This window comes from Camelus bactrianus, chromosome 12 (assembly GCF_048773025.1).
Source record: "Camelus bactrianus isolate YW-2024 breed Bactrian camel chromosome 12, ASM4877302v1, whole genome shotgun sequence".
Taxonomy (NCBI): Eukaryota; Metazoa; Chordata; class Mammalia; order Artiodactyla; family Camelidae; genus Camelus; species Camelus bactrianus.
The window spans coordinates 61,986,137-62,054,478 of NC_133550.1; the positions used below are offsets into that span (position 1 = coordinate 61,986,137).

At 51.1% G+C, this 68,342-nt stretch overlaps 3 protein-coding genes across 11 annotated transcripts; 1 reads left to right on the forward strand and 2 right to left on the reverse strand.

Moving 5' to 3' along the window:
• Window positions 1-669: 669 nt before the first annotated feature.
• On the reverse strand, window positions 670-13,134 carry JOSD1 (Josephin domain containing 1). 3 transcript variants are annotated; one of them, XM_074375563.1, is made up of 5 exons: window positions 12,603-13,134; window positions 11,377-12,198; window positions 3,766-3,894; window positions 3,443-3,637; window positions 670-2,783 (listed from the first exon to the last, which is right to left on the reverse strand). In XM_074375563.1, exons 2-5 carry the CDS (start codon window positions 11,559-11,561, stop codon window positions 2,684-2,686), a joined length of 609 nt encoding a protein of 202 aa, XP_074231664.1. In that variant the 5' UTR covers window positions 11,562-12,198; window positions 12,603-13,134; the 3' UTR covers window positions 670-2,683. The 3 variants fall into 3 exon arrangements, with proteins under 3 accessions (XP_074231664.1, XP_074231665.1, XP_074231663.1); XM_074375564.1 differs by having other exon boundaries at window positions 12,546-13,134; XM_074375562.1 differs by having other exon boundaries at window positions 12,530-13,134.
• Window positions 13,135-15,858: 2,724 nt separating this feature from the next.
• Window positions 15,859-36,388, forward strand: GTPBP1 (GTP binding protein 1). Of its 3 annotated transcripts, none has more exons than XM_045520650.2 (12): window positions 15,859-16,087; window positions 18,761-18,872; window positions 24,882-25,062; window positions 25,646-25,994; window positions 28,841-28,964; window positions 29,811-29,925; window positions 31,381-31,525; window positions 31,641-31,823; window positions 32,607-32,742; window positions 33,372-33,550; window positions 34,863-35,063; window positions 35,992-36,388. In XM_045520650.2, the coding sequence occupies exons 1-12, from the start codon at window positions 15,896-15,898 to the stop codon at window positions 36,082-36,084; spliced, it is 2,010 nt and encodes a 669-aa protein (XP_045376606.2). In that variant the 5' UTR covers window positions 15,859-15,895; the 3' UTR covers window positions 36,085-36,388. The 3 variants fall into 3 exon arrangements, with proteins under 3 accessions (XP_045376606.2, XP_045376608.2, XP_045376607.2); XM_045520651.2 differs by lacking the exon at window positions 15,859-16,087 and adding an exon at window positions 19,115-19,172 and having other exon boundaries at window positions 18,790-18,872; XM_045520652.2 differs by lacking the exon at window positions 18,761-18,872 and having other exon boundaries at window positions 15,960-16,087.
• Window positions 36,389-39,817: 3,429 nt separating this feature from the next.
• SUN2 (Sad1 and UNC84 domain containing 2) lies at window positions 39,818-55,914 on the reverse strand. 5 transcript variants are annotated; one of them, XM_074375557.1, is made up of 18 exons: window positions 55,671-55,914; window positions 53,140-53,300; window positions 52,074-52,276; window positions 51,557-51,694; window positions 50,886-50,981; window positions 50,442-50,535; window positions 49,370-49,440; window positions 47,950-48,077; window positions 46,393-46,647; window positions 45,876-45,953; window positions 45,353-45,396; window positions 44,625-44,790; window positions 44,035-44,256; window positions 43,706-43,790; window positions 43,235-43,350; window positions 42,918-43,085; window positions 42,451-42,543; window positions 39,818-41,504 (listed from the first exon to the last, which is right to left on the reverse strand). In XM_074375557.1, exons 2-18 carry the CDS (start codon window positions 53,262-53,264, stop codon window positions 41,391-41,393), a joined length of 2,196 nt encoding a protein of 731 aa, XP_074231658.1. In that variant the 5' UTR covers window positions 53,265-53,300; window positions 55,671-55,914; the 3' UTR covers window positions 39,818-41,390. The 5 variants fall into 5 exon arrangements, with proteins under 5 accessions (XP_074231658.1, XP_074231660.1, XP_074231656.1 ...); XM_074375559.1 differs by having other exon boundaries at window positions 55,747-55,903; XM_074375555.1 differs by lacking the exon at window positions 55,671-55,914 and adding an exon at window positions 54,933-55,617 and having other exon boundaries at window positions 43,706-43,787.
• Between the last annotated feature and the right edge of the window lie 12,428 nt (window positions 55,915-68,342).

Here is a 68,342-nt window from a genome sequence, read left to right on the forward strand (position 1 = left end):
TAAGTGGACCCAACTTAGTTCAAACCTGAGCCGTTTGAGGGTTAACTAGTTGCTGAAATGAGCTATTGATAGTGAATCCAACTGCAGCCCTACTTGTCTTTGAACTTGTAGTTTTTCCATTTAACATACATTTTTATTAGCCTGGTGTTAGTAACAGTACTAAGCCTTTTATGTGGGTTACTGGAACTACACAATTTAGAAGGTGGTAGTCTCATTTTACGGAGGAGGAAACGAAGGTTGTGATCTGTGCCAGGCCACACAGAAAATGCCTGATCTGAATTCAAACGTAGTCTAACTCAGGATCCTGCTATGTACTTGGTGCTGAGGCTACCCAGGCCCTCCACTGAGATAACACTATCTTCCACTTGTTAACCAGGGAAAAACACTGGTCACTGGTCAGTAAAGAAAACCTGTACTTAAATTAGGGATAGAGTACTTTATAGTATGGATCCTAGTTTTTATACATTGAAAAGTGCCTCGGGCTTTTTTGAACCAAATCCTTGGTGAGTGTTTTGTCTGGACTTCTGAAGTGAGAGGTTTGGTCAGGGCACAGTATGTCTCTAAAAGATGACTTCTGATGGTAGTGAATTCCTTCTAAAGCAGCATCATAGTAAAATTCAACTTTTAAAGAATTGTGCATTATTACAGAATTGAGACATGAAATTCATGTACAGAATTTTACATTTTTAATATTTGGTTAAACAAAATACATCTTTTGTAAACAAACCCAGCACAAGGCCAACGAAAAAAGGGGAATAAAAGCAAGAAAAACAAAAAGCCTAGGGTTGCCCCTTACTGGGCATTAGGGTCAGGCCCACCCTCTTCCTTGAAGGAAGTGGGGCTTTTTGCCCTTGGGCATCAGCATGGGTCCCTGTTCCTAAGCACCGGAATTGGATATGAACAGAGAAACCAGCCCTGAAATGTTTAAGCATCTTTGCATATCCCATTGGCTCATGGACTCCAAGTGCATGGGGACTCCTTTGAAGTGCCATTTGCACAGGCCCAAGCAGATTGGTGGAGAGGAGTTTCCTCCTCCTCCCAGGAAATGGCTTACATCACTGACAATGCCAATGGACCCAAGGTCCTGCTTGTGACAATCAGCAAGGTTGGCTGTAACTTCTGGCTGGTGGTGGTTGGAATGTCATTGTGCAGGGGGAAAGAGCTCCCTGTGGTGCCAAGCAGGTCTGGTGTAGAAAATGGTGAAGAAGAGACTGCGGCCAGTTGCTGAGAGGGTGTAATGCAGTAGCCGCTTGGTGGCCTGTTACTCAGCATAAAAATGGCCTTGTTGGATTGAAGATACATGTGCAGAAAAGTGCTGGTGTAAACATGCACTCCAGTCACAGTGGGGAGAGAGCCTCAGCCTCATCCCGTTAAGCTTGCTCAGGTTTGACATGCAAGCCCCAGGCTAGCTCTGCTGCTGGAGAGAAGTCTGGCCAGTGGGGCAGCTTTCAGACCTGCCAAGACCATTGATCTGCAAGGTTGGACAGGCCATCCCTGCCCGCCCACCTGGCTTGAGGCAACCACAACCACTTTGGTGACAGGCAGTGTGGTATGACACTTACTTCCCCTCCTCTTTTGTTTTCCAAAGTTATGGGGAGAAAAGTGGCCTACAACTATTTAAAGAGGTAGGGGGCAGGTCAATTCTCAGTTGATCTGTAAAGGAAACTACAGAGATGACAAACCCAAGTCCTAAACATACGCACATATCCACCCAACTTGAGGGCTCTGCTTCTTGTCACTACAGTGACTCCACGCCTAGGACTCCTGCCAACTCTAGCTGCTCCCAATCTCTGAAGACTTATCTTCACGATACTTTCCTTGCTCAGCTGTCTCAAACTAGTGGAATTTGATGTCGAAGGCAGTCATTTTTTCCCTGATTTTGCCAGAGTGGGTCAACTGGGAATATTGCCCTTTTGCCTATCTTGTCCCCCAGAGCCTCCTAAACCAGTGCGGTGCAGTGGCAGGGACAATGCTGGAGTGAGCCAGTGAGGCAGTCAGGCTGCCCGTGCCTGCCCCAGCCTGGCTTTGGCCACATCCTCTTAGATACCTCCTGTCACACTACAAAACTGCAGGATTTAACCACCTAGAGTGGAATATTAGAGAACGTTTCATTATAAAATTCCAAGGATGGCCATAAACCACCCTTAAAAATGGGGTGAGGGTGGCAGGAAGGGTTGGAGACAGCATGCTGTACTTCTGCTATGGTTCTAGAGATGATTTCCTGAGAGGCCTTTTTGCTCTGGGTCCTTCAGGCCAGCCACACAAGCTTTGCATGTACTGTGTCTTCAGACCCACTGGCTGCCAGGAAAGGGGAAGTGGAGACAGCATCTCCAGATGAGTCAGAGCAGCAGTTAACTCCAGCAGAGCCTCTGTCACGTCCTCACAGAAATGGGGAAAATAAGCTAGGACCCACCTTTCTTTCTCCTCCCTTAAATATGGCAAGGGTCTTCCATAGCTCGCCCTAAGCACGCAGAGCTCCTACTTCCCTTTCCCAGGAACGAGGATCGCTGGCTGGTTCTTATAACAAACAGTCCGCACGTCTGTCCTATTGCACTGTCAAATCTGAGGGGAAAAACCCGATGAGATGTTTGGGAAAGTGGCAAGGGCAGAGCCACGGTATAGGCCACAGCACGTCACAGAGGATTTAGGGGGTGGAGGTGAGGAAAGGTTGGGCAGAACTGCCTTACACGTCAGCCCTCCAACTCTGATGGGCCTCCACCTCTTCTGGTACCACCAGCAGGAGTTCACAGTTCTTTCCTCGCAAATGATGTTTTAGAAATTTCCTAAGGGAGAAAAGGGTAGATGAAAGAGAAGATGAAATGCTAGTAAAAATGCAAATTCCTGTCTTGGGGTCACATGTTCACCAGACAGTAACCTTGTCATTCAGACCCACGGCAATCCTCAACACTCTCTAGTAGTGATGTCTTCTTGGAGGACTCCACATTTGGTTACCCCTCAGGCTGTCCAGTTAAATTTCCAACCTGAATTTTTGCTCATCCTCATATATTACTACCAACAGTAGCAGTTCTGTGAGGAGTAGGGCCCAACGTACCCTAAAGTAAGGTCTTCTAATTGGTAAAAAAAAAAAGGAAGGAGGAAAAAAAAAAGTTTTTTCTTTGGTCCCAGGGAAATTTAGCCCTCTCTGGGCCCAAATGTCTGTCTTCCTTTCTCTGAACTGACAGCTATACTGTCACAGTTGTCTAAGTTAGAGAACGTTACAACACCAGTCCTACCAGACCAGAAAGCCAGCATCCCAGGTGCTGGGACTTCTCTGCCAAAGGGACTTAACATCCTCACGGGCCATCAAAGATTTAAGGTTTTCAAGTCTGAGACCCTATGATTCTAAAGTAACAGCAGGGAGAGGATCCCAGGAGCTAGGAATTTCCTTTGTCAAATAACCAAAAATAAGCTTAACTTGCCACCACTGCAGCCACACAGGTACCTGAGCTCGCTCTCGCCTCCAATCCATTCTGGCATCTTCAGTTTGGAGTCGAGGTTGTAGTAGGCCCCTCCCACCTCTCGAACACAGATCCAGTGCTGCCTTTTGAGTGGCAACTTCAGTGGACCCCAGCACAGGCTGGAGGGCAGATTCATGATGAAGCCCATGACGTTAGTGAGAGCAATGGCGCCGACATCCCTGAAGAACAGGAATGGTGTCAGGCTCTGAGGCAGCCAAGCCCCCAAGGTCCCCTGGCTGTAATGCCACAACTGGCCACCTCCCCACTTGAGTGCCAGTTCTCATCAAATCAAGTCTGGTTGGATTACCTGCGCTTATCCCACCAAACAGCTTCATAGCCTTTGGTCTGAAGTGCTGCCATAATGACGTTCACATCGTAGTTCCCATTTCCCAGCATACTCTTCTTGTGGGGGGTCACCATGGTGTTTGGAGACAACCTACAAGTGTCAAAGGAGGAAAGCTGAGACTTGCTGGTCTGCCTAACCCCACCTGGCCCTGCACGACCACGGACAGGACACTTTACACTGCTGCCCCTGGAAGCCTGTTTCCTCCCATTCAAGTAAATATAACCAGTTCTTACCCAAGTATTTTGTAGTCTGGGCTCCTGCTGCCCTAGGGACTGCCTTTATTTTTATGCAAAACAATAATTCAATAGTGGTGGGATCTATCTGCCTGCCATTTAAAAAGCATGTCTACAGTGAATTCAATGAGTACAAAGAATGTTCCACAAAGGAATCTGATTTATGAAGGCCCCAGCCTACCCATTTCTGCAGTCTTCCTCCTTGCTGATCCTCCTGCCTTGATACAGGCTTTTTTTTTTTTTTAACATTGGAAAATAGTATTGATATTTTCATTTGCATACGTAATATTTGTTGTTACTCTTATTTATTTATTTTACAATTTAAATGCTTTCTTTTTAAGGCTTGCATACTTAGTAATCATTAATCATCAAATACTCAAAGGCCTTCAGGGGCCCAGACAGGTAACATAAATGTATGAACTGGGACCAAATGTCAGGCAATATAAAGTAGTCAGGCCAATATTAAACTGGAATGCATGACCCACCTAAAGGTATTCCAAATATACGTGTGTGTAAAATACCTGAATTAAAAAAAAATAAACAAATTGAAAAAAAGTTTGTGCTAGATAAACAATACTCAACTACAGTCTGACTTGCCCACTAGCTTTAAGCATTTTGGGCCAGGCCTCTTTAGCCACTCCTTCATCTCAAGACAAGGTCAGTTCTGAAGGCATTTCCAACCCTATTATTTTGCTTTCACAGGCTGCTCAGGCCAGGACCTGAGGAAAAGCATCTTGAAGGAAGGGGCAGCATGTCTTTCACCTTCGCATGAAGGGGAGGAAGGGCAAAGTCACGAGTTCCTTAGGAATAAAAGCAGAGAGCAGATGTCTACCAGGTTGCTAAATGCCATCTCCAGAAGAGAATAAGATCTTTAGGTCAATTCTAAAAACTTCAGAAATCTTACAAAATTTTTTTCCAACTTCTCTATACATAGCAACCATAATGATATTTTTCCAACATAAAACATACTCTTGCCACTGCTTAATCCCTCCAACGGCTCCCAAAGCACTTAAATACAATCTAAACGACTTCCCCTGGCCTGCAAGGCCCTGAAGATCCCGCTGACCTCATCCCTACCTCTCAGCACAAAGACCTCTCTGCTACCTGGACACACAGAGCTCCTTCTCCCGGGAGGGCCTCTGCGCTCACTCACTGTTTCTGCCTGGAATGCTCTTCCCTCAGATCTTCACTCGGTTTGCTCCCCATTATTTGGGTCTCATGTGTTATTGCCCTAGAGATCTTTTCTGATCACCCGACCTTAAGTTGCTCCCTGTCACCTCATCATTTCCTCTTACATCCACCTGCTTTAATTTAATTACGGACAGTTTGACTACTGGGCATGTCACAGCCTCACCTGTCTGTATTTTCACACTAGAATGGCAGCAGGGGCCTTCTCTAGCCTGTTAACACTACATCACCAGCCCTCAAAGAGTGCCTGGCACATGACATGTGCTCAAGGGACATTTGTTGAAATGTTCTCCATGTTTATTTTGTTATCCTCACTCTTTTCCTCTAAGTATCAGTGAAACCAGCATCCAGAGTCAGCAAAGAAGGGGCATTAAGGACATTTTGCAACCAAACTTTGTTTAACCTGTAATAATAACTGCCACTGAGTGAAGACTTCTGTGCACGTCCTCTGACAGACGCTTTCACATATGTATCTCACTTAATCCTCACAATAAATCTATGAGATGCTATGAATTACTTCCATTTATAGGTTTAGAAACTGAAGTTTGGTGATTTAAAATGATTAGCCTGTGATCACTTGCTTTTTAAGTGACAGAACTAGGATTCAAATTGCAGTTTGTTTGAATCCAAAGTTCTGCTTACTGCTCATGGCAAGGACTCAAGAAACAGAATGGGTGGTGGTGACAGGCTGATAAGAGGAAAGGCTAGCTGAGTCTCTCAGCCTGGGCCTAAAATGTAGCTTAATAAGATAAAAGCTCTCAGTGGGTTCTTGGGCACTTGGATTAAATGAGAAAGCATATGAAAGAAAGTCAAGCTCAAGATGTATAAAGTTCCTTTCCCTTCACTAGTTTTCCAGCATCTTCTCTGTACCTTCAGTGAAGTCTCGAGCCAGCAGGCGCACGAAGGTTCCAACAAAGAAACTGCTGAGTCTTCCTCCTCTTTCACCATCTAAGTCCCTACCAGGCTCAACCCTTAGTGTCGCACTTTCCCAAATGTGTTCCCAGAGGATCACAGAAGGCATTCAATACAGTAAGGGCTGAATGAATCAGTAACAGGCTTCCTACAGAATTTCCTGAAGTCCCCAGTATGCTGATAGTTACCTTGACTCTTGAGGCGAGGGGGTCTAAACATTGACCACACAAACTTCTCTGAGGTGCACCTTCTGGAACTAGTGTTGCAAGGATCTCTTCTTCTTGTCCTACATCTGCTCTCTCAGATTCAAATCCTTGCCTGTCTATTCCCACTGTCTGTGCCCTGACAGGAGGCCGCTCACTTCACACCTGGATTTTTGAAACAGGTTCCTTCCAAATGCTCCTTCCACCTATTCAGCCTATATTCCTGCCACACTCGCTAAAGGTATCATTCCACTCACTTATATAAGAACCGGCAATGGAGCCAACTGCCTGGTTGGCCAACTCCAACCCTCCCAGCCCGACTCAGCCTGCTGTTTCCCTTTCATTGGGCTTAGTGTACTTCAGGCACCAAGCCCATGTAACCTCTTTTCTTTTATCCATTTTCTGGTTACAAGCTAAATCCTAAAGCTTCTTCAAGCTCAACCTAACACCTTATCTCTTCCATGGAATCTTCCCTGGCTCCAGTGTAGTAGAAAAAAGAGGGAGATCAGGAGGACCACACATCTCTCTGTTCACATCCAAGCAGCATCAATACCAATTTTGAGATCTGATCTCCATTCCTGTTAGTTTATCTGTAAAAATAGGAATGATCCTTATCTCACAGGACCATTGAAGAATTCAGTTATTTTACACATGTCCACCCAAACAGTAAATTCCCGAAGCTAAGAGGATGACTCATCTACTCTATATCTCTCACATTTGGGCCCTGGCAACTGCATAACCATGTGCTTGCCAAACCAATCAATATAGGAAATGCTGAGAGTGGTTTCCATCTCACTGCCAAAGGAGTGGTCGTTTGAATAAGTGGGGTCCATTCAGTGTGCCCATTATACTAGTACTTGTTTTTACTTCAACAATAATCAAGTGCCCACTGTGCTAGCTTCTTTTCTGAGCTTTATCATTTAATCCTTCCAACAATCTTGAGATAGAGATTAACCCCACAGTGTAAATAAGGAAGCTGAGGTGCAAAATGTTACGGTGACTGGTACAGTCATCTTCAGCTAGGGAGTGACAGAGTGAGGATTCAACCACTAAACCTAAGGCTACGCTGAACAGTCTCCTGGATATTTCAAAGCACAGATCCCACTGAATTCCATGGGATTCTGTTCTGTCCCAGTGGAATGTTTTCTTGAGACTCCCATTCAGGACTCTTAATTATTTCCATAGAAATTCAGGACTAGACATGAGCCTCTCATTTTGGTCACCATGGGCAGAGGTTTAGAGCCACGAGATCTGCAGTGATCCACAAGCGAGAAGATGGGCTCTAGTCCAGGTCTCCACTGATGTCTGTACCCTCAGTTAAGTCTTTGGTCCTCTCTTGTGGTTACCACTGTGTCTGGCTGGGGTAATGTTTCAGATTTTAATGAAAAGGACTTGTGGAGACAATTCATCAAGATTCTTTTCCTCCTTTAATTTTTTTCTTGTAATGTAAAGAGATGTGACTTTAGAAAATACGGCTCAGAACTTCCAGATGTGTTTTTAAGTTATTACATACATAAAGCACAGATCACAGGGCTAGGCACACAGAAGTACTCCAGGTGTTGGCAACGATGATGATGATGAGGAGGAGGAGCCTGCTGGCCCTTGGATGAGATAATTTAAATCTCTAGAACTTAACACTCAACAACACCTTTTCTCAACTTAAACCACCATTTTTAATGTGGCTCAGGACTTTTAATGGGGAGGCAGGAGGACTTCTCCGTGGCAGAGAATGTTCACCAATAACTATCATCTCTTTGTCCCTTGCAGATTGCATTAAGGCTTTTCCCCCCAGCACCAAGTACCTCTATTTAGATTTTAACAGATGTTTTATTTGGGAGAGGAATGCATACCTAGGTGTACATATATTTGATTGCAGAAAAATTGAGATGAGTCTAGTGAAGATGTTTGAGGCCTGAGATTTTCAAAACAACCTAGTAAAATTGTTACTACATAATTTGACTTCTAAGTCCTTTCTTTTTCAAAGCATAGACACATATGTGATAAAATTTAAGATCAAACATCCACATCTATATCAATGCACACTGATGACACTTGCCCAGTTTCTGACCTTCTCTCCAATTTCAGTTTTTGATCCTTCTCAAACCAATGACCTCTTTTTGCTATCACTGCAAGCATTACCACTATCTTCAAATCCTGGACGGAGCCTGTCACAACTGACTCCTCTCTTCCTTGTTCCTATGTTGCTGCCGAGTCATTAGCTTAGTCCTTTCTAAAATCCTATTCATTTCTATTCCAAACATGAGTCATCTCATATCCACAACTGCACTTAAACTCCACCCTGCTTTTGTATTTCTTCTATCTGGCTAAAATTCAACTGCTAGAATGAACTTACTCTCAACAAATAGCATTCATCAAAATTTTTGTCCCATTTCTACCATTCATTAGCCACATTTTCAAAAAAGCATAGGACTTTATAGACCTGGGAATTTTAAATTATCTAGTTCCCAGTACTGCCAACATTACTCTTTTCTGTTAGGATCCAAATAGATTATCTTTTCCCCTTTAAATTGCTCTAAATCCCATGGTTCTAATTCAGTGCAATCTGTTCTCAAGGCCTGGTCAATGTACAGCTCTGAAATGTACTTCCCAGCGGCTGGGTCTTGTTCAATTTGTTTTCTTTACAGTGCCTAGCGGTGCCTGGCACACTGCAGGCAGCTAGTAAATGTTTGTTTTAAAAAATTCCATCTTCTTTCCCTCACCTTTTCTCCTTCTGCTTTTTTCTCTGATCCCTTTCACACTTCTTTGTTTCTATTAATCCACACAGAATCTTCCCACACAGAATACTCTATACAGAGGAGACAGAGTATATTCTCTTATGTACTGGCCTGCTATTACTTAGAGGTGAATCTTCACATTGTGCTGATAGGGAACTGGGGGATGTAGTGTAACTCGCTAAAGCTTTAAAAGACAGGAATAGAACTCTGTTTCCACGTGAGTGTTTAGCAAATATTTAGCATTCTTTAATTCAGTTAAACACGGCTGAAAGAGTCCTGCTATTATTCACAAACAGTTTATACTCACAGTCCACATCTTCAGATCCAGGCCCAATTTACTAGCAAGGTAAATGGCTACTGATGATAAAATTGCTCTGACACACCTTCCCAATACTCAAGAAGCAGCAGAGCTGTTAGGAGGGCAGGCCCTCGAGTCACAAAGCTTGGGCCCAAATCCTGCAATTAACAGTTCTGTGAACTCTCTGTGCCATGATTTCCTCATCTGGAAAAACGAGAAATAGCAGAATCTACCTTATAATAAGATTAGTGTCAGGAGTGAGTTAACACAAGGAAAGCACTCAAAACAGTGCTTTGCACAGAGCGAAGGTTCATCTGTGTGAGTGATCATCATCATGTCAGATCGGGGCCAAAGTTACAGAAGTGAAAAACTTCCGAATGGACACAAGGTATGTCAGACTTGAAATTTATCAGAGTGAAACTGGACAAATTGCTTAAGTTGATCCAAGTTTCCTAGAATCACTATTGATAAGGTTGTTGCAAGACTGTTACAAAGCACCAAGCACATTCAAGTACTCACTGTGAGTCATTTCCTTCTCCCTTGTCTTCAATTAGGAAATAATTTGCAAATATCCAACTAGGAGTAGAAGGTATACTTATTAATGGCTGGCCAAGAGGAAGCAGTCTAAAGGACTGGCTTCCTTTCTACTGTCAGTTACATGACTTACTGATCTGAGACAAATTATCTCACCTCCCAGAGCCCTAATTTCCTGAAGACAGTTCATTCTACTTGCCAGATAATGGCCATGATGCAAAGGACACATATGCCCTGCTAAGACATTACAATGGGTTATTATTGGCATTGGAAAATAATTACCGTCATTATAATTTTGTCAGCACAGTGAAATTAATATTCTTCTAAGAGAGGGCCTATGATTCTTTCAGGACAAATGGTTCACACCTATGCTTCAGTCACCCCAAATAGGTTGTTACTAGCTGTAATTCAGGCCCTTCTGGGGCAATAATGTCATCTCTAAATGAAGGTAGACAGAGAAGGGTCTTCTGGAAATGCCAATATGCATTTCTCGAAGAATTCTTGAGCTTTCTCTGCACTAAGAACTGAGGAGGATAACTCTTTATAAGCTGGAGTAGTGAGAGAGGCTCACTGCCAAAGTTGCTACAGACGTGGACCACAGACGTGATACTGTGTTCATCCAGACACTGCAGAACCATTCCTCAAACTCTTTGATAGAAGAATTTTAGAATATCAGAGCTGAGAGAAAAAAGCTGACCTTCTACCAACCTGTCCAGCAGCATTGGACAAAGTAGGTAAGAAAGCGATTTAGAATAAAGTAGAGAGGGGAGGGAATCTATAGTCAGCTTCAAATCACAGCTTTGCTACCTAGACACTATATGGAGAAAACACTGGACCTCTCTTCCTGTTTCTTTATCAGTAAAATAGACAGTAAATCAACTGTGAGGAGGGCTACTCAAAACACTGTATGAAAAGCACCAAGGCCAGCCCATGGCCTCATAGAAAAGGTGAGCATTGTGTATTTACCTTTCTAATGGAAACACAACTTTCCAACTCTGATGACAGGTTACTGAGTGTACATATCTTGTCCCCCTTCGAGACTCTAAACTCCCTGTGGGCAGGACTTGAGAAGCATTAATAGCATAGTGGTAAACAGCACAGCAACAACAAACCTGAATTCAAGCTTGGCTCCACCTCTCGTATGTTAACCTTGGGCAAATTATCGAACTTCTCTGAGGCCGTAAGTCTTTACCCATAAACTGGAAATAGTAACAATTCCATGGGATTGTGGAGGGGATCACTTGAGATAACACAACTGAGACTTAGCGGGGTGCCTACCCCACTGTAAGTGGTCAATAAATAGTAGTGATTATCTTTCCCATTCTTGTGTCCCTTGTACCTGCTAACAGCATCTAGCTAATAATACCTGTTGGTGTGAAGGTTTATTATGCAGCAGAGGCATTGCCCCACCCTTCAAAATTCAGAAAACACGAAAAGTACAAAGATCCCAAGGAGAAGGGGTCCCCTACCTCTGGAAAATCTCTTGCAGCGTATCCCGGGTGAAGGCATTGCTGTCCTGGAAGACGTTATTGAGGGCATGCAGGGCACAAAGCTCCCTGCGCTGTTTCTCATGGTAGATATGTGGGGGTGCTGCCTGGGGCAGCTCCACTGATTCAGATTTAGCCTTGTCTCCTTTCCATGGCACGCAACTCATGTTTTTCGTTTTAGATTCCAGAGAGGGCTAAAAACACCCCACCCTTCCCTCCTGAGGAGGAATGTACGCTTCTCAGTCTTTTCAGAATTCCTGAGGTCCACGTTATTTTCTGGTGTCCATGATTTATGCTTTGTCACGGGAAGAAAAGGTTGGAATCAAAAGGAAAAAATAATCCCCCCTCTTCTCGATAGAAAGATAACTTTTGGATTAGTGTATTTCGCCACCACTGTCAAAGTGCATACGTTTTAAAAAATCGTATAAAATCTAAAACCTTGTTTTCCTTTTCACCCTCCTTTTCCACCCCCTCCAACCCCCCCCCCACGATTTTCTTGCTGTATTTTTCTCTCCGCAAATGCCAACCAGGCCTCAAAGCAGGAGGACAGAACGAAATCGGTCACATCGCTCTTTTTCTTCCATGTCTTTCGAACCACAACGCCACTGACTCAGGAGACAAGGCCTAGGTGGTGGATAAAACGCAAATTTCAAGCAGCTAGCGAGGGCCGACCAGCGTGGGATCGCGGGCCGTGCAGGGGCCTCGGGGGAGGCTCTCCATCCCCTCGAGTGCGGTGGGACCCCACGGGGCCAAGCCGGGAGCAGCTCCCTTGAAAGCGCGGATTCTCGCCCTCTCGCCGCGTCCCTGCGAAGGAGACAACGCCTGTCAGCGCCGGCGGTCGGGCGGGTCGCCCCGGAGGACCAGCCAGCCCCGGCAAGCAGCCTGGCGGGTCCGGCCCCAGCCCTAGCCCTAGGGAAGCTCCGGCGCGGCAGGCCCGCGAGGGGTGGGGCCGGACAATTCGCCTCGCCCTCGGGGGCCTGGGCCCACCCAGCTCGCAGCCCCCACCCCAACCTCCTCGCCCGTCACGTGAGTGCCAGGCGAGGCGCCTTCCCGCCGCTCCCCTAACCCCAGCCCCCGGCCCGGTCCCCCGAGCCGCCGGGACAGCGTGCGGACGCGCAGCCAGTCGCCCCCTCACCGCTGCAGACCGCCACCTGGAGCTGCCGGCCACCACCTGGGCCGCGCTTGGGCGGGCGGGCGAGCGCGCGCACCTGAGCCCGACGTCAGCGGCCCCCGCCCGGCGCGTGCTCCGGAAACGCCCTCCTGCGCTGTCCCGGCTCCCGCCCCGCCGCGGCGTCACCTCTGACGTCAGCCCGACGTCAGCGGCGCCGGTTTCGGGGTTGTGGCCGCCGTACGGCAGCGTTGGGCTCCCTGGGGGTGTCGGGCTTTGGAGCCCGGCGGCGATGCCGGCGCTTGCCGCAGGTAGGGCTGGTGCCCAGTTCCTCGGCTCTGTTTCTTCCAGGGCTGGGCTGGCCGGGCGGCAGGCGGGAGTCCCGCCCCGATGCCTGTCCCGCCCCTCGCCTCCCCTCCCTTTCCCCGGGCGTCGGCTCCTTTCCGGGGCGGCGACCCGGCCTGCGGCTGCACTTCGTTATTCTTCCTACCCCACCTCTCTCTGACCAGGCTTCTTGGGCAGAGTGCTTTCGCCAACCTGGACTAGCTGCTCCTGCGCTGACCGTTTTATGTTTGGCTAGCATGCCGTTCACCAGGTGATTTCAAACCACCTTACGCGGTTGGGCGCAAATTCTATTGGTTAGTGGGCCAGACCGCCCTCACTTTCCAGGAGCTCTGAGGGTAAGTGCCTCTCCGGGAGTCACGTTTCAAGTGGAATAGAGTCCTGTTTGAGTTCTTTGGTGTCGTATTTCAGTTTGCCACTCACACACCACTGTCCTCTTGGTTTCAGGCTCCTCTCTCGTCTCACGGTGGTGGCCACAGAGCCTTACTCTCTGAGTTAGCTCAAGGCATATCTTAGTGCCTTGTGTGTCAGGAAGATGGACTCAGTCCCACGTGGATCTTTTGCCCTTTTCTTACCCAAAGACATGAAGAAGGCATCAGCAAATATTCATCACCCACTTTAGTTGTTTTCCCTTTGGGTTTTTGTTCAGAAAATTGGAAAAACAATAAAGGAAAAGATCGCCCTTAACAATTCAGTTATTTCTTTAACCCTGCTTCAACACTGTAAAACAAATTGTAACACTGTAAAAACAAAATTCAACTGAGTAAATTTGAAAATCTAATTGGCTTTGTTAAACAATTCATGAATCGGGCAGCATCCCGTCTAGTAAGTAGAAAAGTGCTCCTAGGAGCTGCACAAAATGGAAGGTTTTTAATAGGCAGAAGAAAGAGTGGATTGTTTCAGGGAAGGTCACATTCCCTTACAGGAAGGCAAAAGGTCTTATCAGGCAGATTACCTTACTAGTGTTGGTTAGGAAAATCCAGACTGATCCTTTTAAGATTCCACTCCTGACAGAGGCTGAAACTGCAATTAGGTTAGATGTTAAATCTTGGTGGGGCTTAACACAAGTGACTCCATTCGGGGCTTGTTTCTTTTTAACACCGCCATTAAACTCAGCACAGAATTAATCACTTAACACACATGCTTGACTGCCTACCACATGATTGGGAGTCCTTTGCCCTGAGACAGACAACTTTTGAATTATCTTAAAATTTTGTAACTTGTTAGCCACCTAAGGGTTACAGTTATAATTGCATAAAATTCATAATTGAGGCTTGTAAGCACTAAGTGTTTTGTGTATTTTAACTCATTTACTACTAACTATCCACTTTTTTTTAAATTTTTTGAGGCAATAACTGAAGCAGAGAGGTTAATTAACTTGCTTGATGTCACATAGCTAGTAAGTAGTGGACCTAGGATTTGAACCTAGGTTCTAACCTGTCTTCAGAAAGAGGATGTAAGGATGGTAAGGAATTCCCTCTCTAAAATGTGATTTCAAACTTCTCTATTCAACTCAAGAAGCACCTTCTCTGAGAATTTTATTTTTTTTCTGGGCAAAACCCTATAGTGAGAAGGGCATTTTTTTTTAGCCTACCAACTGATGTCAGCACATTCTGAACTTGAACTCTTTCTGGAAGAGCCAGTTGATAAGATGCTAAATATCAACATTATTCTATAGTATAATGCCATGACATTTGTCTCTTCTGCCAAATTGAAATTTTAATATTTTTATCTATCTCACGGAGGCATATGTAGGATAGTTGTGAGCAATTTAGCCAGGAAAAAAAAATGAAGAACTACTATTAAGACCTTTGGAGCTGCATGACTCCTTGTCCGAGATTCCCAGCTGTGTTTGTAGAGATAAAATTTGATTGTAGTTGCAAACAGGAACAAGAAGAGGTTGCCTCTCAACCCTCAAGTAGATCCCTGAAACTGAAGGCCATTTGGAACCCTGCCTCTTGCTGGCTAAATCTTGTATTCCAAAACCCTAAATCTGGGTACGTTATTTTCTGAAATGGTTGCTCTTTCTTGCTTGTTGCTTAGGACGAGTGGACATAGCATTATTAGAGTTTGACTAACCCCTAATGTCATCAAGCTTTTCAGTCTTTTGAAACTGGAATTCAAAAGACACTAAAACTTGTGTTGATAGTATTTTGGATTGGGGTTTTCCACGCTCATGACACTGGAAGAATCACCCATAGGAAACTACCTTAACAGACGCTATTTCTCGGCCTTACAGTTCACAAATGTAACGAGGTGCTTCTATTTGAGCTGGTTGCCTCATTTTGGTCTCGTAATTGCTCTTTCCGCAGAAACAGTGAATGGAGAATTCTCCCTAAGGTCTGAGGTTTAATTTCCTCGCTTTAGCCGCTATAGTATTCCAGGCATCGATCCTACCAGTAAAATTGCCTGGAGATTGCCAGCACATCGAAAGTCGGTCTTCAGTGACTGCTCGGAGTCAATGAGTTGAGTGGGAGGCACCTTGCGCAGTTTACTATCTCTGTGGGCGGTGGCCCGAGGCGCGGGACTTACCCGAATTCTGGATTGGGCCTTCCCCCTGTCTGTCATCGTAAGGCTCTCGCCCCCGACTGTTTTGCAGCAAGATTTGGAAGCTGAGCACCGCCTCAGCTGGAAACGAGGAGAGTGATGGGCGGTGAGGGTAAACGTTGTGTGTATTTCTCTCCTCATTGGATGGCTGCTGTGTCAGTCGTACTCCGCTTTGCTCCCATTGGCGACAAGGCTCCAGGCAGGTAGCGTGGACACGATGCTGCCCCCTCCTAAGATGCGATCGAAGCGCGTGACGTCTCAGACATTTGTTGGGGTTTGGGCCTTATTAATTATTCACTAGCTACTTGGAAGAGCTGTAGCGATTGGTGGCTGAGAGGCCTGGTCGGTTGTTTCTTCGCTAGAGATACGTGTCACCCTCTACGCGGCGGGAGAAGTTTCGCATAAATTATTCTGATGAGCTTTGGGGGCGGGGCCCGCATATATTAGTCAAATGATCTGAGGAGGGAGGGCAGGTCGGCTACGAATTAGCCTAAGTTATTAAAGATGGCGGCGGAGCGGAGTCGCTCCCCGATGGACTCGCCGGTCCCGGCCTCTATGTTCGCCCCCGAACCCAGCTCTCCGGGGGCGGCCAAGGCTGCGGCGGCTGCCGCCCGGCTCCACAGCGGCTTCGACTCGGACTGCAGCGAGGACGGTGAGGCGCTCAACGGCGAGCCGGAGCTGGACCTCACCAGCAAGGTAGGCCCGGGCGCCGGCGGCGGCGCTGAGGGGACCGGGCGCTGAGGGGACCGGGCAGTGGGGCCCGGGCGTTGGGGCCGAGCTGTCTCCGGGGCGATGGCGGGGGCGGGAGGGGCCGAGCCCGCCCACCTGCCGATTCGGGACGCGCAGCGGGCTCCCAGACGAGGGGCGGCCCGTCGGCCCTCGGCACAGCCGTCCTTCCCCGGCGGTGCCCACCTGGCCTCCCGCCGTCCAGCTCCCGCCGAGATCACAGCCCCTCCGCTCCGCCACGTGGAACGCGGGCGCCCGACGCCGGCAGCGACCCGCGCAGTCGCTGTCCCCGCGCGGTGCGCCTACCCCCGCGGAGACCGAGAGTGGCCCTCTCCGTGGACTGTCCGCGGCAGCCGAGGGTCGGAGGTGGCTTGGGCAGGGCGAGCAGAGGCGCGGGAGGATCAGTGGAGCAGGGAGGGAGCTGCGTCTTCCTAGTGTCGGGAAAGGAAGCATTAAGTAGTCGCTCAGTCCGGGAGAGATGTCTGAAGAATATCTACTTTACAAATGCACACAAAACAAAAGTGAAAGATGGGCATGACCCATCATTTCGCCATCCTGGAAGTGGGACTTTATCTCGTATGAATGGAATAATGAAGGACGTTTTAAATAGTGTCTTTTGAGCTCGTGAGAAGATAGGCAGGATTTAAGGGCTCACCTTCTGCTTGGCAATGGGGGGATTAGAAAGTAAGCATAATTTGGGACTGGTGTTTTGAAGGTGCCTAACATCGCTAAAGGAAAGAATGCCAACTTGAGAGTCAGGCAGGGTTGGGTTCCCTTTCCTGCCCTGCCAGTTAAAAGGGCTTTGTGACCTTGGGGAAGTTTCTTAACCTCTCAGTTCTCCAGCAACATCATCATTTAAGTACAGATGTGTTGTAAAAGTGAGAAATGTATGTAAGAAACCTACAGTACTGCTGGATACATACTACTCAGTAAATGTTAGAAGTGAACTAGATAAACTAGTAATTTCCTGTGCAGATTAAATAGCAGCTGATGCAACATAGAACACCAGTATCACCTTCTACCTGTTGTTGGATACTTACAATAGAGATGTTTAATGAATTTTGAAAACATTTGTGACTTTTCAGTCTGTGGTGGGTGGCAAAATTGCATGAAACTTGGTCCAAACTGGGGAGAACTTTACCTGCAACTAACTGCTCTCCCTTTAGTCTCAGCTGATTACTTAGAAGCCAGTGCTCCACCTTATCACAGTGATCCTGTCTGGTGCCTCTAATACCATAATGAGGATGGCCAAGTTTGGAGAGAGGATAGTGAGGGGAAATGTGTGAGGCAATGGGACACAATGTAAAAGACCCAGGCAGCACCCAAGTTCAAAGTACAAGCTCTGATGAGTAAACTCAGGAAATTGTAAGAGATGCACTTGACTCAGAAGCAGATGAGCTAGATATCAATTCATGGTCAAGGTGCTGAAGAAACCTGAAAACAATGGGAAATTGCATGACAGAATTGCAAAGAGAGTAGTACCTTCATTTCCTAACCAACTTATTTAATGTTCCAGGATAGGGAAGTGTTGTTTCATACCTAGTTGGGGAAATGCTTCTCACGGTTTTAGAGTAGAGAAGCTATAGATAAATTTGGTGTTATCAAAAAGAAAAACTGATGTGAAGGGAGAGACGAGATGGGTTGAATAGATTTGATTCCTGAGGGAAAGATTAAAAGCTATAAGTTTATATACTTTACTTGCTACAGTTAAATGTGGGGACAAACCTAAGGCTCTGAGAGCTTCCAAAGGGAGAAACAGTTAGTGAACTGTGGTGGCTATGTTCATCCAAGATTTTTCTAGGAATGATGGGGTAAAGAAAACTGTAATTATGACTTACTGAGTTGTGGACTAGATACTTTCCATGTTATCTTATTTGGTCTTTACAGTGGCCTTAGGATGCAAATGGTAGTGTCTCCATTTTGTAGATTAAAAAATTGAGACTCAGAGGTTAAGTCCTTTATCCAAGGTCACACATGAGTGGTGAGAGAATGGGATCTGATGTGTCTATTGGTAATGGCCTTCTCAAATAAGTGGTTGATATTTTAATGTTATTGGCAGAAATTTGCAAAATGATGGTGCTAATACCCATATTAGTGGTAATGGTGCTTTGTTGATAAAGATGACTCTTGTAGCAGTTTTTACTGCCGATTTCTAAATAATCAAGATAGCCACAACAAGATGGAATACAATTCTTTTGTTATTATGGGAATCATTGGCTTTGGGTGGAGGACATGGCAGTGTATGAGATCTCTGTCCTGTGAGTTGCAAGCTGCAGGTAGAAGATTTTGGCATGTAGGTCTAAAGCACTGCTCATTAGTTTCTACCTACAATGCCAGATTCTCAGTCATTGTGGATCCTGCCCCTCCTGTTAAGTAGCAGGATGCAGGCTGCTTACACCCTCTTTTCTGTGGGTTGTGGTTCAGACATACTCATTTTAGTACTCCATATAACTCAGCTCATGTAAGGCCTTGGGCTCAAAAGCTATTTAAGGAGAGGCAGAGAGGGCATGAGGGGGCTGCACAGCTATTTCAGATCAGTGTGCTGTGGGGTTCAGCCAGGGTCTTTGGTCAGGCTATTGATCTGCTTTGGCTGTGGTGCTCTTCTAGCAAGTGTGGTCCTAAGGCTGTTGGTTTCTCTTCTAGCTGGTTCTAGTGAGCCCTACATCAGAGCAGTATGACAGCCTACTTCGGCAAATGTGGGAGAGGATGGACGAGGGATGCGGAGAGACCATATATGTCATTGGGCAGGGATCAGGTGAGCATAGTTTTCCTTTCACTTTATTAAAAAAATTATTTAGAGCACATTTTCCCTCTTTAATCAACTTTTCCTGTTCATGTGTATCAGTTGCAATGATTCTTTAGTGTCTGCAGAACTGTTTGGGAGGACATAAAAGTACAAAGTGATAATTTTAATTCTCATCGTAGTGGTCATAATATGCTTGACTTTAAAGATTCACTTTCCAAGCGGTTTTACAGATACTTCTTTTCTACCTCCAGTACTCTACATTTGCATAAGGGGAGATGAAGCACAAAGCAAGGAAACTTCTTGTCCAAGGTAATAGAGTAAGTCACACTTAGGTCTGGAATTAAGCCTTCCCTAGGCAGCTCTAGGTCTTCCCCTCCAAACCTGTTTGCAGATCCCATTGCTACCTACTGCCTGCTTAGCAAGAAACCTCTGTGATACTTCTTGATGTCAGCGAGAAAAGGACACCCAGAATTCCTCTCTTCAGCAAGGCTGCCTTGCCCCTGACCACACTGACCTTTCAGTGGGTATTGCTGTGATAACAAAGGTCCTCTTTTCTCCCTGTGAGATCCCATGAGACATGTAGCCTTGTTGCTGTTCTGGAAGGGACTTGTTACTGCCCTCCAGTCCCCTTATTCCATTGTAATGGGGCCCATTCCTTTAGAAGAAGGCAGCCCCCATTGTAGAATTCCAGATTATATCTTGGGCTTTTTTTCCCTGGTCATTCTTAGTTTATACCCTCAATACAAAGCCTGCTTACCCTCTTCTTCAATATGACATTATCCTTGCTGAAATGGTAGCTGGGCTTGTTTGAATAATTACGAATTTAGCCTGTACCAGATCTTGTGTCTCATCTTTGCAGAAATCCCTAATAGGCCTCAGTGCAATTAAAGGAACAGTTCTCTTTGGTGAGTGTAGGTGTTGTAAAGGCAAGTAATAATTCTTTTGTAGTCTTGAGTTTAAGGTGGAGGAAATCTCAAAAGTCATTCTGTAACTATTTGACAAATATCTATTGAGTATCTTCTTAAGTCTTGATACTGTTGCAAAGCACTTTTGGATACTTAAAATCTGGCCTCTGTCCCAAGAAGGAAAGATGGCTTGTATACAGTTAACCTCAGTTGAAAACAATATTTGGAAATACTGCAAGAATGACACGAGGAAGAAGGGTTTGATCTCCAAATATTGCTCTGCCATCCTTTGAAATGTTTCTCTTATCTGTCCTTTCCTTTCCATCTTTGCTATCACCTCCCCAGTTTTAGGTCTTATCATGTCAAAGAAGGAATGGTCAGAGAGATAGGCAAACCAAGAGGCTGCATGTCAAAGAAGAGTGGAAGTTGGCCAGCATTGTCAAGTGTTACAAACACAACAAGAAGTCAGGCTCAGAAAAAGGCATTCCATTTGGTGACTAGGGGATCACTGGTTACCTTTTGAAAGCTTTTGTGTCAGGTGCACATCTGGCCCACTATAATAGAATGAACCATTCAAAGATCACTTCAGGCTTATAGAACTGAAGAAACCACATCCAGATCAATTTTGACAAGTGTTGGGACTGTTCTTTGAAGACCAAGATTCTTAAAGCCCTCTCTTTCCCCCTGTTCTTTAATGTGGACTCTTAGTGAATTTTACTATACCTTGATGGCTCACAGCTAATTAACCCTCCCATGACAAAGCTTAAGAAGATGTCAAACATTCATTAACACATATCTTACCCACCCAAACATTATCTTTGCATCTAGCAATTGGATGCTATTAGATTCATAGTGAGTCCTTTCCTGCTGGAATTCTTAAGAGGTAGAAAGAGATCATAACTAGTTAAACAAGTTGAACATCAAACAGAGGACAAACCAGATGCAAGACCCCCAGGAGTCAGCTGCATCACTGACTTCTGTGTGTGCTTGGTACTTCACGTCTGTTTATCACTTCCTTCATCTGTGAAATGGGGCTAATGACATCCCCCCAACCTCAGAGAAATTTTGTACAGATAAATTAGAGTTTAAAAACTTCTAAGCAGGGCAAAGGAATGTGTTCTTTGAGAATACATTCTTAAATTAAGGTTGGTATTTTAAAAGGAGGCAATGTGACCTAGTAGTTACTTCAGGGTCTGGAACCTGGCAGGTCTGAGTTTGCCTACTGGCTCTTTACCTTGTCTTAAAATGGGGATAAAAATAGAATCTAGTCTCTGGTGTCATGGTTAAGATTCACACTGGGCATATAGTAACCACTATATAAATGTTAGTATTAGTAGTTGCAGTAGTAATTTTTAAGAGTTCCAGGTTATAGTTGACTTACCCTGAGATTTCTTTCAAAAAGAAACCTTGTTCATTCTGCAAATAGTAAATCATGACTTTCTAAGAACCAGGTAATGCAGTAAAAGTTCAGGGAACATGGGAGGAGTGTTGTCTTTGTTGGAGGGTCAGAAAAGTCTTGAAAGCATTTCTGGGAGGAGGTGCCCCTTGAGTGAATTCTAAAGGATGAGTAGAAATTTTCCAGGTTAATGGAGGCAGCAGTGAGTGAGTAGAGAAAGCCACATGCACAAAGGCATGGAGACATTAGTATGCCGCCTGTGGCATATTCGGTGGACCAGAAGTGATTCAGTAAAGTGAGGGTATAGAGTATGAGGTTGAGAGTATTAGGAGGGGATACTGGACAAGTAGTCAGTGCCCAGCTCTGAGGGTCTTTGGATGCCATACCAGTGTGTTTAGAATTTTATCCTAAGTTTGGGGAGACTTTGTATCACCTTGAGCAGGAGAGTACAGATAGAAAAGGCAAGTCAGTGGGCAGGACTCAAATCTGGTCCAGTTCCTGCATGGCTGAATATGCAACCTTTAGTAATTGGACCTCTACAGCTTTTCTTCTTGGCCTTTGTTTCCACTCCTACAGAGGGAGGAGTACAAGGCATGCTGGAGAAGAGTGAGCATTTTCTGGAAGCGTTGGATGGATAAGGTCACACCAGTGATTGCCCCCTAGTGTGGGACAAGACCTGAAAGCATTGCTTTTCATTGTACTAGAAGCAAGAAAGGTTGGATAGAATTTGGGGGTCTCGCAGGAATGGCAGGACTATCAAGCCTTCTCTTAGGAACACTTCCAACAAGTCCTTCTCTAACCCAGATTTCCAGAGCTCAGTTGGCCATGCATTTAGAAACTCCTCAACCCAACTGCTCTCCCTTTGTTGATCTGTTTTGCATTTTACAAACATTTGAGGACTTAGTATAGGAAAGGCGCCCCTGTGGAGCATCCAGGAATGTTTGAGATATGATCCTTGTCCTCAGGAGGCTTATGTATAGTGAGAGAAGACATGCATCCAAAACACTATCCATGGTAAATTGTGTAAGGGAGCAGAATGGTTAGGGTTTGGACAAGTGGAGATATGCTGATTGGCTTTCTAGGATAGGAAATGCATGAACAAAGGTTTAGAGCTGGAAAAGTGCAGAGAACATGGGAGGATGGTAACTGGGCCACCTGCACTGGAACAAAACTTAAAAGGAGAAAATAGGTGCATGGGGTGGGATAAATGGGGGAAGCCTCTAAGGAATTGGAACTGAATGCTGCTGGTCCTGGGGAGCCCTTCCAAGGCTTTGACTCAGAAGTGACAGCATCAGAGCTGTGCTTTGTTAGGAACTTAAGCTAGTGTGTCTATGCAGGATGGGTTGGAAGGATTGCTAAGACCAGTTAGGGATCTCTTGTGGTGATTCAGGTAGAATAAGGGCCTGAAACAGACTAGTGGCATTGGGTTGGCAAAAAGAGGACAGCAGGGACAAGGAAGGGGGCAAGATATAAAGCTAGAGTCAGTAGGACTGGAGTGATAAATGTTAATAAGCTTGGGTGACTGGAAGGACAGTGTTGTCATCAGAAATATGGAAGGTAAGAGGAGGAACTCATCTGGCATTAAGAGGTACCCTTGCCAGAGGAAAAGACTATACGTTTGGAATCATAAGACCCAAGCTCACATGGCCCCTCTACTCCCTACCAGCTCCAAGACCTCTCTGGGTTGTTTATCCCACTATTAAATGGGAATGGTAATGGCTGACTCATGGAGTTGCATTGAGGACTAACATGCTTTATTAAGTTTTTGTACTGTTGTTAAAAAACGGAGTGGAATGGTTGAGTTTGGACATCACGCTTCTAGAATTGTCATTTAGGCAATTGGAAATTCAGCCTGGAGCTCTGGGAAGAGGACTAGTTATGAATGTTTTTGTAGTTTTCAAAATGACTGTTGAAGCCATAGAATGAGATGACCAAGGGGAATGTTTTGAGGCTAGAGAAGAGGGCCACTGACTGACTACTGAAAAAGATTGGCATCTGGGGACAGGAGCAGGAAGAGCCAGCAGAGGAGACAGAATAAAGAACAAGAGGGTAGGGGCGTGAATCAGGAGATTTCGGGTCATAGGCAAGCAGTGTGGAAGGGAAGTGCTTCAGGAAACAAAGGGAGGGGGAACTATATTCAATATATTGTAGTAACCTATAATGAAAAAGAATATGAAAACGAATACATGTATGTATATGTATGACTGAACTATTATGCTGTACACCAGAAATTGACACAACATTGTAAACTGACTATACTTCAATAAAAAAAAAAGAAAGAAACAAAGGGAGGATGGCCAGCAGTGTCCACTGCTGCAGGAGTCAAGGAAGGGGCATTGGATGAATGGGTAGAAGGCTGTCGATGACTTGAAAACCAGTTTTTTCCAGAGATCAGCGAGTAGGTAGTGAGGAAATACAGTCAACAAGTGTTCATTACTCTGGAGATGCTTGGAGAAGATGGTAGCTCAGTAGATAAGCAGAGCCAAAGGAGGAGGGGCTGGGTCTTCTTTTTGTAGTTTAGAAATGACTTGAGCTTGTTTGTAAGGGGAGAAGTGGATAGGGGTGAGAGAAGGTGCTGCAGGGTCTTTCTAGGCAGGAAAAGAGAAGAGGTTGGGCACATGTGGGGCGGGGGGATGAGCCCAGAGAAGGAGCAGGGGTGCTCTTGGAGACAGGCTGGAGGAGAAGCTGAGGGAGTTACTGTGGGAATAAATATGATACGAGGCTGAAAGCACCTGACTGGGATTGTCATACCATAGGCACTCAATACATTATTGGTTGATTGATCAGTCCTTCCCCATCCTAAGCTCAGACTTGCTGGACGTTTCACCTGAGCCACCTCAGTTAAAAATCTACCCCTAAAATCATTCTTAAATTCTCTCCCCATTTTCCTTTGTCTCCTGTCCTCATTATCTCTTGCCTGGACTATTAGAATTACTTCCTAACTGGGCTCCCCGTTTCTGGTCTCTCGCTTGCCAGTGCACATGTTATACTGCTGCTCAAGAGGTCTTTCTGTCCTACAGCGATCTGATCATGTTACTCCCCTGTGTAACCCCCAAGGCTTCTGACTGTCTGACATATATGTGTTTTGCTGCTGTGTGATGTCCGTCTGCTTAACCGTTTCCACCTCTCATGTGGTTTCCTGCCACCCGACATCCTGCTTCCCAACACACTGTGCTGCTAACTGGTCCCTGTATGTGGCATGATCTGCCATGTTCCATGCTTTGTTCCACTGCCTGCCTAGGATGTCTTTCCTTCTTTCCCTGCAGGCCCTTTTTTCATGTTTGGAAGCCCAGCTTGGAGTCAGCACCCTGCAAAGCTGTCCTCAGCTTCCCTAGGCAATGCTAGTTGCTCATGCTTTACATTCTCTTTGTACAGTTCTATCGTACAGCACTCAAGTTGTATTGCAGTTAATTAATTTCCTGTCTTTCCTGCTGGGCTGTAAGCCTGCTGAGGGCACGTGTATTCCCCGTACCCAGCATGAGGCTTGGCATAAAACCTAGGAGAGTCTCAGTGATTACTGTTGAATGAATTAATGAATGCCCTGCTTAATGGGGAAGCCCTTGGTCCTATTATTTCTTAACTCTACATGTGCCCACATTTTTGAAATATCAGGTAGAGAGAGCCATGTTCTTCTCCAGTGTCCAGGGTGGGGCCTTGGTTAGGAGTGGTTGACTGGCTGGCTTGTTGGCAGGCTGACGTCTGGGCTCTTGTCACCAGATGGGACCGAGTACGGGCTGAGTGAAGCTGACATGGAGGCCTCCTACGCCACAGTGAAGAGCATGGCAGAACAGATAGAGGCTGATGTCATCCTCCTGCGGGAACGTCAAGAAGCTGGGGGCCGTGTGCGCGATTACCTAGTCCGGAAACGAGTAGGAGACAATGACTTCCTGGAAGTCAGGTGAGGGGCCTTCAGAGCAGCTCAGGGGTCACCTGCAGCATGACCTTGGGGTCTAGGGCTTCACAAAGAATGGTGATTGAGCCTTTGACACCTGGCATTTGGGCTTCGCCCTTTCTCTTCCTGAAGCATGGAAGAAGTGTCCAGAGACATTGATAGCTCCATTCTCTATTTCTGTACTTCCTCATCCCTAAATATTTCCATTTGGGAAGAGTGGGAGAGAGGCCAGCCATACATCCTGTGGCCATTTTGGGGGCTGCATTTGCTTTTCGATCAGTGTGAGAAGCTAGAAACCAGGGGAATGGAGGGGAGCATTTTGTGCCTCTCTTGGCTTTAGGGCTCCTGTCTGGCAGCTTTGGGGAAGCTAGTGGAAGTTAAGGGAGAAAGCCATTGTGGTGGGAACCCAGTTCCTCCTGAATAACTTTCTATTCCCTGGATACATCTCCCAGTGTGCTCATCCATGAATAGAAGGAGCAGTGAGCTGGAGAGGCTCAGGGGTGAACCTGGCCTTATGGATCCAGCTGCTGGGGTTCACTTCACTCACCCACTAACTCTCACACAAATGTATTGGTTCATGTACATGCAGGGTAGCAGTAGTGGGCAACGTGGATGCTGGCAAAAGTACGCTTCTTGGGGTCCTGACCCATGGAGAGCTGGACAATGGCCGAGGCTTTGCCCGCCAGAAACTCTTCCGCCACAAACACGAGATTGAATCTGGTCGCACCAGCAGTGTGGGCAATGACATTCTGGGCTTTGACAGTGAAGGCAATGTAGTGAACAAGCCAGACAGCCACGGTGGCAGCCTGGAGTGGACAAAGATCTGTGAGAAATCCACTAAGGTGATTACCTTCATCGACTTGGCTGGCCATGAGAAGTACCTGAAGACCACTGTGTTTGGCATGACGGGCCATTTACCTGACTTCTGCATGCTCATGGTAAGTGAGGTGATGCTGAGGGGGAGGGGAGGCTTCAGCGGGTCTCTTAGGGTGTGGTTATATGAAGTGTTTTGAAATTATTTTGAGACGAGGCCTTTTAGTTTAGGGTTTTGACATTGGGTAAGGACTACAGGTTTTGCAGATGTGCCCAGTCTTCTGAGCTCTGCGTCTTCTCAAGGGGTGTACGTCAATCTTTCTCCTCGGCTAGGCCAGGAAGAGATCCTTGTAGCAGATACCGAGGTGCCATCTGCAGATCTCTCTTATTGTTTGGAGAGGCACAGAGGAGGGTTTCTCCTGGGGTGTTCCTATTACCTTCAGGAGGGTTTTCTCCTGGGGTTGGGCTACTTTGTGATGATACCAGGAGCACCCTTAAAGATGGGGAGGCCTGGGGAAGAAATGGAGGAGAGCACAGACAGTGATTGGAGAGGCCTGAGAGGTGGCCTCTTCTGAAGCCTGGAACGAGTGTCACCCAGACCTACAGGTACTTGTTGAGAGACTTCTGGATGCCTAGCACTGTGTGGGGCCTGAACAGGAGAGCAGTGAACAGGCCGTCCGGAGCTCACGTAGAGCTTACAGTCTAATGGGGATAGAGCTTTCAGCAGCTCATCACGTAGGTAAACTGAAAAGGAAAGGGAGCAGGGGCTTCTTTCAACATGCTGGCTCATGTTGTGAAGCGTGCATTGGGTCCCTTTGCTGTCTTCCTCCCTGGCCAGAGAGTTGGAGTCTGTGAGGCCCACAGCCTTGGTCAGGACTTCACAGCTTTCACACAGAGCACAGGCGAGCAAGTTTTCCTGTGGCAGATCCTTCTCAAAGCCCTTCCCCCGTTTCCCAGTTCCTCCAGCTGCCTGTATTAATAAGCATAGTAACTATAAGCATCTGTTCAGAGCAAACTTGATCAAGTTGCCCCACAAACTCAGGTTCTCAGGCAAATTCTCCCCAAACTGGAGACTAAAGAGAGGCAGAGCATATGTATGAACACTCTTGTCGGCTCTCTGCCCACGGTTCTTGGGATCTCAATGTGATTTCATTTCCCATATCTTTGAGCTTTGCATGGGGCCCTTACCAACCTTGACTGGCTAAGGAAAACTTTATAGGAAGGAGTTTCAGTGGAAGAGCTATAGGGTGTATTTGGGGCAGTTGTTGGGTTGATACTAAAAAGGGTATAGAAATCAGTTTAAAATGAGCATTCTTCTAACTGGGCTACAGTGATCAAGGCCAATTAATGGAAATATCCTCACCCAGATAAAATGTTATATATTATCTGACTGTTAGACTATGAGCTAAATATTAAAAATGTCTGTAGAAAACAATGAAATATTTCATAATTGTTCTTGGCAGTCAATTTCCAGGAAAAAAATAAAAACTCTTGAAAATATGTAGACCACAGCGAGAGAGAGCATTCTCTTCTCCCACTTGGGAAGAACAAAAACAAGCCTGGATTGGTTAGGGAAGGTGGTTGGAGGGAATGGGAAAAATTAGGAGGAAGTTAGTGGAGGTACCTTGGTGTCGGTCAAAGGAAACATGTGTGGGACATCTGTGTCAGCGGGGTAGTGGCTCACCTGTGAACTGTGATGATCAAAGGAAAGCATCACTTAAACAGTCTGGAATGTATAAAGCCCTATATATATATAATATATGGTAATTTTAATTTTTATTTTATTTAGTAAGTAATACATTCAAATGGTACAAAAATAAAAAGGTACCAAAGGGCTTATAGTGAAACGTCTCTCTTCCTCCTCTGTTTTGTTTCTTGCCAGAGGCAACCAGTACTTCCAGTTTCTTATGTATCCTCCAGAGATATTTTGCAATCATACCACCAAATGTATATATATTTTCTCTCTCCAATTTCAGACATTGAGAAATGTTGAAAGAGTAGTCCAGTGAATACCATAAATCCTCCGCTTAGATTGTGATGGATGCATATGTGGGTTTTTTGCATGGGGTTTTTTTGGTTGGTTGGTTTTTTGGCTGAATCATGTGAAAGCAGATTATAGACATTGTGACTCTTCACCCCCAAATACTTCAGCACACAGTTCCTAAAACTTAAGAACTGTCTCCTACTGTTACTACAACTAAGAAGATGAACAATAGTTCCCTAATATTATACAATATCTAGTCTAAAAGTGTTTACATTACCTCAGATGTTCCCCAGATGTCTTATAGCTGCTTTTTTCAAACAATGATCCAATCACCACTCTATATGGTAGCATGGTATGCTGTATACCACCTTGCTTTTTTCCCTTAAAAACATATCTTAGAGATTACCCCACATCGGTAGATAAGAGTTTCCTTTTTCTTTTGTACGGCACACTTTTGCATGTGCTCTAATTTATTTAATCAGCCTTTTTGATCATATTTTAAAACATTGTTATGGGAAGGAATAGTAACAGCAGTAACAGCTGCCATTGCTTGAATACCTAATTCATGCTAGTTGTGTGCTGGACCTTTGACATATGTTTTGTCATTTAAACCTCAAGTGACCCTCTAAAGTGGATATTGTTATCCCCCATTTTATAGATGCAGAAACTCGGCCAGGGTTGTTAAACTGAAATCCATTATGATGACTCTAGATAGTTGTTTTCTCAGACTAAATTTGTTATTGTTTCCAAGTCTCAGATTTTGATAGCCCACGTCATTAAATTGGCGGCTAAACTAGTCTGTGCCCAGCCCAGCTTTCATCTACAGCCATTTTTTTCCTGGCCTAAGGCTTGTGCCTCCTGTGTCCTGTTCTAATGGTGGCCTCAGAGATGGGAATTCTTTTACTTCAGCCTTCTTTGAGCCCCTGTGCCCACTCAGCAGCAATCTCTGTCTCCCTTGTCCTGATGGTTCTTTCTGTGTTGGGGCAGGTGGGCAGCAATGCTGGCATTGTGGGGATGACCAAGGAGCACCTGGGCTTGGCATTGGCACTCAATGTGCCTGTCTTTGTGGTGGTCACCAAGATTGACATGTGTCCTGCCAACATCCTGCAAGGTAAGTGAAGCCAACAGCCAGCAGCAGTCTCTCTGTTTGGGGCAGTCACCCACTGTGGTTCCTTGTTGATCTGCTACCAGGGCTGCAGCCCAGGGTCTTCTGCTTCCTTGTATTGTGCTTAGAACTTGGCCTCAATAACCGTTGACCTAGAATCTTCTGTTTCCTCCCTGTTTGGCTCTTGGTCTGAGCATGGCCTAGAATTATCTTCTACTCTTTGTTCCTTCTGGTTCCAAGTGCAGGATCCTTGAGATTCCTAATCTGGCACCTCTTTTCAGGTGATTCTAGGCAGAAGGGTGGGTTTTAACATCTAAGCTGGACAGATATGGTGACATTTGGGCAGAGAGTCTGATTACCTTTTACCACCAAAGGCTTCACAATAGGGTTGCAGGCCTAGGCTTTCGTGTATTTCTCCCGTATCGCTGAAGATGGCAGAAAAGAAGTGGAGGTGCATCCTTTTGGAAGGCCTCATGAGGGCTTCTGCCGGTATCTAAATGTCCTAGAGATCTTTTTGTCAGATGAATTTTTTTTCCAGGAAGCAAAGACTTCTGGGGCAGCGTTGTCCTTCTCATAGGATGTGGGTCTTCTGGAGACTTTGGAGAAACCTGACAGTGTTTAGACTCGTAACCTTAGCAGACAGGCCCCATCTGGACTCTCCTTCTACTTTAGCATGCACTTACCCATCCAAAGTTTCGATCCTCTTTTTGCTTCTCCAGGCATTGTGGCATTTAACACTGTCCATCTGTCTGTCTCCTGCTTACATCAGTAATGAGGAACCTGTCTTGCCCTAGAAGCCTGGCCAGAGAGAAGGCTGTATCCTCCTAATTTTGTTCCATTTCACCCTTTAAGAAACTCTGAAGCTGTTACAGCGCCTGTTGAAGTCACCAGGCTGCCGGAAGATCCCTGTGTTGGTGCAGAGCAAGGATGATGTAATTGTAACGGCCTCCAACTTCAGCTCTGAGAGGTAATGGGTAGGGAGCACTCACTTCTGGGCAGGCATAGAGATTGGTTGAAATCAAACATTCTGCTCTCAGGAGTGTTGCTATGGGGCTGTATCAGGTAACTCAGATTCTGAGGTTCTGGCCTCCCTGAGGTTGGAGTCCTAGCTGAGACTTCAGTGTCCTTATCTGTGAAATTGAAATATTACCTTCTCCATAAGGCTCTCATAAATGTTGGAAACAATGTATGTAAAGCATTTAGTACTATGCCTAGCTGCTGTATGATAGATACACAACTATATTTATAACTGTTTTTTTATACTGTTATTTCTCAAAAGTACTCTAATCGTGGATCAGTTTGAGCATTTACATATCAGTGTATCCTTTGATTCTATAAATATTTATTGGATGTTTGTTCTGTGCTGGGCTTTTCATCTAGGCATTGAGGAGTCAGAGTTGCCTTGGGCATAATCCTTGTCCTCAAGGTGGTTGGCTCCTTGGTCAGAGATAACTTCCTGATAATAGTGAATTTTGTTAACTCTGCTCCTTCTCCCAGGGTCTTGGGGCTGCTTAGTACAGGACCCAGAGCAGCCTGACTGTGGCTCTGCCCTGATGCTGTCTTCAGTACCACCAGTTGGCCAGCAGAGGGGGTCCATTTCAGCAGGCCACAATTCATTCATTTTGTTGAGGGCCTGTTCCTTGCAGTCCCTATTCTAGGAGCTGTGGGGCATGTATAATTCCTGATTCTGAGGAGTTTGATTAACCATGGATAGGAAATATAGAGGCCATGAGTAGGAAGTAAAGATAACTCTGACAGAAAATCAGATATAGTCATGTGTAACAGAGACACAAAAAGTTCTCCAAAAGTTCAGAGGGAGTCAAGGGTGCTCATCTGGGAAGGGTTCCCTGGAAGAGGTGGCATCTGATTGGAGATGGACTCTGAAGGATGAGAGGATTTGGTAGTTGTAAAAGAGGGAAGGAATTCAGGCAGAAGGATCAGAGTGAACAAGTACATGGGAACAAAAAAGTCCCAAGCTTTAGGAGAAGGGAAGATTCTCCGGTCTGGCTGGAATATAGGAATTTGAGAGAAATAAACTGGCAGAGATGTTGGGAGGAGGGAGTCTGGCTGTCATCTCTGCAGTGGAAAGTCAGTTAAGGATTTAAGCATGTGTGTACTTTAGGAAGAAGAGGCAGTCATGAGCTCCCCCCCCCCCCAACAGGGCAGTGGTGGTGAGACAGGTGGGGACAGATTTCAGAGATAAAACTGAGTAAGACAAGAAGACTTCAGAGCAGGTCTGGACAGGAGATCGTGGGCCGGGCAGAAGGTGGAGCCCTGGGAGCCGGTGAGAGGGTGGTGGGACCCTTAGCAGCAACAGCTGTTTCAGGAGCCCTCCTGCTGCTCCCACCCTATCAGGCAGGAGCTGGCCACCTGAGCTCCTTTCTTCTTTTCTCTCCACTCTCCCCTCACCCACCTCCTTTAGGATGTGCCCAATATTCCAGATCTCCAACGTTACAGGCGAAAACCTAGATCTGCTGAAGATGTTCCTCAACCTCCTGTCACCTCGCACCAGTTACCGGGAGGAAGAACCTGCTGAATTTCAGATTGACGACACCTACTCTGTCCCGGTGAGTGGGCTTTGGTGAACTGAACAGGGTGGGAGGCTGAGTGGTACTTCCGGCAGGACTGTTGGGGTGAGTCTGTGTTTGGGATGGACTTACTGGGCCAGGGTCTTCTCTGTAGGGTGTAGGAACAGTGGTGTCGGGGACAACACTGAGGGGCCTAATCAAGCTGAATGACACACTGCTGCTGGGCCCAGATCCCCTGGGTAACTTCCTGTCCATTGCTGTCAAATCGATCCATCGCAAGCGCATGCCTGTCAAGGAGGTTCGAGGGGGCCAGACGGCCTCTTTCGCACTGAAGAAGGTGAGTATTGATAATACCAAAAACTCCCCTCGGGCTCCACGTTATGCTAGTCCCTGGGCCGTCTCTAGTCCTCACAGCTGCTCTGCAAGACAGGAATTACTGACCTCACTTTTACAGATGAGGAAACTGAGGCTCAGAGAGCCTGAGTGACTTGCCCAGTAAGTGCAGAGCTGGGACTTGAACCCAGACCTACCTGCCTCCTAAGCTCTATTCTTCCACTGAGTGCCCAACCAGGGTACCTTGAGCTCAGAGGTGAGCTCAGCTGGGAGCCTCCTGCTGTGCAGAGGCTCTTTCTACATGGGGCTGTCGGGGTCCCCACCAAATTACCATTTAGCTTTCTGTCCGCTGGGGATTGGGGTGAGTGCTAGTTCTGGGGTCACCTATCTTTCCCACCATCCCAAAGTAACCAGCAAAGTCAGATTTTCTTTATACTTTCCAACAATCATGTCATGGTGGCCCTATTCCTTCCACCTGAATGCTTGCCTGCCTTTGCCCTGTCACCACCCACTTAATTCTTACCCATCCCACAAGGCCTGGCTGAAATGCCACTTTCTACATGAAGTCTTTCCTGACCCTGGGTAGCAGTGTTGAGGTTTCCCACATGCCACTAAAGTCCGCCTTGGGCTGTCTACTCTAGAAGTCCTGTGGTCCAGTGCAGTGAGAGGGCAAGGCCAAGTTGGGGTGGTCCCAGTTTCCAGAAGGACTCCTGATCCTCCACGACCAAGGGGTGAAGCCAGAAGGCAATATTGTCCCTAAGGTCTGGGATTCCATCTTTTTTTCCAGATCAAGCGCTCATCCATCCGGAAGGGCATGGTGATGGTTTCTCCACGCTTGAATCCCCAAGCATCCTGGGAGTTTGAGGCCGAGATCCTCGTCCTCCATCACCCCACCACAATTAGCCCACGTTACCAGGCCATGGGTAGGTGTCTAAAGGCACTGCCAGCCAGAAGCTGCCTGCTCTAGGTCCTCCCACAAAGTGCTCCAGCAATCCAAACCCCGAAGTTTCAGCTACAGCCAAGAGTCAGGTCTCTGTCCCGTTGAGCGATGCCATCCCCTCTGTTCCACCCACGAGCTGCGGTGTTTATTCAGTCTTGCAAACACAGAGTGCTGGCTCTATACCAGGCTCTGGAGATCCACACCTGCCCTCAAGGACCTCACACTCAGTTCTTCAGTAGACATCTACCAAGCACTGTTGTGTGCCAGGTAGTGTTGCCAAAGTGCTGGGGACAGAGACAAGATGGGCAAGGGCCCTGCTGTCAGGAAGCCCACAGTGCAGAGGAGGCATGCATGCAAACAGAGTGCCCTGTGTTCAGGAACTCAGACTGTGGGTCCAGGGAAAAGTGGGGTCTAACTGGAGGAAAAGATGGGAGAGTATGAGGCAGGATCAAATCCAAGAGCAGGCCTCTGGCACTCAGCCACACTTGGCCCCGCACCGAGGTCTTCAGCCTGCCGCAGCTCCAGCATGTTTCATGCTTTTACTCACTGCCTCCCCTGCCCTGAGGCAACTGGCAGCTCAGGCCTATCCTGACCTCCTGGCTCCCTTGGCAGTGCACTGTGGGAGCATCAGGCAGACGGCCACCATTCTCAGCATGGACAAGGACTGTCTGCGCACCGGGGACAAGGCCACAGTGCACTTCCGCTTCATCAAGACCCCCGAGTACCTGCACATAGACCAGCGGCTGGTGTTCCGGGAAGGCCGCACCAAGGCTGTGGGCACCATCACCAAGGTATGGCCTGGCAGACCACCTTGCCTACCTGCAGGAATTACGGGGGCCACTCCATTTCTAGACTGTGAGCACAGCAATCCCTTTTTGAGAAGCCCTGTGGAATTTCCCTCACTGCCAGGGGCAGAGGCACCAGTCCCTACCTTGGGAGAGCTGAAACTGCTCTAAGGTGTGGCCTCAGTGCCATCTTCTCTGCTCCCCTGAGAGGCGATGTCCCTAGACCTCCCATCTTTCTGGGCTTTGGTGGTGATCATGGAGGAGAGAAGGTGGGGTTGAAGCATGGCAGTCCTCAGCAGGAAAGGGTGGTGGGAAAGTGTCCAGGCCTAGCCAAGGTCGGCCTCTGAGATGCTGGGCACAGGCTTCGATGACCTGGCTGGGGCAGTGCACTTACAGCAGTGGGTCCAGATGGAATGAGTACTAGACAGTAGTGATGGGCTTGAGCTGTCCGTCTCCTGGAGCCAACCTTATGCTCTCTGCAGACTTCATCCATGGCCTTGAGTAGGGGCACTTGATAGAGTGGTTTAACCCCTGCTCCATACAGCCTGTCTGAGATCTTGGAATCAGCCTCAGGCTCACATTTCCTCCAGAATGGCCTTCCTTAGGCCCACCCATGGTGACCTCAGAACTGCAGCGTATGTTGTGGGAGCAGGGAGGGGTCATATCCTTGAAGGCCCACTTGCCTTGGTCTGGCTAAGAGTTTGGCAGGAGCTGCCAGCACGTGCTGTAGTGCCCTTAGGGTTGTAGCTGGGCCTCTTCCCTACTTTGTTTGAAATTGAACTTGGGCCACCAGGGAAGGCTCTGAGTCAGTCCTTCCTGGATGGTAGCTCTTAAGATTTCTGATGGCCACACTCCAAATGTTTCCTGCTCCTGAGACACTCGGTCTCTCTGGGAGGCCTGAAGTCAAAACTTGCCCCAGATTCTTGTTACAGGGGCAGCAGGAGATACAGCTTATTCTTTGGGCAGACTGGACCCCAGGCTGGGAGCTGGGCTGAGTAGGAGATGGCTGAGGTTCACAGATTGTCTGTGGGAAGAGCAGCTAGGGTGGGGAACAGGATGGCACCCTCCTGGGCTGGGCTGAGGCAGGTGAGACATCAGCCCGGGCCATGGCAGCCCTGGTACAGTGAGTGGAAAGGAAAACATCTCTGCGTCCACCCCCTGTCATAGTCCTCCTGCCACCCGCCTCACTCAGGACCAGCCAGGCCATGGAGTGAGAGGTCCTGAGACCTCTAGGGGTGGGGGATGGGGGGGTGGGAGAAGGTGAGCCCATATCACTGCCTGCAGCTCCAGTCTCATCCCCACCCCTTGGCTCCTGCAGCTTCTCCAGACCACCAACAACTCCCCAATGAACTCCAAGCCCCAGCAGATTAAAATGCAGTCGACGAAAAAGGGTCCCTTGAGCAAACGAGAAGAGGGGGGCCCCTCTGGAGGGCCAGCAGTAGGGGCACCCCCACCTGGAGATGAAGCTTGCTCTCTAGGGGCTGCACAGCCAGCTGCATCCAGCAGTCTTCAGTCACAGGTGGGTGTGCTTCCCAGGCCGGTCCTGGGCCCCTGACCACCTTGGGCAGGGTTGGGGTGGGAGTGCGGCTGTTTCTCTAGTCAGTGGGGGTGACTCATAGGAGAGCCCAGCCAACCTTTGCTGGCCCGTCACATCTTCCAGTTCATGGACAGGTGTTTACCGCAACTCCTGGCCTGTAAGTGCTAAGTGTGAGCTTTTTGTCTCTTAAGGCAGTGTTTTTCAAACTGAGGTGTGGCCTACATAAAGTCAACTCAATGGGTCCTGACCAACGTTTAGCTTTAATGAAATAGAGTAGAAAATGTCAGTTTCCCTGTCATAGTAAGTATTGTTTGTGAGAGTGCAAGTGTGCACTGCAGCCCTGAAGGTCTGAAAGACACTGCTTTAGAGGGTCCTTCTGGGCCCCTCCCCTGACATGCCACCTCCTGAGGGGTAGGTGACCTTGGGCCCTGTCAGTGTGGCTCTCGCTCAGTACCTCCTGCCAGCTCTGTCCCCCAGAAGTCATCTCCTGGTCCCTGTCACATCAGTCCTTTCCAGAGTCTCTTCATCTGACCCCTCTTTGGAGAAGGAAGCTTCTACCTGGACCTGTCCTTTCTGCTCTCCCTCCCCATCGAGTCTTTCCTTTCACTCCTTCATTCCCTTTCTCTTTCCACCTATCAGCGGTGGCCGATGTTAGCTCCCCCGCTCTCTCTGCTTCTCCACACAGCTCCTCTCACCCCGTTATCACCTGTGAACCACTGCCAGCGACAGAGGTGGGTGGGCACTGGCTCTGCCTGGCAGAGGATCTGACATAGCAGATGACCACTCAGGCCAGGCTGGGACCACACTGCCTGCTTGCTCGTCTCCCGCCCCCACTTCCCGCTGCTCCGGCCTCTCTGCCATCCTGCTCCCTATGGACACTGCTTCTCAAGCTCCTTCTTCTCTCTTTCAGCCCAAGCCTGGCAGCGGGGGCCGGCGACGGGGGGGCCAGCGTCACAAGGTGAAGTCCCAGGGGGCCTGCATGACTCCTGCCAGTGGCTGCTGAATGTCCCCAGCCCCCCTCCACCACCCAAGGGATCCTCGTGCTCTGGCCACCGCTCCACCAGATGGGCCAGAGCCACTCTGACCGCCACTCGCTCTCCCCCAGGCCGCAGCCGGACCCTCGTCATTCCCCCCACCCCCGTTTTCCAGGGGGGCTGTAATTTATAAGCTGAGGAAGGTGGTCAGACTTGCAGAGGACTGACCATCTCCCACCCTGTTCCCCGCCTTCTTCCTCACACATTTTTTGTACATCGGGGCCCTTAGTTTTTATTCTTTTTATTATATATCTGTCTCTCTCTCTCTCTCTCTCTAGTGTGCGTGTGGTTGTGTGTGTGGGAGTGTGTGAGGTGCAGAAGTGCAGCCGTTCAGGGCCCCGGCAGTCTTCTTCACCTCCTCCGTGGCTGGCCACCAGCCTCCATGAGCTAGCTGGCTACCTGTCCGTCCGTCTGTCCGTTTCTCTCTGTGAGAACCTTTCAGGGCTGTTGGGAGCTGAAGAGCACCCTCCTTCCCTGTGCTCACTCTCCTCTGCGCCTGGAGCCCCACCTTGGAGCCGGCCTCGGGGCTTCCAGGTGACATGTCTGCTGCTGCCAGAGCAGGGAGCCCTCCCTCTGAGACTTGGGGATTTTAGCAGAGTGGAGAGTGGTGGTTCCTCTTTTCTCTTTCTCTCTCTTGTTCCCCTTAAACCCCAAAAGAGATAATGCCAAAAGCTCTTAAGTTGTAACCTGTAGATGTGTGGAGGGTGTCAGTGATTGGATTGAAGGACCCTCCTTGCCCCTAACTCTGACTGTTGCCACTGACCCAAAGACAGCTGGTGGCTTTTCTTTCCCCTCGGAGACAATCCTTTGTTTGCCTGGCTGGCTGGGGCTACTCTTGCTCTGCTGATTCTGCTGAGCTGCCTCGCCCCAGGGCAGCCTCCTGCTTGAATTTCAACTCTGATTCTTGTTGGGCCTCGGGGCACTGATGACCAGGACTGGGGTCTGTCTGCTCAGGGCTGTGCTCACTAGCACCTCCTTTTGGTAGAGGTGCCAGCTGTTCCTCTGAGCCAGGTGGGGACTGGAGCCCCTCCTTCCCCACATCACCCCAGCATGGCTGCTACAGGAGTAAACAGTGAATGGCCTGAGCCCCAGATTCGGAAGCCTCAATTGAGGGAGGACAGGTAGGAGGTGGTTAAAAAAGACTTCCAGACTGTAAGCCCTCTGGAAGAATCATTGCCTGGGGTGGGGGTAGTGTTGCCCAGGCCAGAGATGGCAACATGGGCCCCAAAACAGTCTGGTCTGCACTGTAGATTGACGCCCTCACTTTAGAGTGGGCTGACGGGCAGAGATGTGTTCTTTCTCTAGCCTTGGCAGACACCCAAATGGCTGGGTCCTTCCTCAGCCTCACCTCCCTTCCGTCCCCAACCCTTCACCATTCTTCCTGCTTCTGGACTGCTGGTCCCCTCTCCTCCCCTCCTAACTATTTCTAGTTACCAGTGACCTGTGGCCATGGACCCACCAGACCAGCACACAAAATAAAAGTTTGTTCCAAGTTGACGGTGTCGTGTTCCCTGCCCAGCCCCTCCAGGTGGAGGTGCTGCCCTGGGGAACTCTTGCTCTGCCTGCCCTAGAGCCTCCAGCTGTGGGCTGGGCCGGGAGGAGCCAGCTTCTCCTGTCAGGCAGGCATGGCTTCAAAACCCAGGCTCCTCTGCCAGCTGTAACACAGGACAAGGTGCCAACATCTGAACCTCAGTTTCCTCATCCACAGCAAGAGGTAGATGCCTACATCAGGTTGTTGTGAGGATCCACTGCGAAAATGTATGTGAGGCCCTGATGTGTCCGGCACATGGGAGGTACCTGGTGAATGGTCACCACACTGCTTATCATCATTGACACCAGCTCCCAACTCCATAGCAGAGGCTGCAACTCGGGGGACAGGCTCAAAAGGAGAAATGTGGCACTGACACGTCTCTGCTGTGTAGCTGGGCTGTGCCAGGCATTTCCTTCACTTCATGTTTTTTGATGCTCACAGCTACCATCTGTGTGGCAGTTGGCGGTAGTTACGTTTTTCTAGTTAAGGAAACTGAAGCTCAGAGGAGCAGCGGAGTGCCCCCAGCCTCTAGCCATTCCCAGTCATCCTCTCCAGCGTGTCCTCTGGCTCTTCCTGGTTCCTTTGTCTACTGGTTCTTTCCCTCTTGCTTTTTGACTCTGGTTCTGCTTACAGGGCTGCTGCCCACCGGTGCCTTCATAGCAGGAGTTCCAGCGTTGAATAACACCCCTGCTCTCTGTCCCTGTGGTGGGTGCTGTGGAATTTGTGTTTCCACAGGATTTGGCCTTGCGGGACCTTGGACCAGGCAGAACTGCATTTTGCCCCTGTGAGCATAACCACTTTCTTTACATTTGGAACCTGTGGCCTACACCCTGGCCCCTCCCTTCAGACACTCAGGAGGTCAGTCTGGATCTCTGTGGTCACCAGGCCCACACCTGCTAGCCAGGGGGCTGACTATGGCATATTATTGTCATTAGCAGGGACTGCAAAGGTCTCATGTGGGTCTCAGCCCTACGAACTATCTATTTGGAACGAAACACCAGCCCTTTTATAGTTGACAAATAAAATTGTTAATCCAATCATCTCAGATGGCAAATCCTGACCCTTCTGTAATGCAGCTAGCATCTGTGGCATCATTTATTCATCCAGGCCCACTGTTCTTGCTTATTGGCCTCCCCAGCATGGAATAAGGTTAACAGGAATGGGCTGTGGTGCAGCGGGAAGCACAGGTTTGGTTGGGGTTACGTGGGATGGACCAGAGAAAGGATGGTGTGAGGATTGTGCCATGAGGGGCCCAGAAGATTTGAGCTTGTGCACACGGGCTCCAGAGGGCATGGGCAGAGACCCTGAGCCCTGATGGTATGTGGCAAGTTCCAGGGACTCTTTTACTGGTGTTGTTCACAGGTGCCTCCTTTGTTGAAAAATGGTGCTAAAATGCACTGCAGGCGTTGAGTGTGAACTAGGAGGAGGTGAAGCGAGCAGCAGTTGCTTGTGGGGTGAGCCCTAGGATTAGCTCTTTCCCGGTGCAGAAAGCTGAGGGCTTGAGTTACTGGATTTGTTACTCCACCCAGCACCCTCTCCTGTGGCAGACTATCCCCTAATTCCTCCCTACTGACCTGTTCCTGCCTTTATTTTCTCAGCTGTATGGGGCCCAGCCCTGGGCCAGGTGCCATGGTCAGGAGAGGCGCATTTCAGAGTCCAGTTGGGGAACCACCCCAAGCCCTTCGAGCTGCTCTTTGGAGGCACTGAATCTGGGAAGATATTTGCAGGGAAGGGCCAGGACCTGTTCCCCTAAACTGGCAGGTTCTAGCTCTTCATCCCATCCCAACAAAGGTAAAAGGGACAAGTAAGTGTAATTCCCACAGAGGGGGTTTGCTGCACTGATGGTGGACAAGCTTAGTGGTGAAGTGGTAACTTTTTCTACCTTCTGCTCAAATGGCACTGAGAGGCCCAGGAAGAGCCTTCTGCTTCATAATGGGACATCAGTGATGGCTAATAAAGCCACCTCACTTCTTTCTCTTGTCAACCCTTGAGCCCAGAGTCACGGGAATAGGGCCTGCCTCAGATCCCATCTCAGCTGGGTTTTAGCTGAGAGGCTTTGCTCTCTAAAGTTTAGGAATAAGTCTTTGGGGCATTGTTCTGGCTAAGAATTTATTCTCTTTTCCCCAAGAACAGAGTCCCTGTACAACGGCCAGATAAAACCACACACTCCGTTAATCCTGGGCATAATTTATTTTTTGCATAGGCATAAATTAGAATCTGGAGATTTAAAAAATTAACCAACAGTGCAGCATTTGTGACAGGAGAGCGCAAAACCTGGTTGTCTGGGGGCAGAGGCCAGTGCTGGAGGACCACAGGGTGGCTGGGGAGCCTTGCCTTCATTCCAGCTCCATCCTCCAGGAAGCCATTCAGGGCGCCCACCTGCACAGCAGCCTTTCCTGCCCCCTCCCCACAGGCCAGAATGACCCAGAGTTGGAACCAGTGTCCCAAGCCCCTCTTGGCAGCCAGGTTACAAGGAACTGAAATCACCCACTGCCCCACAGAACGGGGCTAGGAATCAAGCCCTTAGCTTTTCAGTTAAAAAAACAGACCTTGAAAAATATATACATAATACATCAGGGACTGCTGGGTCCAAAAGCCCACGTCAGCCCCCACCTTCTTCACCCAGCCCCCCACCCCTGACTGCCTACCCCCCATAGAAAATGAGTCTGAAAGGAAACAGAATTGAGCAAGAGCTGAGAAAGCCCCAACAGGGTGGCTGAGGGTTAGGGGCCTCTTACATCAGGGGCCTGATGAGGGTTAGGGTAGAGCCAACAATGCAGAGTCCAGGGAGTCCCCTGCTCCCTACACTTTTAGCTGACCCCAGATGGCCATGGCCTCAAAGAATGAGGGCTCCCCGCACCCTGGGGGACTGTGGCAAGCTTGCTCTGGGACACTGGCAGGCCCTAGCAGAAATGGGGAGCAGAGTGCCCCAGTCCGAGCATCAGAGAGAAAGCAAGTACTGTCCCAGCAGAAGGGAATCCTATAGGGCTGGCTCCAGCCTCAGCCACACAGGCAGCAGCCCTCAGAAGCTCACAGGAGCCAGACCTTCTAGGGTACAAGAAGCCCCATGGCTCACCTTGACCCAGGACAAATACAGTGTATAGAAGCCCTTCAGGAAACCCATGGACCAAGCTCCCCTAGGTTGCTGGCACTAGCTTTTTGGGGGAGCCCAGCTGCCCTCTCCCAGGAGCTTCCTGCCAGGGTACCAGTCCCAACCTGCACCCTGAGCACCCTCCTCCCAGAGGGCCTCACTTCCCTGCCTAGGGAGGGGGCGCAGCTCAGCTGCCCCAGGCCACAGCCTGGTACCGACGGCTTTGGCACCTGCTTCATTTACAACAGCAGCTCTCTGGATGCTGACCCTCCCCTCGGGCAAGGGGCAAGCAGGTCTCACCCATCTCTGCTGGAACACGTGCACTCATTGTCTCTCCCTGCCTCCATTCCCCATGACTTGCTACATATATACACCCTCCCAGGAGTAGTGGCCGGTGCCTGGCACGCAGAGAGCAAAGAACGAAGAGAGACACCGAAGCCTGCTGTCCCCACTGAGCTGCCCGCCAGTCAAGAAAAGCCTGCGTGTTCTTTCTTATCTCCGCTGGGCCAAGGGCTCTTCTTTCTTGCTCCTGGAAGTCAGTGTGCTTCAAGCGTGTGGGGGAAGTGGCAGGGGTGCTGCTCACCTACCCCCAGAGAAGGGGGCACGTGCTGAGAGGCGCTGGCCTCCCAGCTGGCCGGCAGCTCAGAGAAGGCTTAGTGGGCGGGTTCCCCGTGCACCCTGAAGCGGTAGATGCAGGTGTACTCGGGGTGGCCCCAGTTAGTCAGGATCCGCAGCTCCACCACCTGGTACGTGGCCATTTGAGGGTCCTGGGTAGAGAAGGCAGGGGTAAGAGTCCTCAGGCCTCACTGACAGACAGCAGACCAGAGGGAAGACAGCCGCACCTAGGCCAGACACACCTCCCGCCCAGGCCGCTGCAGAGAACCGGGCTTCAGACCCTGGAGCAGTTTTCAGCTGGTGGGCCGAGGGGCCCCAGAGGCTTCAAGGGCCACCAACCCATGGAAGGCTGCACTCAAGGTCAGCTCATGGCCACATGAAGATGGCCTTGTAGCTGAGCACCAGCATGATTCATCCCAAACTGGGCTAAATTCACAGGAGCTCATTATTCACAATGAACAGAACTACCTTCATGGAGGGTTTGATAATGTTGATGCTGAAGAAGAATTCCTTTACTCTGAATTAAGCAGAATTATTTTCTCAAGTTCCTACCAGGCCTCTGTCTCCTCTGCTCATTTTCAGCTGAGGGCTGAAATTCCTTGGCCTGGTTGCCAGGCCTGCCTCTCTTCCTGCCTCTGTCCCTTTTCCACCTTACCCAGTTCTTCACACTAGGACTTGCCTGGGTGGCGCTCAGGCCACCTGCCACAGACTCACCTGAGCTGGAGACTGGGAATCTGTGTTTCTAACAAAGGCCTAGAAGACTGATGCCCACTCAGGTTGAGGCAAGAGGCCCCTCTCAGTGCCCCAGCCACACTGTGCTGCCTGAGGCCCAGCAGGGCATGCTCCTCAGACACCTGCCCTTTCCAGGCAGCCTTCCCCAACACCCCCATCTGGAAGGGGCCCCTCCCCTGCACTGATGTCTACTTGGGGCACCTCTCCCTCGCCACTTGGACAGCTATCTGTTCTTTACCTTGAGCTGTGGGAAAGCAGGGCTTCTCAGAACCCCCAGTGCCCGGCCTAGGGTAAGTACTCAAAACGTTTGCTGAGTGGATGGGAAAATAAATATGCCCCCTCTGCTAGCAAAATGGAATCCCATACCTGAAAATAAAATGTCTGAATGGGTTCCCCATCCTGGTCATAGGTGAACTGGCCAAGGAGCATCCCCTCCTGCTGCAGGTCTTCATCAAACCCCTGAAAAGAGAGTGAAGAAGGGAGGGAAGATCCTGCTCTTATACGTGGGCCTTGGCCACCAGGGAGGAAGACCCTACCTCCCGATTCCCCCCTGGCCCCCTCCTAGCCGGCAGGGCAGGCACCAGCCTCTGCGGGGACTGCAGGGGCCTGAGCTCTGGACATGGGGCTGTCCTGTGGTCTGTGACAAGTCACTTAATGCCTTAGGCCTCGGTTTCTTCCTCTGCAGCCTGAGGAAATGCCATTTCCCACCTTGGCGCCATCTCTTCCGTATCTGCTCCCTTCCTCCCAGCCAAAGAATGACCCTAACTTTATCCTCAACAGAGACTCCCTGGGTCCTCCTGCAGCCCCTCTGGCCCCCCAGGTGGGATACTCACAAAGACAGCGAAGTCTTTGGGGGCACTGGAGATGGTGCTGTTGGGCGACAAGGACTTGGGTACATGCTCTAAGGTGACAGCAGTGGGGCGGATGCGGGCAGAAAGGCGAACCACAGCAAAGCCCTGGGGACCCTGGAAGGCCCAGCAGTTGCCTGGGTGCACATCTGGCTGGAGAGGAAGAAAGTTGGGTCAACACACAGCAGGTCACAAAGGCAGCCAGCCCTGAGTGCAGCTCTCGCTGACCTGGGAAGGGACAGTCACCCAGGCAACTAGTGCTCAGGGCCCCACTCACACTGTTGTCCTCACTGGGTGCCTACCTGGAGAATGACTCGGGGAGACTGGGAGTGGTACCACAGGGGGATACCAAAGAGGCTGAGGAGGGCCGTCTTGGTCTCGTAGGTCTCAGAACATCGGGTACTGATAACACTGGCCCCTGAGACAGGAAAGAAAGACAGGGTGGGTGCCTGCGTTGCGAGGGAGACCCCGACAACCGCTTGGCTCGCCAGCTCAGGGAACCCGAACAGGGACTGCTATTGCCCATCTCCTCTTTGAGAGCCAGTCTTCACACCTAACCCAGACCACAGAGCAGCTGTAAGCATCAACTCCTCCCCAGCCAGGGATGGTGCTCAGGACATCCTGAATTCTTCCAAGTTTTCATCTGCCTTTGTTGTGAGTTCTGGGTTGGGTGATTTCTGCTGATCTTAAGCCCTGCCTGCCTAGCACCACGGCTGCCCTGGCAGATGCAGGGGGCCTGCCAGTGTGGGGGAAGGGAGGACAGGTGTACACACCTCCTGATTCCAGAGCATAGTCCACCATCCCGATGCGGTCCTCGCTGTAGCGCTTCAGAGCTTGGTTTACAATGTGGTGCACCTGCTAAAATACAGGCACCCAGAACAGTAGTAGTGGGACTCAGAGACTTTTCCACCCCTGTGCCCCCACTGTTAGGAGCCAGGAACCCATGGACTGAGCCCTCCTACGCCTGCACCATGCTGGTGTCCAGATAATCATGTCACTTACCTAGGCATATGCGCACCTTCCCAAACCAACCCCAAACCAATGTGTGTGTGTCGGGGGAACAGATTATCCATCGGGGGCAGTCCAGACATACAGTCCTCACCTCCTCTGTCACCCCAATCACGCCTTCCTTCTGCAGTGTCAGCCCCAGGCTGGCCACGGCCTCCCTCGCCGACTTGCCCTGCATCTCGGCCACGTGGGCGAGGACCTTGCTCTCCAGCTCCTGCAACTGAGCTTGCATCTCCTCTCGCTGAAGGAGCCCCGTACGGGTTCCCCCACCTCGGAGAAGGAACTGGCTGATCCAGGCAGGGAACTGAGACTCCACCTAGGCACCAAAAAAAGGTCTCACTCTGGGAGGCTCACAGGGACAGTGGAAGCTGCCATGGCACAGCCCTGGCCAGGGTGAGGTGGTGCTAGGCTTGGGTAGAGGGCACAGGGAACCCGCACCCTGCTGCAAGGGGAGAGCCCGCGCATGCCTGCTCAGGCCACAAGGATGCGAGTTATGAACCCTCCACGTAATCAATGAGAAAACAGGCAGAACTTCTGTCAAAGAAAGCCAGCAACTGTGCTAAGTCCAAAGTGGGGGCTTGTGGGACTAAGGCTACAGGGGCAAGAGGCTCTCTGCTGTGCAGACTCCCAGGACTGTCTCAGAGGAGGGGTGTTCAGCAGGGGACTTGGATGGTTCCAACTCACGTCGTCCCGCACAGCCTGGAGCTGCTGGGGCAGCAGGCCCACTTGGTCCTCCACCGAGCTCTGCTTCAGGGTCAGGGCTGCCAGCTCCTGCCGCAGGCCTGCCAGCTGGCTCTCCAGCCGCCCGAACTCCTTCATAGCGCTCTCCTGGAAGGACTCCTGGGTCATCCTACTCCCAAAGAGAGAAGAGTAAGCCTTGGATCTCCGGTGAGGGTAAGGCTATGCTGGGGAAACAAGAGGATCCCCTATTGGCACCTGATATAAGTGCTTGCCCACCACCCACTGGGGAGGGCAAGGCCTGCTCTTGGAAGTTCTGGCTGTAGAATGCAGCTCTGGTGCCTGTGACTTGGCTTGCCTGTCCCAAGGAGCGAATTCTTATCCCATTCCCTTTCTAAGCCCAGACCCACAATTCACTCTGCCTTAGCTCTCACACCCTCCACAAGTACAGACGTCTGGGGCGTGGGAAGACAGCCTGCACGAGGCTGTACAGAGAAGACAGTATGCCCATCAGAGAACCCGTGAATCCCAATCCTGCAGTGCCTTAGCCCCCGCCCCACCTCCACTGCATCTCAAGGACGGACTCTGAGCAGGGGGCCTGAGCTAGTTTTCAGCCACCTCCCTCTCTGCTTCAAGCACAGTCAGAACTCTGCTGTGGGGCTCTGCTCCCCAAGTCCTGTCAGGGGGTGGGGGTGGGAAGGAGCAGGCCTAGGCTAGATGGCAGTGCCTGTTACCTTTGCCACTCGGACTTCAGCTGCTGGAGTCGAGCCTCAGACTCCTATAAGCGGGAAGAAGGGACCAATACAAGAAACGTCAGGCTCACAGCAATCAGTCTCCCAGAGCAGGGACTGTTCCCTGTGGGGTCTTTGTTTAACCACATCCCCATCCCGGGCCTCCTGACTGTTCCAGCAAGCATGACACTGACCTCCTGAGTGAGGTCCTTACAGGAGTCTCACCCTGCATCTGTGGCACTTAGGCGCTCACCAGTTCACCCATTCACTCAGCAAGTTACACACAACACAACAGGCCGCTTGAAAGTAGCCCTTCCTGTCCTCAAGCACACTCCCAGGGCATCCCCGCAGAGTGTTCCAGCCCAGGTGGATTCAGTTTAAGCAGAAGTCAGGAGGCTACATGCTCTTCTCCTCATTCTGCATCTAATCAGGCCCTTCGGGACCCAGCTGTCTCTCTCAGCCCGAGAACAGACAATGAACTGATCAGGCCCCACTGTAGGCCCCAAGTGCCCACAAGCCCACCAACCTGGGAGGCCTGGACAATCTTCTTGAAGAGGTCCTCTGAGTCTTGTTGATGCTCTGCCCTCAGGGTGACCAGTTCTTCCTACCAGGCATAGGAGAGAGGCTGAGGGTTTTATGAGTTGTGCTCAGAGAACTGCTTACAACCAGTAAGTGGTGTAACTAGAATTCGAACCAGGCCTGTTTGACTGCAAACTTCAGCTCACAGCCTTTCTGCTGCAGTGCTTCTTGGAAACATGCAAGACTCCTCTTGATCTTTACCACACACCTACATGGTGTGCCACACCCACGTGGGCCTCGTGCCAGGTACCCTGCACGCTCGTGTCCTCACAACCAGGGGCGGGCAGACAGGAGAGTCTCCATTTTAAAGAGGAAACTAAGGCTTAGAGAAGGTGAGTAACTGTCAAGGGGCAGAGCTGTCTGACCCCGAATGACACACTGCTGTCTCCCTCGTGTCAGGGTGGGCAGGGCCTCGCCTCCTCCACCCCACACAGCCAGGGTGTCGCCCAGCTCCTCTCTCCCACCTGGATCCGAGCAGCGGTGTCCCTGCGGAAGTCCTCCTTCAGGGCAGCCTCTCGGCGGCTCACCAGCCCCTCCAAAAGCGCCAGGGTGTCCTCGTGGCTCAGGCCGCCGCTGCCTCCCTGGCCCCCTGCCCCTTGCCGCAGCTCCAAGCGTTCCAGCCGCAGGGCCTCCTTCTGCCAGCTGGAGGAAAACTCGGCAGCAAGATCTTCCAGGCGCCGCTCCAGAGAGTGTACCCGGGACAGAATGCGCTGCTCAGCCTGGCAGGGCGGGGAGGGAAGAGCCACAGAGGTGAGGGACTTATGACAACAGTGCTGCCTGAAGAGAATCCCAGAAATACCCAAATGAAATTATGAAAGTCTGTCAAATATCGATTAAAAGGCAGGAGTCTACTGAATGTAGAGGTTGGGCTTAAGATATGTTCATTTTTTTACTTCCCCCATTTTACAAGATAAAGTAGTCCTGAAATTGAATTGCAGTTGATATCTTTACTAATGCTCAAAAAAGGAAAAGTTAAAGATGACATGTCATTGTTTTGTAAAATACAAAGTAAATTTGGGAAAGTAAAATCCACCAAAATAAATGGTTAAAAACGTGATACCACATTGAATTCAGCGGGATGCAAGCAAAGTTCAAACACTTACAAATAGGGAACACTGAGTTTTACACTTTTTTCTGGACCCCAGGACCTGCACACACACATTCTCGTTGTGTGCTCATCACCCTCCACCAGACCACAGGCACGGCCTGGGCCTGACCCATCTTTAGCCTCTGCAGGTTGCAAAAATGGCCACTCCCCGCGTCTGTGCCCTCTGCAATGCAGCCTCGCAGAGGTGGAGTTTTTCCTTGTCTGTGAATCTGGCCTGGCTCTGAGGTTTGCTTCAACCAACAGAACATGGCAGAAGTGACAGTGTGCTGGTTCTGAATCTGGGCCTCAAGGTCTGGCCCGATTCTGCTTTCTTGAAACCCTGCCCCACCGCTGAGAACAAGCCCAGGCTAGCCTGCTGGACAGCCAAGGTGCATGGAGAAGATGGCCCGCCTAGGCAAGGCCTAGGCCAGCCCGCACCTGCTGACCCACCAGTCAGCCGCAGACACACGAAGGGGCCCAGCCAAGATCAGCTGTTCTTGCTCAGACCATAAGAGCCACCCAGAGGACCTGCAGACTCATGAGCTACTCCAATGCTGATACTTTAAAGGCACTGATTTGGGGGGGGGTGTATCTGGTGGTAACAGGTAACAGACCAGGACATTACCTGACTCATGGAAGGTGCTCAGTAAATCCCTGTGAAATTCTATTGAAAAGGAACAAAGTAGATAAGATGATTTGTCTGATTCTTTTTCCTTCTGTTTTCTGTGTTTAAGATGGCAAATAACTTTTGGACAGTTTTGAGTCATATTTAAGTGCAGACAAAACATCCCCCCGACACCTGCATCCCAAACAGTAGAAAAAGGGGTATCCTGGGAGACGAGGCAGCACCTCTCCAGCTGTGTGTAAGGAGTATGGGCAGGGACTGCGATGGTACCTACATTGTGAGGGGCAGCCTGTGACCTAAGATGCTCACCTGGAAATGTGGGGACGAGTCTCTGGACCCCCACACCTCATGCTGCCCACTGCTGCCCTTCGCGGCCCACCAGGAAACCAGGGCGGGGTGGAACGTCTGCAGCCCGTAGGGGTAGAAATGCCACGCTCCTGCAAACGGAGGATAGGATGGTTACCCAGGCCCCGGGCCACAAGCAAGGAGGTGCGCAAGGGCGAGGACCACAGCCTAATCAGCAGCGCATCTGCAAGATGCTCTACATTGTTCCCACCTCTATCACTGAACTTCCACACTTTTTACATAGTTGTAATTATTGTTCATATGTGTTCAACTTTTGATTTGATAATTTCATGTGAGTTTCACAATTTCATGAGTTGCCCCTATGCCCCCCAGGCTCAATTTTACCAATTTACAATTAAAGACCATGCTTTATTTTTTTTAAGAGTTGGTTTTATGGGTTTAGCATCTACTCAAGTTGTATTTCTTTAATTATACTAAGGTAGAACATTTTTCCAAGTGTGGATTTCCTTTCTGTTTCCTGTTACAAGAACAGTGTGTTCATATCCAGTGGAAACTGGGCACTGCCCTTAAAATAATAATGATCCTTTATAATCTTATAGCATTTTGTTCAGGAAGCATGTTCCCATGTGTTATTTCAGTTTGTTTCACCATCCCCTTGTGGGATTGGTGGAGCCAAGTTCGTGATGGTGTCACAAGGAGACGCACAGGGAAAATCTGAAAGGCACAGGGGTGGAGTGACCAGCTCAGGGAGAGCAGTAAGTGTGGGCCCGTCCAGAGGGTCTGACTCAAAGTCTGGTAGTCATGTGCTTCCTGTTGCACCTGCTGGAGGCAGACAATGTAGAGCATCTTGTAGATGACAGGCATCTTAGTGCCAAAAGGGGCTCTTACTTCTTTTTACTACTTCATTGTCTTGATCTTAAACATAGCTGAAGACTGAACTTGATGTAACAATTATTCACTCACCCAGACTACGTCCTGATTTGGAATGGAGGAAAATGACTACTAATCATAACAGTGTCAGAGTCCCTGCTTTTTACCCTAATACGCCTGTACTAGGGCATGTTCCAGCCCTGGGGGCTCCAAGGATGCTTGAGACATGTCAGGCAGTCTGGCATAGCAGCCCAAACCAAGGACAAAATCAGTGGATCGGGGCACTTCCCCTTCCACCCACCGGACATCCTGAGAATGTGGCAGCACTGGCCAGCGGAGGACACAGGAGAGGCAGACAGGATGCTGCCCAGGCTGGATCCAACCCCCCTTACCCTGCCTCCTTCCCTTTTTTGTAGGCAATCACTATCCCTCAAGGTTTCACACTTCTGCTCTGCACCAGCCTCGGCCCACACTCTGTCCTGCCCCTCTAGCTCGCCAGCCCATCTCTACAAGCTCTCACCCAACCCCTTCCTGTGACAGCGGGCAAGCTCACCATAGGTCAGGCCAGTCAGCAGCAGCAGCAGCAAAAGGAACCACAGGAACGTCTTCAGGGATGAGAAACGCCTGGACCACAGGAGGGGAGAGAGAGGAGGTGGAGGTGTCAGGAGGGCGCCAGGGCCTCTCTGTGCCTCCAGGAGGTTCTTTGAGACTTTTTCCTGAGTGCTGAACTAGCCTAGGAGGGAATGCCCTCAAGCCTCTGTCTTGCCAGGGCCAGATTAGATGCTTCAGGGCTTTACCTGAAGGGCTTGCTTGGAGTGATGGGGACAATTCTCACTCTGTGAATTTTATTGATTGTATTAAAAATAAAAACTGAGGCCTTTGAATAACCTAAAACTTTCACATATAAGAGGTCCTCTAAGCAAGCAAATATTTAAAAAAAAACCCAAAAAACCCCACGGAACTCCTTAAACAAACAATGTTTTCTTTTAGAAAAATGAGGACCCTTTTCTGGTGACATGAATCTGTCCTTGCCCCTCTTCTCAACATAGCTAGCTGCCCACTACAACCAGGATTATGGCCAGAGGGACCCTGACTTCCTGGCTGTTTTCTTTCCTCTGCCCAAGGGTCAGTCCCCAAATTCTGGTTCTGCCAGGTCAGGGACCTGGGGAGCAAACCTAAAGTATCCTCAGGCAAAACCTGTTCATGGTTTCTGTACACGATGTGCTGAACACCAGGAGTCTAGATCACCACGGCCAATTGGGAAGCTGAACGTTCTGGGAAACACACTGGCTGCCTAGAGCCTCAGGCCTGGCCAGCAGGAGGAGGGCCAGGCTCGTCTGAGACTCAGATGTGGCTGGGCTGGCATTTAGCAGGAAGTGCTCAGGAAGAAATCAGAACCTGTGTTCCAGAATACTCCCTGCAGAGCTGTCGATTCAAGGAGCAAAACCTGACTCTGAGTTCCAGCCTGTCAGGCAGGGAGGGGCTCTGCACCCACTCCACACTCACTAGTAAAAGGTGCAAGTTAACTGGGAAAAACCTTCAGAGAAACAACCACATTCCAGTTTAGATGCTTCGTCGGCCCCTTCTGTCCTGGGGCCTTCTGATTCCCTCTCAGTCTTGCTCACCTGGTTAAAACGAAGACATCAAGGAGGGAGGCAGCTGTCGTGAGGCGGTACCAAGTGGTGCCAATCCACCAGTAGAGGAGTCCGAAGAGCCGGCCTGGAAGAGGGCCCGTTGAGCCTAAGTGCCACCCTGAGCCATCGGCCCGTGTGTCCCCACCTGCAGCCCTCCCTGCCCCTACCCTGGCCCTGACTGCCAGTGCGCCTGTGTCCTGTTCTCCGATACCCAGTTCTTATAATCCCACCTGCCCACTCTGCCAATGCCCTCCATCCAGCTTCCAAATGAGGGTGCTCCCAAGGCTCCTGGCTCCCAGTGATTACTCTAGAAGGAGCTTTCCCCCACGGTCCTACAGTCCCTTTGTAATGGGCTGGATGCCTGACTGCAGAGAGATGGGAGCAAGAGGCTGCCAGAGAGAGTGGAAACACGTGCCCAGAGCAGCCAGCACCCACCTGGAGAAGTGACCACCATCCAGAAAAAAGAGGCCACCTGAGACACAGCGTTTCGGAGCCGTGAACCTGAACCCCGCTGGTCTGTCTCTGAGTAACCTGCAGGGAAGGAGAGGGAACCAGCTCAGCTTGTCCTCACTCTTAAGAGCCCTGGGACATGGAGACTGTCACTTGTCTTCCCCTTTAGACTGTGAGCTGAGACCGTGTCACTCTCCTTTGAGCCCCCAAATGATACAGGCTGGCAGCTAGCAGGTTAGTAAACGCTGGCAGAATGATGTGCCAGGCTTCTGACATTTTATTTCCCTTGAAGTCTGTGTCTGCTTCCCTCTCCTCGCCAGCAATCTTCAAACCACTGATCAGAACTGGACTAGGGGATCAAGCACCTCCTACATGTGAAATCCCACATTAAAACCCTTTCTGGGAATGAGTGAAACAAGGGAATTGGCCACAGGCTGCTCAGGCCATGTGGGGCCAGGGCAATCTCAGCCCAGTGTATTGAGGGCCACTCAGGCCTGGGCTCAGGGTACCATGGTGGCATAGCAGGGATGCCCAGCCAAATACTGGGCTCTCCCAAGCTGTCAGGGGTGCCTTTCCTGGCTTCCCATCACCTCCCCAGCAGCCCGGGAACCTGGTGGAGCATCTCCCTGAGGCTAGGGAGGGAGGGCGTCCCCTACCTACGTAGTCATCCTCGGAAGAGTAGCCCGAGGAAGACCCGAGGAAGTCCTCAGAGAGCTTGTTCTCAGGGAGCCCGTTGATTTTGCTGCTCTCAGTGCCATCTGTGCCTCGCCTCCTTCTCACCCGCAGGTCCTCACCTGCGGAGGGAAGAATGTAGGGTTCTCCTGGGGCTGAGATGCCCTGAGGAGGGTGTTCCAGAGGGACTTATGGGGACACCCTGGGGAGCAACTCTGATAAGCAGATGGACTCTGCTCTTAGCCCCTCCCGAGCTCTCTGGGTCCAAAGGAAGGTGCGGTGGGACTGGTCCCTTTAAGATGATAAAGTGGCTATTTTATCATCTTAAAGGGCCTGGGAGTTCAGACACTAGGCTGCTCTTCCAAGGGTTTCCAAAGACAGGGAGCCCCACTTCTGGCCCAGCAGTGGTTTGAAAATTTCCCCGGGGGAGACTTTTGGACCATAAATTTCCAGAGGAAGCAGAGAAAGCAAAGGCCTTGGAGAAAGGTGGTGGACACTCACTCCAGTAGGAGTCCCCATGCAGCTGGTCGTCCAGGATGGAGTTCCTAGTGAGGGAGGCGGCGAGGGCGGCGGCCCGGGGGCTGCCTATGTAGGACTCCCTGACCACAGACTCGCTGTAGTAGGAGGTGTGTGCGTCGGAGGAAGGGCCCAGCTGCGGTGCTGGGGAGAGGCGCTTCATGTTGCTGGACTTCCTCTTCAACGTCCTGTGGGATATCAGCCAGGAAGAGGGGAGGTGGGAGCAGGCAGGTGAGCCTGGCTGGGAATGGGAAAGCGGCTGCTCTGCCCTCCTCTGGTGAGTGGGTCGGCCCTGTTGCTGGGCAACTAACAACTTTCATCTGCTGACTGTCTAGTCCGCAAAGCAGGTACTTTCTCTGCTCCCACTATCTCTATATCTCACAAGCAGTTAGGTGACATCATCAGTAAGTGATGGAGCCAGGATTCAAATCCAGGTCTCTAACTTCAAAGCCAAAGTGTTCTCTCATGCTTCCTAATGGATTAGTAATTTCTACAACCCACTGAAAACCCAGGCAAATCCGACCCAGCCTCCTAGTGCTAGTCAAAGCCTCAGGGGCTGCCATCCGGGCCTCCCGGCTGCAAGCAGAGCAGGCTGAAGCGGGGGCCTGCCTAAGCTCGTGTCCCAGTGCCCCTCGGACTTGCTCCTCTCCTCAGCTGCTTCGCTGGCCCTACCGAGGCCCTATAGATGGTGTGACACATGAGTGTGGGGCTGGGAGGATAGCCAGACTGGCACACCCATCCATCCACAGCAGAAGGGGTTCCTGTGAGCCCGGCTCTCTGTTCTGGGGTTTCCGGACTGGCTTATTCTTGAAGCTGCCTCTCCCCACTTCCTGTTCTCTGAACACGAGGGCAGCAGCCTGGCTCATAGTACGGGGAGAGGACACAGCCGTGAGCCCTGGCATCCCCATAGGTGTGCATGTCCCTCGGACTGGACATGGATGTCTGACCTCTGCCCACAAAGGCTGCAAGAGGAAGAGGTTATGCAGTAAACCGCCCAAGCCACATGCTGTGTGGTCAGAGTGATCCATGGTTGGGGGCGGGGCAGCCCTACCTGAGAGGGCTGTCTTTAAACGCAGTGCTCTGGCTCCCCATCACCGAGCTCCCTCCACTGCTGCTGCTGCCGCCGTCATCGTCACCCTGGGAGTAGCGCGTGAGGCGCTGGCTTCGTCGAGACATGATGAGGTGGGATGAGGACCCTGCCCCTGAAGAAGTCTTGGGAGAGAAAGGAGGCCACATGAGGCTTGGGGCTGTTCTCAGCCCCTCCCCAGGGGAGGAGAGACAAGGCACTGGACCCCAGCAAACAGACCACCTCCTGTATGTTCAACAAAAACAGCCCGAGATGTGGGTGAGATGGGGCATCTATTAAGCATCCCAGGTACCCGGCTGCTTACATACCCATTTCTGATCCTTATGACCAAGGGAGCAAGGGAGGTGTCATTACTCCCATCGTGCAAGGGGGGAAACTGAGACACTAAGGTGATCAGTAACCTGCCCACAGCCATCCAGCCTGTAAGTGACAGAGTCAGGGTTTGAGCTCAGATCTGACAGGCAGCAGGGCCTGGGCCTTTCCACTCTACCAAAAAGTTTTCAAGTTGTTTCCGGAGTGTGTTGTTGTGTCTCCAACTAGAGTCTTTTATAGCCTCCAATATGTTCAGAACAGGCTGCAGACAGAGTTGTTACACAACAAATACTTGTTAACAAACTAACAAAACAGTCAAGTGGAGCAGCAGTATGAGTGTGGGATTACGGTCAATCTCTTCCAACCACATCAGTCACTACGTGGGTGGGAAACCAAGGCTCTGGAATTGATAACAAGGACTCAAAGGAGGCCAAGGCGAAAAGATCTGGTAAAGCGCGGCATTCTACAACTCAAGGAGGATTCATAAACTTTTCAGCTCTAGAAACCCAAATTCAAAATCTCGAAGACCAGCGTGAGCAGTGTGAACACGTTGCCTTTGCTGGCCTGTATCACAAAGTAACTGTTTCACTTCAGCTGGCTCAGGAGTCCCTAGTACTTGCAACTTGTTATCACACCTAATATTCCTGGTTGATACTTAAATGACTAGTTCTCTGGGTTGTGCGGTGGCCATATGCTCTAATACATCCCAATTCAGACTACAGAAACCAGAAGATCTGGTTAGTCCAGCTGAGGAATTCTAGAAAGTCCTCTTCTGCAAAACAAGCTGCCTCATGTCTTGGTCTTATTGGTGTCTTCACAGGTAGGAGGCCCACCTGGCATCCTGCCCTAGTTTTAGGTGATATTGATAGTAGCCACAGCAGGGTCTGGGTCTGGGTCTAGGTCTGGGTCTTTTTCTAGATTCCACTCCTTATAAGGTAATTCCACCCCCACTACTGCCCTCCCCACCTGAAAGCTCCAGAGGCCCACACAGGCTCCTCCTCTTAAGCCCTGCCCTGCTGAAGTTGAAGCTTTTGCCCCGGAGTAGGAACAAAGCAGTGTGTTTCTACAGAACTCAAGCTGCCGCTGGCAAAAATATAAATAAATATTCAGATGGAGGTGTGTGTTTGTGTGTGGAAGGGGGAAGGGGTGCTGAAAACCGCCAGCAGTCTGCCTCCACCCTCCCAGGGGTGCCTTTTAGTCTTTCCCGTACAGTCGGCTATCACAAAACTGTTTACCACTGAGTCTGGGTTTCACAAAATGCAGGTCAAGGTCCATCCTCCAAAACAAAACAAGACGTGAGCCTATAGGAGAGTCAGAATAACCCCCCCCCACCTCACACACAAATACAGTCAGTTAAGAAACCCTCAAATAAAACATCCCTCCCGACGAGTGAGCTGAACCACATCATTTTCTTAGCTCCATCTTTCCGCGCCCCCGTCACAAACTTTTACGGCAGTATCCATCCAGTCTTCAGACTTAATCTAGATCCTGGGCGTCCTCCGCAGGACGTTTTCGCACTTTATTCCCTCGTGGGACCTGTAAAAATCTCCAGGTGCTATCTCCATTCTCCCTTCATTTCCTACTGGCTGAACCTGCGGAGGTTATTTACCAACCACGCGCCTGCCCTGCCTCTCGCTCTAAGTCACACCCCCGCCCCCTATTTGTTTTGTTTGGCTGCTGCTTCTTTTTTTCAGAACTGAACAAAATGGTCCTTCCTCCTATTCCCAGAGTTCTGACAGGCGGCGGCAGGAGCAGAGAACTGCCTGCCCCTGGAAACTGCCTGACTGGCACGGAAACGCAGGCACTGCCCTGAGCCAGTTTGGGACAGCGGGGCCTTCTCTCCCCTCCTGCCGGGGAGGTTCGGCCCGGGGAAGTCCCGCCTGGAGACATCCGCCCTCCGGACTGACCAGTGGGACCGGGAGTTGCCGATGAGTCAGGGCGGCCTTTGCATAGTGCTGACCCTTCCCGATCGGCCCAGGGGCGTGCGCCGGGCGGGGCTGGAGCCCGGCCCAGCTTGGCCCGGAGACGAAGAACCAGGCCTGGGCAGTTTGGCTCTGGCCGGTGCCGCCCAACGATGACCCCGGGGTCAGGCCGGGTCCTGGACCCGAGGGGAGGCGGACGAGGCCAGCCCACCACCCTCGCCCCGCGCGTCCGCCCGCCAGAGGCCCACGGCCGGCTGTTACCTGCTGCCGCCGCTGCTCGGGGAAGGGCCGGGAACGTCGGAGGCCCGCCGCGTCGCCCAGGCGCCCCCCCCCTTACCGCGTCAGAGTCCGGGGACCAGCGCTCGGCGCGGGGGTCCGGGGCAAGCTGGGAGCGGCGACGCTGGATAAGGCGGGCAGGCGGGCGGACGGACAATACGGCCCGCGCAGAACGGCGCTGCGCGAGTGGGGCCAGGCGGCGCGCTCGTGGCCAAGTGTGTATGTGTGTGCCTGTCAGTCAACGCTGACAGGCCGCAGCCCATTGGCCAGGCCCCTCCCCGCGTCACCGCCCACTGTCGCCGCCCATTGGACCATTTGAACACAAAGGCCCCCGGCTCGCCCCGCCCGCCGCGTGGGCCCCGCAAGCGGGGCGCGGCCAGGCGAGAGTCTGCTCGTGGGAGGTGCCGGCGTGGGAGCGACACCTGGCTGCGGGAGGACTCCACTGGGGTCTGCCAGCAGGGGCTCGGCCGGGCCTGACTGCGCACTTGATTCCGGAGCTGGTGGCTCAAAACACCTGAGCCGTCTACTAGCGCTGCCTCGTGAGCCTCCCCCCACTCACGGCCTTCTGGGTTCCAGCGCTCAGCAAGCTGACTCCACAGGGCCGGGGTGCCAGGACCCTAAAGGCACTATGGTTGGGGGCACAGCCTCCCCGAGGATGGCCCAAGGGAATAAGGAGGCTGATGACCCCTGGCCTAGGGCCCACTGGGAGGGGTAGCACCTAGTTGGCCCTTACTGAACCCTCAAATGATTGTTGGAGGCACAAGTGTTCTTTTGGGCATTTCTACACTTTTTTTTTTTTTTACAATAAATAAACGGGTTCATAGAGTTTTTAAGTGATTTGCTTAAAGTCACACAGTTAAAGAGGCAAAATTGAAATTAGAAGATTCTCTCTACACCCAAGCCTGCGTGTTTTCCATTTCAAGGTTGACTTGGGGATTCCAGATCAGGCAGAAGGCTCTGCCGCTTCCCAGTCTGACCCCAGGGCCCCCAAATTTCAGGGCAGAAGCTTTTATGGGTTTTAAGGAGGAAGCATGCCACAGTTGGTGCCGAGAAGGTGAGGATGGCTACCTGTTCCTCTGCCTTTCTCAGATCTGCATGTGGAATGAGCGCTGAATACTAAATGAAGAAAATGCTGCCTGACTCCAAGGGTCCCTGCCCTGGCTCCCCACTGACCAACTCTACAGATGCAGAGAAAGGGCCCAGCTTGGGAGGAGTTACTTCCTGTGCAAGCTCTTGTAAGGGAGAAGTGTCGTTATTTCACTTTTAAAGTGCCAAGAGGAAGAGACTAGAAACGACAAAACCACTGAGACCGGACGGGAAGGTGCTGGGGTAGGAGAGTGAAGAAATGTGAAGCCCTTATGCTAAGTCCACTCCAGACAAAAACAACCCACCTTCCCTCGGCCTGCATTGCCCCACCTGGAAAAGAGGGGCCTCACCTGCACTTACAGCATCTTGAAGACAACAGTGCTTGCTTCTGGGGTTAGACTGCATACGAGCTCCCTGAGGACAAGGGCCGGCACTTCAGAACCTGGCACAGGGCCTGGATCATGTCTGAGCATCTGCTGAACGTGGAATGAGTGAAATAAGAATTCAAATCAGATTTAGAGTCAGTGTCCAGGTAGGGAGGGGCCTTATCTTGACACCTTCTTCTCCTCAAGGTGCTTAACTCCCTGGTTCTGTCCTCGCCAGTTCCAGGGGAGTCTCCACATCCCGCCACCTGCACTGCAGAGCCGGCTTCACTCCTCTCTGAGGACCTTTCCCAGGATGTGCTGGTTTGTAAAGCAAGAGGCTGCGTGCCTTCCACTGGTTTCAGGCAAGGGCCAGGCCCACAGGCTGGCTGGAGGCAGCCCTCTAGTAAACTGTGTTGCTTCTGTGGGCCTGTAGTAAGTGAATTATTAGCCCCAAAGATGTTAGGTCCTAATCCCTGGAAGCAGTGAATGTTACTGGACATGGAAAGTCTTTGCAGATGTGATTGAATGAAGGATTTTGAGATGGGGAGGTTATCCTGGATTATCGGGGTGGGCTCTAAATGTAATATCACCAGTGTCCTTATAAGAGACAGAGGAAGGAGCAAAGGGACTGACCGCAGAGTGTGTGGCCATGAGACCCGGAATGCTGGCAGCCACCAGAAGCTGGGAAAAGCCAGGAACGGCTTCTTCCCTAGAGACTCTCTAGAAAGCAGGGCCCTGCTGACACTTTGATTTTGGCCCAGTGATTTTGATTTTGGACTTGTGGTCTTCTAAAGTGTAAGAGAATAAATATCTCTTGCTTTAAGTCACCAAATTTGTGGTAACTTGTTACAGCAGCCACATAGGGGTCCGTCATAAGGGCCCCTGGGAAATTCCTGGCCTAGTTGTTCAAGGCTCCCACACTTGTGCCAAGCCCCTCCCTCTTTCTGGACCATCCTCTCTGACAGCACCTGTCAGCCGAGTGTGTTCACACAGCCCTGCCTCCCCGTCTCTGCTGCCCCGGCCTCTCTGCCATCTTCTCCCTCAGCAGGGCTTGGTCCTTCCAGACTCCGCTGTCTGTCCGGCAGCTGTTCATTTGTCTAGTCTTTTCCTGTCACCCCTCTTCTCTTTTTCACTGCTCGGTTCTTACCACTCCTTTCTCCCATCATCATTTCATAAACAGTGGCAGGGTGGAGGTGGCCAGCTTGGCCCTGGCTGGAACAGGGTCCTGGTGGCTGACAATGTGGCCACTGCTGTGGGGCCACAGGATGCCTTTCTCCGTTGCCAGGCCCTTTTGCCTTGGGGACCCCTTCCTTCATAAAAAAGATTTAAAATTATCTTCTACCACCACATTGGTAGAAAGACGACTATTATCTAGGCTTGATTCATGAGTAAGTGTTCATCATTATTATACTTAATTTTTCTTCCAGTTTTTCTTCTTCTTCCAGTTTTAAAAGAAATGAAAAGATTTCCGGGGGCCCCCAAAGCATCCTGCATCCTGGGCATCATGCCTGCCCTGCTTCATGGAGAAGTTGGCTCTGCACTGGGAATGCTGAGGAACAGCTCAGTGAGAGGAGCCTCAGCTGGCTCCTGCCCCAGCGCCTGCTTGCCAGGGGACCAACCCGAGTGCTTTGGGGCCACAGAACCCCCCCCACACACACACAGATCCAGAGCAGCAGCAGCCCTGAGAGGTCCCGCATCAGCGTGGGCTGTGGTGAAAAGCAAGGAGGATGCAGAATCTGCGGCCCCGGGTCTAGGCCGGGGCACCACTGGCTTGCTCTGTGACCTGCTCTGTGAGCCACTGCACCTCTCATTTGTAAAATGCGAATAATAACAACTGTCCTGTCTGTCACGCAACTGGCTGTGTGACGGTCAACTCGACAAGGCTTCTTGGCCTGTTTCCTCGGTGACGTCAAGTGAGGGGCGGAGCTGCTTCAGCACAAAGGGCTTGTGCCACCTGTGGTCTTCAGAAGGGAGAAGGGTTTATTTTGGCCTTGCAGGCGAGTCAGGTAGCTTCCAGAGACCAGACTTCCCCATTCCCCCCCACGTGGTGGTGGAATGAGCCGTGTCCTGTCTGCCTCCCCCATGACTCCGAATACTTGTGCCCGGACCCACCCTACTAGTGCTCAGAATGCTTGTGTCAAATGCACACCTAGTAGGCACGTCTAGCCACTTCTCTGCAGCCAAGGCCACATCCGTATCTTCCTCCTGGCTGTCTGTGCCCATCAGCTGCCAGGGTGTCAGCGTCTGTCATTTAACCATCACAGACAGAGTGTCCTGGGTGAGAGGAGGCTTTATTTCAGGCTTTCTGCCTGTGGGAACACGTCTGACAGCTGACAGGAGGCAGTAACCTCAGAGAATCTTGGTGCCTCCTGACCCCCAAGGGCTGTTTCTCTGCCTCCTGGGGATCTGATGTGGGCTCCCTACTCCACCCCGCCCAGTCTGGCGACAGGGCTCCTATTTTACACAATCTTTTATCCAGGTTGCTCAAAGAGCCCCATCACCAGGTGGCAAGTGCAGTTAAGCCTGTTTTATGGAAGGAGAAGTCCAGTCCAAGGAGGGAAGGATTCTGGATCCAGGTTACTGCGGCCAGCCGGGGCTCTAGGAACAGAATGTAGGTCCCCAGCTGAGATGGCCTCTCCCAGCCGGGTTCTAATGGGTGACTGTGCCTTAGTCATTGCTGCTCCCCAATGCCTATTACAGAGCCTGGCTCCTAATAAATGCTCAATAAACATACAGCAACCATTGCTCTCCTCAATCTTCAAACACCCTACTCCCTTGCACGGCCTCTGAAGCCAGCAACCCGAAACCCCCTGCGACCTTGCTTGTGGTTCCCAGCTGAGCCCTCCTTAGCTTCACCCCAGGCCCCCCTCCCACTCCCACCCCTTTGCTCAGGCTGTGCCCTGGCCTGGAATGCCCTGTCCCCATCACTGCCTGATGAAATTCTAATCTTTCACGGATGGACTCAAACCTCTCTTGTCTCATGAAGGCTTGTTCCCCTGCCTCTGAGTTCCTAAGGCAGAAGGAATGGCTCCCTCCTCCCTCTCTCAGTGTACTTCTCAGGCTGTGTTCTGGAATGGGAATAACAGTCACGCAGCCCCCAGGGATACCATGAAGATTAGATGGCTTAATGCCTGGTACTCAGTGAGCCTGAGCTACAATTATCACTCATTGTCCCCACAGCACAGCACCTGGCCACATGGAGAAATGGTCTACATGGGCTGTGCGGTCTGGAGGAAGGTCAGGGCAGCACTGGGGCCTTTGAAGGCACTGGTGCGTGGGTCAGAACTCATAGACATCCGGGACTTGCCTGATATCTATGTGAGGTTGTCCCTCCTGGAAATGACACACCTACCAGTTGCTCCACCTCCATAGGGACATTGCTGGGCCAGTGGTCCAGGGTGCAGGCTTGACACTCAGGCTTCCTGGTGAACAACTTGGGCAAGTCCTTTAGCCTTGCTGTCCTCATCTGTAAAATGGGTGTGACGGTAATGTGCCTGCTTCATAGGAGCCGAGCACAGCACCTGGCACAGGGCAAGTGCTCAGTCAGCATAAACTACTTTTTCACTTACAAGCATGTACTTATTCGCCCAGTGCCCGCTGCGTGTCCGCTGTGACAGTAAGACAAGGCCCTGCTGGAGGAGGCAGTCGAGTGAGCAGGTCATTACCGCACAGTGAGGCCCCAGCAGGGACACAGGCCTATAAGTGTCCTTCATGACCAGGGCTTCAGAATGACTTTCGTGGGCACCTTCCAAAAAAAATATTTAAAATTCTATTTTGCGACTGTGCCTCTGTAAAGAAGAATATAACCCAGGCTGGGTGATGGCCATTTTCCTCCTTCTGACAAAAATAATTTAAACATTTCTGTGGGCCCTGACAGTGCGCCTACTGTGGGTAAGGGTCTGTTTGTGACCCCTCACCCAGATTTGGGGAGTCTGAGGCTGCCGGAGATGGTGACCAGAAAAGTGAGCAGAGTAGCCAGGGGACAGAGGGGACAAGAGGGAGAGGGCCTAGCTCGTGGGGACATTGCCAGATCTGTTAGGCCCATGATGTGGGGACAGCCTCTGCCGCATCCCAGCCCTGTCACGGGATCCTTCAGCCTTGACCCCTGGGCTAACCTGAGCCACCCCAGCACAACTCCAGCCCCTCCCGAACCTCAGCTAAACCTCCGCCGCTCACCCAGCTCCCTCCTCCAGGGCCGCAGCACACACTCCACTGCCAGGTCTTAGCTGTCCCACTGCACAGTGGTGACAGTAACTCCCGCCCTTCCCCACTGTCCAAGGCCTGGGGAGAGGGGGCTGCACCGTGACCCAGGAGGCGGCCAGTCCTTGCCACAGCACCATTGGCAGTGTGGCCGGTAGGCATTTTTACGGCAGGACAGAGCTGAGGGGGGCCCCCCCCCCTCAGCACCCAGCCATCAGCACTGCAGCCCACCTGGGGAGGAATGTTCCATCATGAGTCACTCAGTGTCCCCAGAGAGGCTGCAGGACTGGCGGGCCCTTGGTCACGCCTGAGGGCATTTCAGTCTGGGCACCCCAGTTCCTCCAGTCCTCCTTCTGTGCTGACTGTCTCCCCCACTGCTCGTTTCCTGCAGGTCTGTACTTGCCGAGAGCCAAAGCCCTCCAGGTGTGGGGGAATCTGGGTGGCCAGCTTTGGTGGCATACAAGTGGAACGGGGCAGGGCTGCAGAGACTAGATGTAGTCATCTGCCCAGCTCAGTCCTACTGGCCGGCAAGCTCCTCCAAGGGCCCCCGGGCATCATACCAGCAGAGCCTGCAGCTGCCAGCCCAGGGCCTCCTGGTGCTTAGAGACTCCCATGTGCCATCTCATGGGCCACAGGGCCTCGTGGCAGGGTGCTGTGGGCTCAAAAGTTTGACTTCTTGATGCTGAAGAATGGGAGGGCGGGGCGAGATCAGCGAGGGCTGGCCTGGGGCTGCCCCTTCACCAGACTGGTCCAAGAAAGGACTGGCCTTTAGCAGCTGGGGCATGCCTGTGTGTGTACTGCACACAGACAGTAGACTAGGGCTGTCAGTTTGGAGTGACGTGACCTTGGGTGAGCCTGCGCACCCAAGGGTTGAATAAACTGCCTCTTGGGTCCCTTCCAGAGCCCATCCCGGGCTCAGCCCTCCCCACTGGCTATAGCTGCCCCTGTCTTTGCTCCGGTCACCCTTCCTGAACCTGCCCAGCCCCCAGGACATGCCCAGGAGTGAGTTCCCTGACTCCACACCCAGTGCAGTGCTGCCCGCACAGGGGCCGCTCAGTTGGGGTGTGCTGAGGGATGTCGGGGTGCGACTGAACTGATACCTGTCCTCCTCTTTGTCTGAAGTGTGCCCAGCTCTCCCGCTTTCTGTCCATCTCCCTGTACCTGTGTTTAATTCTCAACAGCTTTGTTCTAGGGGCCCGAGGTGGCTGAGGTTATCTGTAACTCAGGCAATTTCTGTCTTCCTCTTCCGGCCTCTCCCCACCGCCACCCACACCCCACATCCTCCAGAGCTGGGTTCCTGCCCCCACCTCATGCCCCACCCCTAACCTGCCAGCCTCCCTCCCAGGACAGGCTCCTAGGATCCTGCCCCACCTTCTGCCTCCACCCTAGGCTCAAACAATTCCCCCCCGGGGCCCTGAAAGAGCAGCACCACCTCCTCCCGCCAGACAACTTCTCTGCCCCTTGAGGCCTCTCTTGCTGCTGGCTTCCCCAGTGCACCTCAGTTCCAGAACTAGACTCCGGGTGATTTCTGTAGCTTCCTAGCTGCCTCTTCTCCCCTCTAGCCTCCACAAAGCTTCCAGAAGGAGAGTCCTTAAGCACAGGCTGGACCTTGTCACCTGCCTCCAGCTCATCACCTGCCCATGGCGCCATCACCCACATGATCAAGTCCAGCTTGATCCAGAAGGCCTTCCCTGATGTGGCCTCCATCTGCCCCCTTGGCCTCATGGCCTCCCTCCCCACCTTCATTCTAACCATCCAGAGAAGAACTGACTCAGCAGGCCTGAGACAAAGGCCTGCCACAGGCTGGACCTTGGCTGACATCTGGAAACTTGGATTTCAGGAAAGTTCCCACCACTTCCTGATAAGAGCAGCCACTGGGCTTAAACTGTTTGTACCGACAGCGTGGTTCGTGCTGAACCACTGCTTTCCTTCTGGGGTTCTGGATTTGGGTAAATGTGAGGCAGAAGGTGCCTAGGTGGCCAGCCCACAATTAAAACCTTGAGTGCTGAGTTTCTACCAAGCTTCCCTGGTTGGCAACACTTCATGCGTGTCGTCACAACTCACTACTGAAGACATTAAGCGCATCCTGTGTGACTCCACTAGACGTCACCCTGGTGCCCGTTCCCTTTGCTGATTAAGCTCTGTATCCTTTTGCTAAAATTGCCATGAGAATGACTCTGTGCCAGGCCCTCATGGTACCTGGGGGTGTTCAGGGGGAGCCCCAGCACACTGACCCTTTCTCAGATATTCCAGGATGTTCATGTGCTTTTGCTCCGGCTGTCCCTGCTTTGTGAACTGACCTCCCCGCCTTGCCTGGTGGGCCAGTCGACACCTACAGGACCAGGACACAGCACAGGCTGCCTCCTCTGAGCTCCCCTGCGTTGTGGGCAGTGCCTGACAGGACTGTTTCCACTGGCTGGGGCTCCTGGAGGGTGGGGGCCGCACCTCTTCACATGGCATCTGAACGAGGCCCCAGGGAAGATCTGCAAACTTGGCTGGAGACATTTTGTAGCTGCAACAGGGGCCCCAGGATGGGAGGGGGTTGCTGCCCTGACTCCTGGGGTCGCCTGTGTGGGATGTGAGGGGCAACTTACCTGTTCCAGGGGGTCCAGGATGGAGAACTTGTCCTAAGAGTGTCAGCCAGACCCACTTGGCAGGCAACAGCCCATCAGAGGGGGCGCAGGCTTGTGTGTGTGGGCACATGGGCGGGAGGGTTGGGGGCACTTGAGGGTCTGTGCACGCCGGCCAAGCCCACTCTGCTGGGTGCTCACGAAGGGCACGGGTGTGCTCAAGCCGGTGCTGGCTGAAAGGGGACCCCAAAGTAATTAGGGAGTGGTTATTCCTTCAGCAAAAGCTTCTTCACTTGACCAGGGAGGTGAAGGAGGGTCCCTTCTCTTCTCGAATTCCTTGTCATTCACAAGCCCCTCCAGGGTGCTGTTAATGAAAGACTGAGTTTTGCATATAGCTTTTGGGGGGCCCTCCTGTCTGTGAAGTGGGGTGAACCAGAGCCTGAGGGTCGGGCTGACAGGACGCCTGACTTGCTTCATGTATTGATAACAACACTCCTGGCTGGCCAGGGACTAGGAACGCCCCGTCGTACCAAGCTCTGGAGTGCCTGGTGAGGACCGGGCTGGGCAGGGGAAAGAACTCAGCGGGGACAGAGAAACAGGCCAGGCTTTGGCTGTTACGAATTGCTCCCCTCCTTTGTCCTCGGGGTTCCGGGGCCCATTCTGGGGTGGTCACTGCTGTCCCAGCCATCATGAGGGAGGCCAGGTCACCAGGGGCCACAAGCCTCTTTGAATAGAGCTACCCCAGCCTCGGCCCCAGTGGAGAGAACTAGAAGGGGACCGTCCCTGCAGCTCACTTGGCCGTGGCCGCAAACCAGGCCAGGGGTCGGGGTGGGGGTGGGCGAGGTCACTGATGCTGCTTCCAGGAGCAGGGGCTGTGAGCCTCGCTGGGGACAGTCATGCTTCATGGGATTATTGTGAGGGTTACATGAAATGATTTTTATTTCAAATGATTTTTTTTGAAAAAATCATTTGAAATATTCTGACTGAACTAATGAATCTGTGCTGCACATTTTAGGGCAAAGAAGGGGTGGGACTGTGCAGCCTCTGGGTCCCCCGCCAGGTTTGAAACTCAGTGTCTGTGTCTGACGCTCACCTGTGCTGGTTCATGGATGTCTTCAGAGCACGGACAGCCGCAGCAGACAAAACTCCCCAGGGGTGGCCCTCTTCTGCTCTCTTAGCTCTCGAAGAGGTGGAGGGAAATTTCGGGTCACCTCCAAACACACACCCAGACACACACAAACACAAACACACATACAGACAACACAAGAGACACATGCAGACATCATACATCAGAGACACACTTGGATACACAGAGACCAAGACACACACACACACACACACACACACACACTCTCCCGAGGGGCCCCTGCTGGTCCTGGCCTAACCTCCAGCTGTTGTCTGGGTATAACAGGAAGTTGTCATTGCCTAACTCTTGAAACCTCTCATAATAGTGCTGGTCGGCGGGGAGGGTATAGCTCAGTGGTAAAGTGCGTGCTTAGCATGCCTGAGGTCCTGGGTTCAATCCCCAGTACCTTTATTTAAAAAAAAAAAAAAAAAAAGAATATGCTGGTTAAGGTTCCCTGGGGTGGGGATAAGGAGGGAGGAGAGAGGCTCTAGGGAGGGCTGGCTGGCCCCTGGGGGGCTCCCAGGGAAAAGGTAGGAAGGGCCTGGGGGGCACTGGAGTAACAGTGAGGGGTTGGCCATTAAAGACTTATAGCTACTGTCACCCTAGAAATGCTCAGGTCGGGAAGGCCCCTGAAATCTGGGTGAGGGGAGACACAGGGCAGCGTAGGGAGGCCAGTGGGATCTCAGGCACGGGGAGGCAGCAGCCTGCAGGGCCCACCCACTGAGCTGCGAGTCAGGAGCGAGTCAGGAGCGGGTCAGGAGCGGGTCCCACCCAGCGCTGGAGGACAGGCCCGGAGACAGTGGGCCCGGCTACCAGCCAGGCTGACTGGCTGCTCCATGCTCAGGCCTCTGAGCCCCACTGGCCCGTGGAGAGGACGACAGGTGGCCAAGACAAGCAGTTTGTCAAGTGTTCCCTCAGATCTGAGAGGGCTCCGGGGCCTCCTGGAGGCTGGGCTTCCCCCATCACTACAACTAGAGCTGTTCTGTACTCTCCGTTCCCCACCCTGGGGTTCCCTAGACAAAGTTGTTTGGAGAAAGAATCCTGTGGCCAAAAACAAATCAAATAAACCAAAAGGATGATTGGCTTGGCCAGCATCCCAGCATCCCAGTGCCCGCTTCTCACCCAGGAGGAAGTCCAGGACGGTCATGTAATGACAAGGAGCAGGTGGGAGGCCCTCGGACCTGGCACAGCAGTCCCGCTCCACCCCTCTGAGAGGGAATGTGGGGTACAGCTTGGCTCAGCAGCGCCAGGGAGCCCCATGCCCAGCCCAGTGATGGGGAAATGGCCAGACCAGCGGGAAGAGGGCGATGGTTGATAGGCTTGGGGTCGGGAGGCTATTGGCAGCCCAGGACCCAATCCCCCCTGTGCCCTTAGCTCAGGGAAGGAGCTCAGCTCAGGCACCAGTCCTCTCTGGGCCTCGGTTTTCTTCTAGTAAAGGATGTGGCCACTGGTGAATTCATCTCACCTGTGCTGGGCCCTGGGGTTCCCAGTGAGCGGGACCCATGATGCCTGTCCGCCAGGGGTCGACCTCTGGTGGGGAGAAGAGCCAGTGCCCAGACCCCAGCGGGCACAGCACCCACCTGATCTCCAGCCCCACCTCAGCCCTTGCTCCGCTGCTCCCCCTGCCTGGAGCCCGTCCCCGCGATGGACGCGTGGCTCGATCTCCAGCCTCCCAGTGAGGCTGTGCTCTTCTCAAACCGCGCTGCTGAAAGCTCCCCCGCCTCCCCTCCCTCCAGGCCCCCTCCCTCGCTGCACTTTCTCCACAGGCCACTGTCTGACAGACACACCGACGCTTCACTTCCTTGCGGCGGTTGATTGCTGCTGGTACTGGTTCTCCTGAGAGGAAGCGCGTAAAGGGCAGGGGTTTGGCCCATTTTGCTCACCGCTCTTCTCCCCGGGGCTAACAGAGAGTCAGGCACAGAGTGGGCGCTCAGTAGACATTTGTGGAATGAATGAATACTACCTGCCCCTGGTGGGCATTGTTGCCTCCATTTTACAGATGAGAAAACAGAGGCTCAGAGCTGTGATTTGTTTAGGTCACACAGCCAGTTACTAATAAAACCTGGGCCTTCTGACTCCAAAGCAGTCTTCCCTTTCCTTTTGACCAATCACTGCCCTAGAGCTCAGAGGAGAAGCCCAGGGACTACGGTGGGCAATGAGAAAGGGGGCCGTGGCCTTGACCAGAGCTGTTCTAGATGAGAGATTGGCCCTGACTCACTTGGCCTCCTTGCTCGTGCTGTAAGAGCATCTGTAGGGGACGGCCAGGCTGGCTTGGGGCAGAAAGGGGGTTCTGGAGTCCTGTGACACCGGTGCGGGCTCCACACCGCAGTAGGCGGCGCGTGCACGGTTGTTTGCCGAGGGAGGAGGGAGGCCGTGGGCAGTGCCACATGGGCCACATCCTGGGGCAGGCCTGCCCGGCTCCTGTCCCTCACCAGGCTCCCCCGGGCTCAGCCCACGCAAGGCCCCAGCCCCTGATACTGGGGCTGGGGTGGGGGACAGAAGGACGCCTGCCCCACATTCTGTCATGAAGAGGCGACTCCCTTGGGATCTGACTCTGCACCCACCTCTGGTTTATCTGATTTCTGCCACTTTCCCCAGATCCCAGCAACACCTGTGCCGGATTCTGACAACTGCGCCATCTCTGTGGCCGGCCTGGGGCAGGAGAGCAAGCACGGGCTGGGGGCCAGCTGTGCTGCGAGGTCAGTCACTCCACTCCTCTGAACCTCGGTCCCCAGTCTGTTCCTTTCTCTCCTCAAATTCCAGGAACTGCCTCAGCGACCTGCCTGTGCTCCCCTCACCCATCATGCTGTTTCCAAGCTCCATGCCTCTATTCGCTCTGCGACCTCTACCTGGCAGCCTGTCTCACCTTTCCTGGCTTGGCCAACTCTCATCTAACTCACACACTCCCACTCTTCAGTCCTTCAAATCCTAGTGATAATGGCATCTCCTCCAGGAAGCCCCTCCAGACACCAGGGTGAGCTGTGTGTCCCTTCACAGTGCCCTGTAACCTCTGCTGCCTTCGTCATTAGCACTGCCCCCCTGTTCCCTGCCAGAGACCTGCCAGTGCGTGAGGCTCCATCTCTGGGGCTGGCAAGGAGAAGGCTCAGAGCCTGAGTGGGTGGAGTCCAGAGGACCGTGTTAGCATCTAGCGGGATATGGGGTGCCCAGGGAGAAGCTCTGGGATGCAGCCAGTGTTGGGGGACAGTGTGGGGGTGCGGGAAGGCCGGGGGTGGCTCAGCATGAGGAGGGCTCTCAATTCACCTACCTTCCAGGCCCACTTACCTGGAGACCTGAAGAAGGCTTGGCAGAG

What these genes read in the sequence shown, in the direction of transcription:
- GTPBP1 (XM_045520650.2), top strand. Translation starts at nt 15,896, where the DNA reads ATGGCGGCGGAGCGGAGTCGCTCCCCGATGGACTCGCCGGTCCCGGCC. An exon ending in AGCTGGACCTCACCAGCAAG is followed by an intron (nt 16,088 to 18,760) that starts GTAGGCCCGGGC and finishes TTTCTCTTCTAG; the next exon opens with CTGGTTCTAGTGAGCCCTAC. An exon ending in CCTCTTTCGCACTGAAGAAG is followed by an intron (nt 31,824 to 32,606) that starts GTGAGTATTGAT and finishes CTTTTTTTCCAG; the next exon opens with ATCAAGCGCTCATCCATCCG.
- JOSD1 (XM_074375563.1), bottom strand. Translation starts at nt 11,561, where the DNA reads ATGAGTTGCGTGCCATGGAAAGGAGACAAGGCTAAATCTGAATCAGTG. An exon ending in GTTTGGTGGGATAAGCGCAG is followed by an intron (nt 3,638 to 3,765) that starts GTAATCCAACCA and finishes CCTGTTCTTCAG; the next exon opens with GGATGTCGGCGCCATTGCTC. An exon ending in GGAGGCGAGAGCGAGCTCAG is followed by an intron (nt 2,784 to 3,442) that starts GTACCTGTGTGG and finishes TTTCTCCCTTAG; the next exon opens with GAAATTTCTAAAACATCATT.
- SUN2 (XM_074375554.1), bottom strand. An exon ending in GCATGGGGACTCCTACTGGA is followed by an intron (nt 51,695 to 52,073) that starts GTGAGTGTCCAC and finishes TTCCCTCCGCAG; the next exon opens with GTGAGGACCTGCGGGTGAGA. An exon ending in CTATGCTCTGGAATCAGGAG is followed by an intron (nt 43,351 to 43,705) that starts GTGTGTACACCT and finishes TTCCTGTCTCAG; the next exon opens with GGGCCAGTGTTATCAGTACC.